The following is a 72,089-nucleotide window of genomic DNA, read 5'->3' as shown; positions in this document are numbered from 1 at the left end:
ACAACTCAATGTTACCAACAACTAATGGCTTCCAAGAGTCCATCACCCATCACCTGTAGCAAAAGGGCCTAGAGTGGTGATGCTAACACTCACAACACCATATTCAATAGAAATAGGGGGTAAAACCCCCTTACCCACCAAATCTACATGAGCCCTAACTCCTAAGCACCACCTTTAGGGAGGTGACAAGGGAAGACCTAATGAGAGAGACAATTGTGAAACATCAAAGGCACGCCAAAGCTCTCTTTGACAATAAGGCAAAGCAGAGAGAACTCAAAGTTGGTGATCTTGATCTTCTTTAGGACAAGAGATGAGAACCTAAAGGCATGTACGAAAAGTTTGACTCTTTGTGGATGGGTTCTTTCAAAATTTATCAAGTGTATGGAGAATGAAGCTATCTTCTAGCATACCAAGATGGAACTCCATTTGTGTTGCCTCATAGTGGACAACATATCAAATTATTTACTCAATAAAGTTATGAAATTCCTCTTTTAAATAGTTGTACAAAGTATTTTGCATCTTTCTTTGTCATTTGCTTGACTTTGTAGCCCAATGGAACAAATGAAGGCACTTAGAGATCTGGGGTTCTACTCCTTTTGATTGCTTTTGAGTGTGATCAAAAGAATTTCCCTAGTCAAAGCCAATTATTATCCTCGCTCTTGGTTATATCACAAAAACATGATAACCCCTACGAATTTTTGTCCAAATCATAATTTACATCTCTAAGCTCAATTTTCGAGGCAAATTTTCTCTCCCTTAGTTTATTCCAAGATTTATATACCCTACTTAAGTCGTTAATTTGTAAAATTGACACAAAATCTTCTTTTTAGAGTTTTTTCAAACTAGTGTAAAATCAGAGTTTAAGTCTAACTCTACACTTGCTTTTGTTTCCAGGTGCAAATCGGATTTATAACTCCAAGTTGCACCTATTTTTTGGAGATAACACAAAAAGTCCATTTCAGGTTTGTAAACCTGAAATACACATCTTAGTGCATTTCGAGCTTTCAAACTCGAAATGCACATTTCTTTTTGGCATGATTTTGAATTTATTGCCTAGTATTTGAAGCCTTTTGGGGTTCTTCTTCTTCTTGCCTTTCATATTTTCTTGCACTTCTTGTTGTGTTTATCTCCTTTGCACTCTAGTTTCGGTTACAAACCTAGAATTGCAATTCCTTGGAAGAATTTGGAGTTGAATCTTCATACCTACGACTCTTTCTATTTTTATTGGTAAGTCATTTTTCCTTTGTATTTGATCCTTGCTTAGGGTTTCATTTTGGTTTTTGGTGTTGTTTCAATCGATAAATTCAATCAACACCTAGGGTGTTGATCAGATTCACCAATTCCAACAACATTTCCAAACCCCTTTATCATTTTTTCTATGCACAGTGTTTCATTGTAAACAATGTTGCTCAGACTCATGGGTTCGAACAATGCTTGCTATGAAGTATTGTTCAGATCTACGAGTCTAAAAAACATCGATTTCCTCGATGTGTTTCACAACCATTGCAGTGTAAACCAAGGTTACAACCCCGACTTACACTAGACTCTTCCCTTTTGGTGTAAGCTAGGGTTTTAACCCATCCTTACACCAACACTAAATAAGATCAAACATTTCTTTTTGGTGTATGTCGGGGCCCTAATCCTGACTTACACCAGACCATTCCTTTGAGGTGTAAGTTGGAGTTACAACTCCAATATACACCCACACATGAACCACCAATCTTTGCAAAGATTCTTTTCTTGGTATAAATCAGGTTTACAAACTCGGATCACACCAAGACCATTGTCTTCCCACTTTGGTGTAGATTAGGTTTGTAAGCCCGAACTACACCACATTTTCTATGAAACCTCCCAAGTGTAGGTCGGGTTTACAAACCCGATTTACACCATTGATATGTCAAAAAAAATTCTAAGTATAAATCGAACTTGTAAATCCGAAATACACTTGCTAGCCACACACTTGTTTTAGGTGTAAATTGGGTTTGCAAAGCCTATTTACACCAAATACACACACATGTAAATTGAGATTACAAACTTGATTTACACCTAAAGGCAATTTTGTACTATCAAGAAAATTAGGGTTTTCAAACTATGAAGTTTAAGAAGCAAGATCCTCATACGACCTTTCCACCTTTTTCAATGTCATCTAATATTGATAACATTAGAGACACAAAAATCGACCATGTGGATCTAGAAGAATTTATTAAGAGAGTCAAAGAGTCACCTTGATATTACAAGATGAAGGCAATTATATATAGTGTTATTCACTTAGTTGCAACTTTCCTAATGTCAGCACAAAACCCTAAATTGGTGTTGGCACTGGCCAACATGTTTGATCCAGTAAGTAGGATTGTTAAGGATGCAGAAGGTGAGAAGACTATCATTAAATTGGATGAAGACTTCTTTGATACAATTTTCAAATGTCCAAACATTGATCAGTATGTTAATATAGATATACAGTCAGCTCAGACATACCACAACAATAATTCAGACAAATGTAAAAGAAAAAACAATGACAATTGGTTAAAGTCACCAAGGCCCAACATTGGAAGATGGCCTAAGACCATTCATTGAAGTGATTTTATTGAAGAGGTCAATGATATAATCACTCTTCTCAGTAGGGTGAAAGGCCTTCCTATTTTAGATACCTATCACGAACATGGATATATTAATATATCCATGTCATCCGACAAAAAACAAAAAGGATCTATTGGGTTAAACAGATAAGTGATTCCTTGTGTGAGCAACTTATCAAGGTGCCAACTACTTTGAATTTTTACATGACTTCATATCTAGTATACGGAGTAGCCTCAATGAGGCACTTCCCAAGACTATACACGATATGGAATAGAAGCCAGATTTCAGTGTATCAATACTATTCTCAATTGACTCTAAAGAACAATATACATCATTTTAGGAGAGTAAATGATGCTTTCTTCTATCACTACATGTGTATGTTTGAAAAGGATCTCCAAAAGAAGAGGGTGTCAAATGAAGCCTAGAAGGTAGTGAATCAATATGGATGCATGTTTTTACAAATCCCTACCATCACCTATCTTAGAGTAGGATGCTATGATGATGAGACTTTTATGCTTCCTAGGTATCCATCAGACAATATTGTTATCATAGAATTGGATCATTAGATGTTAGTAGTACGTGAATGCCAATCAGGCTCACATAAACCTAGATTCAAGTTTTCTCTCACCATTGCGAGATACTCAATCAATTCCATTTACAAGGCCAAAGTTGTGGATGAGGAAATGAGAGGGGTTACAATGAAGTTCTTCAAGGCAAGGAAATATTTTGACTACAGGGGCATGAAGAACAAGTTAAAGAAAAGCTACACTCATGTTCACTATGTACAAGATATTTGGATAGTCTACAGAACAAAAGAGAAAATTAGAAAGCTTGATTATTGTCATCTCAATGTTGAACAAATTGAAAATCTAAATCTTGCATATATTCCTTAATATCTTGAAGATGATGGAGACATTCTAGATCTAGTGCATGAGAAGAAGAAGATTGCATATACACCACTTCCTCTCATCTAGTGGTTATAGTAGGAAATAAATTCAATAAAGGCCAGGTTCCAGAGTGTTCTTGCAAATACCAATGTCTGGTTGACACAAAAGGGGATTAAATTGAAACCATTCCATACTAGATCAAAAGATGATACTATAGGACTAGATGGAATGATTTCTAAGCTTAGGGCCAAGAACAAGCAAGATTCAGTGGCTCAAAAGGCTCCAAAATTCAAGTTGTTGGAAAAGGAAAAGATAGAGGTCAAGGGGAATCATCAGGTCAAGATACTCAAACAGAATAAGAGATTCAAGTAGAATTTCTTGAGGATGAGTTACAACAACAAGAAGAAGAACTAGAGAAAGATCAAGAAGAGGAGTATGGCGAGGAAGGATTACCTAGTACTTCTAGTCTGAAAGGGCACAAGAATCCATTCTGCATACATCTGATAATGCTCTAGGTACAACTCCTCTACAAGTTTTTGTTTCTAATCCTATTCCCTTTGATTCCACTATTTCTTATGCTTTAGATGCTCCTAGTGTAGTGATTCACACTATTACCTCTACAACACAACTATAGATACTCCACAGGACAATTTTGAAAATGTGTTTCTCCCAAATTTGTTTGAAGTGTCTTCTTCTATGTTGGAATATTTTGATAAATTCATGTTAGAGACTGAACTTGCACCCAAAGTTTTAGTCATGGAGAACCCACTTGCAATTGTGACTGCTACCCCTCCCATTGTGACTACAAATGTACAAGAGCAAAAACTTTCATCTTAGGTATTGGCCACTGGGATTGAAGAAGACACACCTCTACCACCTTGGTTGGTCTCAAATACTCTTGAAAGGAAGAAGAAAGCCATCTCCCAAGATGAATTTGATTTTGATCAACTAGTTCCTATCAAGACAAAGGTTACAAATAAGGCTAAGAATTTGTCCAGAATCAAGGTGGATAAGTCAAAAAACAAGTATGTTGAACTTGTAGTGCCTCCTCAAGACACATACATTAAAAAAAATCAACTTACAGACTATGTTATAACCAAGATTGAATTGGGCAGGCAAACCCATGAACGAACTATAGAAGATACTTAATCATCTTTTGAGAATCTCATGGCAAGGTATAATGAAGAAAAGATCAAAAGAGATAAGCTTAAGAAAGAAGTGGAACAATTCACCACTGTGTTGATTAAGATAACAAATTCTTTAGACGTAATTGAGCCAGTGACTTTTTTAGTTGACGAGCAAGTCATCAAATAGGCTGAGAAGGTCACTTCACATGGAAGATCAGTGGGTGGATGGATGGACAAAATGTTGGGTCAAGGAACACATCTTCTATGCTCTGCAGTTACATTTATTAACAATTTGGAAGGTGTTAAGTCTGAAGTAGATAAAACATTGAATTTGCTTTCATAGGAGCTGGAGGCATAGGAGAAAGACTTCGACTCTTGGTTGAAGTTAAAATATTTTTCAATTAGATATTCTGATTGATAATGGAATACTTTATATTGAACAAAGAGAAGCATTGGAAAATCAAATGAACTCTCTGGAAATTCTCATCAAGTACATGTGAAAGGCACAAAAAGAATGTAGTGAAAAAGGAAAGGAAATCATTGAAAAGGTATCAGAGCTTCCCCGTGCATTCCTTGATGACAATTAGAAGCCTCTTCTTGAATATGTTATCATCAAAGAATTCAACTTGCTAATTGGAGAAGAGGTTGATAAAGATGTTTTATCAATATCTTCGATTGACAAATTGATAGATATTCAAGTTAATTTGGATAACTTATCCTGCCTTATGAAGAATCACAAGAGATGTTATGTTGGCCTTGGAGATTCTATCACTTGGGTAAAAGTTGTCACGAGTCATACTCAAGGACCTAATGAAGAACAAATGAAGATCGTTTTTCAAAAGTTTGAAGCTTCATGAAACAAGATCGTAATGGAGTGGTTGGTGTAAATAAATATTCATTTTGGATATTATTACACTTACTTAAGTTAGCTTAGGATAATGCATCTCTTTGTAGTTTGGATTTGAGACACTTAGGGAAGTGTGCACATAGGGATAGAGCTTGTAGGAGAAATTCCTCCTTTTGTGGTCTTATTTTGCTGTTACACTCCACATTCGGTGAGTCATCCACCTCTTGTGGAATATTATATTATTTCTCCTACCTACCCTTAGTATTTCTTACCTACCCTTGTTTCTCATTGAGCCACATGTCATATTTGTGTACTCATACATCCATATGGCCTTGCCTATATAAGCAGGCCTATATTCATTGTATTTGTAAGAATCTAGTTGATCATTTTTGCATATTGATGAGAATACAGTTTGTTCTTGTCATTCTATTTTGTTCTCTCTTATTTGTGCTTTCCATTGCTTTACAAAATCCCACATGGTATCAGAGCAATTAGAGTGCCATTGGTTTGCCAATTGAGAGAATTTTGGGGTTTGCATTTTGGAGCTTTCTATTGCAGATTATTATTGGAGCTTGTTGGGTCAGATCTGAGGTCACCATTGGATTGAGGAGGTTCAAGAAAGTAAGAATCACCTTTTATTTCGTCCAAATCCGACATCCGAGGCCAAATCTAGAGCCGTTTGAAGGTGGAGGGTGGTGACTTGTCCCGGCAGCGATCTGCAATTTTGGAGCTTTTTTGGTCAAATCTGTCATCGCCATTGTGCTCAAAAGGCCCAAAAACCCCAAGATCGACTATCAATTCGTCGAAATCAGCCTCCATTACCCCGAGTTGAAAAAATCACCCCTCCCAGCCCGTTGTACGGACTTACAGGTACAGGTCTGAAAATTATTTTTTAATTCTTTCAGTTTTTATTTTATTTTTGGAAATTAAAAATTAAATAAAATAAAATATTAAGGGGGGGTGGGGGGGGGGCATTTTTATTGTTTAATTTTTTGGGGGTTTTCGGCGGGTACCGCAGGGTACCTGCGGCCCCGCAGGCACTACGGGTAACCGTAGAGTACCTGCGGGTCACCACAGGCTCTGCGGCCCCACAATGTACCTGCGGGTGTCCGCAGGTTCTGCGGCCCCGCAGTGTACCTGCGGCGGTACCGCAATACTTTGCGGGCCCCTTCCCGCATGGGGGGGGGGGGGGGTAAATTGATTTTATTTTTTTAAAAAAAAAAATTCAAGTTTTTTTTAAAAATAAAACTTTTTCAATAAGTTTTTTTAATTAAAAAAATAAAAAAATTTTAAAGTTTTTTTTATCTTTAATAAATTTTTTATTAAAGTTTTTTTTAATATCATTTTTTTTAATCAAAAAAAATGCCTATCGTCTTTTTTGTTTTTTCTTTATTTTTTAATAAAGTTTTTTTTTTGCATGGCATAATAATTGTTTTTATTTAGATTTTTTAAAAATCTTTTAAAAACACAAACATCATTTAATAAGTCAAATTGGGAACACTTTTTTTTGTCACTTCACACCTGTCTTGCAGTGCTTCCAACCGATAGTCAAGGGGGGGGGGGGGGGGGGGGGCGGTTGATTTGCTCCTTTATATCTCTTGGCCACATCCCAATCGGAGGCTTCTTTTTTGTAGTATTCTACAGGGCTTCCCGGTGGCATCATCTTCATGTTTCCAGATTTGCACTATCATGTTGTATGCTCTTCCATGAACAATGTTGTACTCGCACTATCATAAAGTGCCACACCTCTTTGTATCTTATCATTGTCGACATATTTGATGTAATCCTCTTGTATACATAGATTAGGAATATCTTGTGAGACTTGGTGCATGGCTCCAGTTGAGACTTAGATTGTACACATTTGTGCATGGCTCCTGTGAGACTTGGATTGTATCAGTATTTCTGCTATTTCTGAGTATCCAGATGATGTTCACAGTAGGTTGTCTCCATGCCTGATCTTCTTTTTGTTGCAGTGAGTGATTCATCATCATCGACTTGGTACTTGGTTTTGTCACACTTTGACATTATTGGTGCAATATTGGCTCTCTTTCTTCCTTATAGGGAGGTATTTTGGTCATCATCATTGGACCATCTTTGCAGGAGATTCAACATTGAGAGGGGGCTTCATGGTCTCTTCTTCTCTCTTATGGGGGGGACATAGTTTGTTCTTCTCATTCATCATTGAGAGCATTGTGTGCTTTCATCATCTCTCTTTTGGGGGAGGGTTTTTTCCCATTGGGTTTTTCTCTCTTTCCCCGCTTAATGGGAGATTGCATTTGCATTTGTACATGGGTACCTAACATGGCCTCATAGTCGGGACCCATCTTGCATTGCTTAGTTGCATTGTAGACTTAAGTGCATTCCCTAAGTTGCACTTAAGGGGGGGTGTTGGTGTAAATAAATATTCATTTTGGATATTATTACACTTACTTAAGTTAACTTAGGATAATGCATCTCTTCGTGGTTTGGATTTGAGACACTTAAGGAAGTGTGCACATAGAGATAGAGCTTGTAGGAGAAATTCCACCTTTTGTGGTCTTATTTTGCTGTTACACTCCACATTCGGTGGGTCATCCACCTCTTGTGGAATATTATATTATTTCTCCTACCTACCCTTAGTATTTCTTACCTACCCTTGTTTCTCATTGAGCCACGTGTCATATTTGTGTGCTCATACATCCATATGGCCTTGCCTATATAAGCAGGCCTATATTCATTGTATTTGTAAGAATCTAGTTGATCATTTTTGCATATTGATGAGAGTACAGTTTGTTCTTGTCATTCTATTTTGTTCTCTCTTATTTGTGTTTTCCATTGCCTCTTGATCTTGACAAAATCCCACAGGTATCAGAGCTTCCCCGTGCATTCCTTGATGACAATCAGAAGCCTCTTCTTGAATATGTTATCATCAAAGAATTCAACTTACTAATTGGAGAAGAGGTTGATAAAGATGTTTTATCAATATCTTCGATTGACAAATTGATAGATATTCAAGTTAATTTGGATAACTTATCCTGCCTTATGAAGAATCACAAGAGATGTTATGTTGGCCTTGGAGATTCTATCACTTGGGTAAAAGTTGTCACGAGTCATACTCAAGGAGTTGATGAAGAACAAATGAAGATCGTTTTTCAAAAGTTTGAAGCTTCATGAAACAAGATCATAATGGAGTGTCTAGTGACACTTAATTGTTTTATATTTCTGAAGTTATAGGTGCATTTTTGTAGCAAGCATTCAACACTTCAAGTGTCATTTTGTACATATATTTTTGTATCTAGAATTTGCACAAGTTCTAAGTCAAGTAGGACTCAATTTGGACTTAGTCATAAGTTTGTTAGAACTTTTTCTAGATTAACTCATAGCCTCTCCTCTATTTATATGAGGGTCTTTTTTGTATTCTTTTATCTTTATGCTATGCAACGAAACTTTGTTGAAGTGAAGAGAAAAGTGAAACTTTGAGTTCATATTGTTATTTTGCAAACTTAATCAAATAAGAGAAAATCTTTGACATTCAAACTTTGCGTTGAATTCATTGTGGTTTATGGTGAGAGTGTTCTTATGCCATTCTTATTGTAAAATCTTGTTTTGATTGAGCATAAACATTGTGGAGAAGTATTTTTAAAGAGTAGAACAAATTATGTTTTGTAAACTTTGTGTTACATTTCAACATTTGTAAGGTAGAAGTGGTGCGTAGATAACCATTTAAAGACTTTGAGCTTTACTTTGTTGTCTTAAGTAAATGTTTATAAATTTATATGTGGATACAAATACATAGACTTTGTGCTTTGTCTTGTTATCTTGGAAAGTTCATTTTGGGTTACATAAGTTATTAATTAGAGGTTGATAGGATTATGCTATTTTGAAGACTTTGAGATCAAGTGTTGTATTCTCGTCCTGAAGAAGCAACATAAGGCTTTGTGCTTTCACAAAAACTTTGCTTCTTGTTACTCGTGTATTTGATTAGTACTCTGTTGGATTGTTTCTCGATAAGTTAGGAGTGTGTTGTTCATTATTGCTCTCAATTGTAACTTATTTTCTGAAAAAAGAGAAGAATAACATCTATTATGAAAAAAGAGAATAAGATGATGAACCACCCAAGTTTAGATTAGAATTCATAGTTAGAGTTTGTTCTAAATAGTTAATAGTTGTAAGAAAATGGGGAGCCTTCCCTTATAATTAGGAGAGATTTATCTCACATGCTGTGGCTGAAACCACAATTTTGTAAATCTACTCAAGTTTACAAAATTTTCACCTAACAAATTTTTTTGCGTTTTTTTTATTTTTTATTGAAGAACATTGTGTGGTTTGAAACATTGATTTTTTCACTTTTCGTATTAACAATGTTATCTTTGATGACCCACATTTGAGATATGAATATTTATAAATTCATATTTATCATTGGTCAACTATTTTTGAGAAGTTAGTGTTTTGAATTTAGAGTTGTGTGCACATCTTAATCTCAAAAAGATATTTATTTTTGGTTAGAATTTTTTGTCAAGTTCCTTTTTACATAATTAATTCAAATCTTTGATGAATGGTTGATTTTGTAAAATTAATGATTCTGGAATGTGTATTATTTATAGTATGTATAATATTTGATCAATAGATAATTATAGGGAAATAATATGTTCCTTTGTTTTGATTGGCTAGGCCTTTTCCTAGAAATTTTTTCAAGTATTTCGATTTAACAATTGAATTTACGAAAGAAGCTATTTTTTAAAGTAATTTGATATTTTTATCTTGTTTATCATCTAAACAAGCACTTGCACCAAAAGGAAGTGCAATGGTTACACTGATTGTAATTTATTGAAACCTTAAGCATCCTTGTATCATCTATTTCTAGGTTTCTTTCCAATCTACACAAAGAATACATGGATTCCTTGCAACCTATTTTATCTTTAATTTTTGTACAACTATCAGCCAATAATCATATTTGTCATGTCCTAAACATTTTAGGAGAAATTGTAGCATTGGTAGCCTTAGATCATTGTCAATATCTTGGACAAAGAAAATACTAAGAATAGTGATTTTTCAAATGGAACAAAATTTGATATATTCTAAATGTGAGTTCTAGTTGATTCACCTTGATGTTAAAGTGTCTTGGTTTGTCAAATAAAAAAGATTGCCAAATCGTAATCTTAATAATAGTTATATTCTGGCCATTACAATTGTCTTACCCCCATCATAAGGCATTGACCATTATGCCCCATTATGATTAAGGAGAAACAAACACATGTTGTTCAATGATTTCTTTAGAGTTAATGCGATTATCTTTAAAACCATCCACTTAACATAGTGGTTAGTAAAAGGGTAGCTTTGACTAAGAGAGACATCTCTATTTGAAAAGGAGGCAATCTTTAATTTTAATTGTGACCCTTTGTCCCATATTAAGGACTATATAACGTAGACCCCCCTTTTGGAGAAGAGCATCAATCAAGGTTGTAAATTATATTTGGAAAAAAAGTAGAACCAATAGAAAAGGAGATTAGATTTGAATAATAAGATACAACAGTCAATTTATGAAGGACAATTATTTGAATGGTAGATCAGATTTTTTTCAAATCATATTCATTCACAGACAAAATATTGCAATCATTATGGAGACATTAGATTGGTATGTTGCGTCTTACTTATGAATCAAATATTTATTTACAACTATATTATATATGAATACTATTAGAATTAAGGGCAGATATATGGCCTATATCACAACTATTACATTTATTGTTATTTTTGTACATATATAACAAAAATAATACGATCTATATTGGTTAATTAAGTTTATATAACAATTTGCTTAATTTCAATTGTTGACATATTTATTCATAATACATTAGAAGTTAGTATACTCGTAGCTCAATTACTTAATCATTTATATTGCGCCCCCCGATAAGGAGAGGCATGATGTTAGAGATAGGCAGAGTAAATCAATCTCAAAGTAGGTGAGCCCCAAGGGTGGTATGGACGGATGTTCTTGAAACATGGATCCAATTATGGTGGCGGTGTCATCCTACCCTAGACAAGTAAATCCCCATATAAGGTTGAGGATTAGAAAGAGTAAGAATTGGGGCTTGAATATAGCAACTATCAATCGCTCCTACATCAAACCCTCGAGGTTATTTGAGAAGCGCGCCCCACATGTTGCTAGCTTTGGATACAATCTAATCCAATTCACTCTTGAAGATCTACATTGCATCTTCTACATATTTTCCCTTCCACTTGGTCATATATTCCTTATGTTTCCTATTATAGGTATTGTGCTTAGTATGGCTATCTAGAATCTATTTTATATGCTCTAGTTGTAGTTGTAGTAGGTGGTTCTAAAGTGATATTTTTGTGTTGTCCTCATTGGTCTATGCTCTCTAGTACTAGTGGAGATCTACAAAGTTGAATATTGGTGAGATGCTAATGCATTCTAGTAACTATACCTCATAAGCATTTTCATGATCAATTTTTTGAAGGATCTTTCAAGGCCCAAAGTTCTTCATCTTCAAATTGTTATACTTGCCTATCGAAAATGTTTCCTTCCAGAGATGCACCATGACTTCATCTCTAACAACAAACTCATTATGCCACCTTTTGGTATCTTTCCACTCCTTGTAATTACCATTCATGGTATCTAGATGTTGTTTGACCTCTTTGTGCATGACCTCCATGTGATCTACAAACCCTTATGCCTCCACACTCCCATGTCTTCTAATCTGATGTATTTAATTTTTGCTACTCCTTTAAGATGCTATATGGTAACAATCTCAAATGATGTCTTTCCTATACTCCAGTTTACCGAATCGTTGTATGCAAATTGTACCCACAGATGATTAAATCCCAGTTTATAGCCTTGTATCCTACCAAATATATGAGCATGTTCCCCAAGCTTCTATTTACCACCTCATTTTGTCCATTGGTCTAGGGATGGAATGTGGAGCTGAACTTTATGTTTGTCTACATCTTCTTCCATAATGTTCTCCAAAAGTATCCAATAAATTTGGCATCTTGGTCCAAAATAATGCTTTGTGGTAGTCCTTGTGGTCTTATTACTTCCCAAAATGATAGATTAGCAATATGTATCGCATCACGAGTCTTCTTGTAGGGAATTACATGCACTATCTTACATAATCGGTCTACCCTACAAATATGGAGTTATGTCCTCTCTCAGCCCTTGGCAATCCTAACACAAGATCCATATTGATGTCCACCCAAGGTTTTTCAAGAACTAGAAGAGGTTAATACAAACTTGTATTCAAACTAGTTCCCTTAGCCACTTGATAGTTCCTACACTCGTGAACATACTTCTAGAATCCTTATAGATTTGAGGCCAAAAGTAAATCTCATTCACCAAGGCTACAGTTTTGTCAATGCCAGAATATCCTACTAATCCTTTGGAATGTTTATTTTTAATAGATTCTCTCACATTGAATTCCTAAAAATACAGAATTAGTTCCCTTTGAATAATATGTCATGTTGAATGAAGTAATCCGCCCACTTGGTTCTGTTAATTACCACCAAATATCTATTTGGTTTTCAAGCCTTCACAAAATCAGGGTCAACTTCATACAAGTGGTTCAACTCATCAAATCCCATCACTACCATCCTAATCTACATCATCGAGTTTCTTCTTTTGATAAGTGCATCCGCAACCTAATTTGACTTGGACCACTCTAGTGATTCAGGCAAAATGTGTAACTCTATATGAATTCCACCCATCGCATATGCCTTTGGCATAACTTTTCTTGACTATTTAGGTATTGGAGACTTGATGGTTAATATACAACACAAACTCCTTTGGTAGCAAGTAGTGTTTCCATTTCTTTAAACATTTAATTATGGCATATAATTCCTAATCATACACTGAATATATTCTCTAGGAATTATTCAACTTCTCATTGAAATAAGCAATTGGTTTCTCTTCCTAGCTTAAGACAACTCCTATAGCACTATCACTGTCGTTGCAATCCACTTGAAAGACTTTGTTGAATCATGGTAAGGCTAGTACCAATTGCTCCATCACCTATTTCTTCAACAACTCAAATCTCTTCTATGCTTCATACATCCACATAAAATCCTTTCGATCTCCTGTCATGGTCTTTGACATTAGTGTGAAGATGGTGATAAAATTCCTTATGAACTTCTAATAAAAACTTGCCAAGCCATGAAAATATCTTACCTCCCGAATGTCTGTTGGTGTTGGTCATTCTACAATTTCTCTCACCTTCTCTGGATCCATCTTCAATCCTTTTCATAGAGATACAAACCCCAAATAAATTAATTGTCTTCATAAAATTGTACTTCTTGATGTTTATCAACAACTTCGCTTCCCTCAGTTATTGGAACACTTGTTTGATGTTCCAAATACGTTATTCCCTTGTCCTATTGAAAATCATGATTTCATCTAGATAAATAATGAGGAACTTACCTAAGAACTCCTTCAACACTTCATTCATCAGCCATATGAATGTGCTTGGTGCGTTAGTGATCCCAAAGGGCATGACTAGCCACTCATATAGTCCTGGATGCAATCTTCCATTCATCACCTTTTTGGATTCTGATATGATGATATCCTATCTTGAGGACAATCTTGGTTAAGTATCTTTCACCACTTAAGCAGTCTATTATGTCATCCATCCTTGGCAAAAGAAACCAGTACTTAATTATGATCTTGTTTATGGCTCTTGAATCAGTACACATCTGCATTCTCCATCTTGTTTTAGCACTGAGAAAACATGTACTGCACATGGATGCAAACTCACCTAGATCCTAAGTCACCACGTTCAAATTCTAATTCAAGTTTGACAACCATCAAAATGGGATGAAGTTCAACATGGGCAAAAAATTCTTTAAAAAAATTAGGATTAAATTCGCCTTATATAAATTTAATTTTTTAAAATATAAATAATATATTCACAAAAAGTTTAAAATTGGTAAATAGATTTAGATTTGTTCAAACAAAACATATAAAATTAATATAAAATAAAAAAATTAATTTAATATTACATATAAAACATATGTTATATATTTATTGAGCAAAATCAACATAAAATTAAATTCATAATTTATAAATGAAATAATATTAAATGTTAAATATATATGATATTATATTTATTAATTAAAAATATTAAAATTTAAATAATATTTTAGACATATAATATTATACTAATAAATTAAATATATTTAACTTTAAATATAACTACATTAGCTATATTTATCAATTATTTTAGACATTTTTATTTTAGTCGGGGGCAAAGTGCTCGAGGTCCCCTGAAAACATTGTGTTGAAATGTTCCCGATGGAAGCATGAGGGGGGAGGTTCTGCTCGCACTCCGAACATAATTCTGTCATAATCAATGCTAAGGCACGGGCAACGGTTTAAGCCGTTGACGTTGAAGAAGCACTATATCACGACATACTAGTGTAGAGCCCATGTCATGGTATGGTTTAGTCGCCCAAATACGATAACCATCCAACAAGCATTACCTGTAGAACCATTGGCTGTTTTAATTTACCACGTTTGTCCGAAGCAGCATTGTGTTTGATACGAATTTGAAGCAAATTTGAACGAATTTTTAGCAATTGTTTGAAGTTTGCCGAATTTTGAATTTCATGGGGGAAATTCAGCGAATGCGGTGACTTAGCCTAGACCACTCCTTTCTCTAGCATCTCTTGCACTTGTCTACTCAATTATGTATTCTCTATCGATGTCATCCAATGTGCTTCTTTGTTAGGAAAGCTTTCTTCGGGGATGAGATCTATGTATTCTCTATCGATGTCATCCAATGTGCTTCTTTGTTAGGAAAGCTTTCTTCGGGTATGAGATCTATGTGATGGCTAATACTCCAAATTAGTGTTCTAGAAAATTCTTTGACTCAATATCTTGATATTTATTAAGAAATTATGAGACCTCCTTTTGTGGTGCTTCTTTATTTGTGGTGGTGTCTTTTGAATCCCCACTGTCGCATTTCCTCAAAATTAGTGCAAAACAATTATTCTCATGCTTCAACCCATCTAGAAACTTCCTCCTATCTACCAAACATATTCTTGTGTCTCTTCTACTCTTTCTCTAGAGGAATCATGATGTGTTTTTTCACATTCATGGTAATAGTGTAGGTATTCTTTCTTCCATCATGGAAAGATATCCTATCATGCTACAAAATTCTCCCTAACAACAAATGGCATGCATTCATTGACATAATATCACACAATACTTCATCCTTATAAGACCTAGTATGAAAATTGACCAAGCATTATTCACTTACCAAGATTTTGTGATCATTTTGAGTCCAAGAAATTTGGTATGGGTTTGAATATTTTATCCTCTTCAGGTTCAACTTCCAGACCATCTCTTCTGAGACCGGGTTGTTTCCGTTATCAGTATCAATGATGACATTACAACATTTACCTCGTGACTTATATCTTGTTCGAAAGAGGCTCTTTCTTTGTGCCAATTTCTCCTTGACCTTTGTTTGCAGCAATGATCTCCTCATAACCAAGGATTCTCCTCTTTATAGACGTCCCATGGATCTAGATATCTATCTGGTTTTTCCTTAGTGCATGTTATTCTAGCTCAGGGTTCTCCACTCTTCCTCGTGCTTCCTTGGCAACATTCAAAGGCACAATTTCTCACTTATCCACATTTGAAATAGGTTCTCTGGAATGGCCCTCAGTCAAATCTTCTTTCATCCCCTTAGTATCCATCACCATGACAATAGCATTCTCCTTCCCTCTAGTTGCAGTATGAATCTTCCCCTGGTTTTCTCTCTTCCTTCCAGTATGGGCTCCTTCCTTTGTTTTGCTCTATATATGGCATCTTCTCATTGCATTGTGACTAGCCTTTAAAAAAAATTTGGCTTCTGCTTCTTAGCATCTATTTTTCTCTCTTGGTTAAACTTCTTCTACTTTTAGCACATAGTAGTAGGCTTCTTCCACTGTGATCATTCAAACAAAGCTTAAATCCTCTTGAATGTTGGTTATGAGATCATTGATGTACCACACCACCTTCTCCCTTCGAGATTTTCTATGTCCAGTCTTGATGATCATTTTATGGAACTCCTTGGTGTACTCCTTTATTGTCTTCTCTCTTTGTTGTAGGCTTTGAAGTTTCTTCAATAATTCCAACTCATAGTCAGTATTATGAATTGACTCTTCAATTTCACCACCATCCTTTCTCATTTTGTGATTCACTCATTTCTTCTTTAGTTTCTATCCAATTGCACCTCCTTCCACCACATAGAAACATGTCCCTTCAGTTAAGTCTTGGGGAATTTGACTTGCTCTAGATCTTCAACCTCCTAATACGTGAAGTACTCTATCTCATTTATCTAGTTATTTAGTTCCCCCAGATTCAAAGTTTTGGCATAGTTGGTAATTTCTATCTTTGGCCTCTTCCCAATTTTGGTGGTAGCCTTCATTAATTTGATTTGATCCAATTCTTCTTCCTCTTGTCTCCCCTCATTCTACTCTTGTATCCTTGGTTCCTCAATCATTAGTCTCTTCCTCCGATCTAGGGTTTATGCTCTTTTTCCTATCCTCCTTTGTGACATTCGATCGATTCTTCATGGCTCTCATCATGTTTGTGATCTCCTCAACCCTTTTGGTGACATATGCCATTACCAACATCCTCCTTAGCAATATTTTTCCTTTGGATTGGGTGTGACATCTGTATTGCACGGTGTGCATGCTTGGTCTCCATATGTTGTGCAACGATGTAGTGCTCGGGTTTGCGACATGGCTTATCCATCTCCTATGAATTCATTAAATCTCGTGGTTGTATCGACGTTAATAGGTCAATCTTTTGGTGCAACGACAACTGTGTTTCTAACAAGTGGTATCAAAGCCTAGGTCATGGGTTCAAACCCCCTCACTTGTGCTGAGGAGGGATTGTTGTAAGGTGTGCGCCCTTGGTCTCCCTGTGTTGTGCAACATAGTGCTCGAATTTGCGACATGTCTTAACCACCTCCCGTGGATTCATTAAATATCATGGTTGTAGCAGACATTAATAGGTTGATCTTTTGGTGCAACAACAACCGTGTTTCTAACAAACAACAACTCGACGATTGGGTCAAGGTTGCAATGGCCTCAAATTGACACTCAATTGAGAACACGCACAACCTGCTCAAGTCAACAATTTGTCCACACTAGGGTCTTTCAGAACACACACTCTCAAAGGATTTAAAATACCACTTGGCGTAGCCAAGGATGGAGGGTCTAAAATTTCCAGTCTGGCATTGTAATAGATTTCAACACAAAACAACAAAAATAGAAATGCATTTTTATTGATTTAGATAATGTCCATCCATGCTTGCAAGCCCCTCAAATGCCAAAAACATTAGGCCCATTGTCCCCACATAGGCTACCATCGGCTTATTGCAATGGAAATGAAAAAAAAAAAAAGATTCTAGTTTCCTAACTCCTAACTGCCTAACTATGAGAGTTACTTTCTAAAGATCATTAAAGGTGTTTGTATACTAGCTCCAAGAACTATGAGTGATGTCGACCTTCATTGGGTTTCAAGCCCTATCTCTAGTGAAACGTGTAGGTTGGCTCCAGACAATTGAAGAAGACACAAAACTCCATGTAGATGGGTGTAGATTCATATGAAGGTTTCCTTGCCTCATATATGTAATGTGATGAGTTGTGCAGGTTCCACGAGGTTCAAAGAAGTTCCATGTATTATATCCTTTAGGTCATATTCCAAGCTGCCTAAAAGGGTGAACTTCTGGTGAAGAAATCTTCTCAATGTTTCCCCATTTGCTGCCACCTTGCCATGATGTAGTAGACTTGTTGTGTTGTCTCCATCCTATTGTACAAAGAAAATTAATCTAGTATTGTATGATACAGTTCGGTTCTTTGGGATGCTACTACATTAGTTATAAAGGTTGCTCCTTGCAAATGAAGTTACTATGACAACTTGTACCCATCATCCCTTTTAGCATTCATCCTTAGTGCCAATTGTGCACATCATCTTGTTACATTACATCCTTGCGAGATTTCATCATCCAATCATCTCAACAACCTTAATCAGTATGCCCAATCTTAATCCATCATCTAGTGTATCTTCATGGCATGCACATCATCCCAAATGATCCTTCTCAAGTAATCTTTTATAAATTGTGACACATCTTTTCTTTATCATTTGCATTTTCAAGAGGTATTGTGGGCTTCATTTTTTGCAATAGTTCCCTTGAGGAGCCATCACTTTCCTCATCATCCCTATGATATTAGGGCAACTTGCTACCAAAAGTTCATCACCTCCCTACTTTTTATTCTTCTTTGACACAATACTAATTTTGTGACATTGTATCAAAGAGGGGCAAAATGCAAACACCTAAAATATTCCCTAGACCCAATCCCCATCACCTAGTTCTAATCGATTAATCATGTCATTTAGGACAAGTCTCTTCCACCCAAGGCATTTGCACAATTATATAATCTTATTATTTAATTAGTTACCTTTCCATCTCCTCACAATAAATAAATAAACAAGTATTTTCACCTATTTTCCACATCATATATGGCTAAATAAGTTAAATATTACAAATATTTAATTATGCCTATATTCCCTCAACACATTTCAAGAATAAAATCCTCACAACCATTTACTAAATTTAGTAAGTTTATCCTAGCTATGCACATTCTAACCACCTTCATCTCAACTACTCAATTCCTTCTATATCTTAGGGAAATCCTCTCAACTGTTCTCCACTATTGATTATGCCTATATTCCCTCAACACATTTCAAGAATAAAATCCTCACAACCATTTACTAAATTTAGTAAGTTTATCCTAGCTATGCACATTCTAACCACCTTCATCTCAACTACTCAATTCCTTCTATATCTTAGGGAAATCCTCTCAACCGTTCTCCACTATTGATCTCACCATAGATCTTTGACCATCCATTACCCCTTCCAAAATTCTATAAATTCACGTTCTTTAATCCAGTTCAAGTCCAATAATCAATCAATCCATTATCATTTGTGCTAAATATATATTGTCAAATCTTATAGTCTTTGAACAAAAGAACATTCATGCATCAATTAATTGAACACACTAAATTTTAATGAATTGAAATTTATGATAACATTTGAATTGATTATTGATTTTATTACATTATTTTGAATTTGAGTGTGAGTTTTATCTAAGAGTTTTTTCTTTGATTTAAATATGAAATTTATTCTCTACTTTGTTTAGAATTTCAAATCTTAGACACTACAAAATTTATTTATTTAATTGGTTTGACTACCTAGATGAGGAAAAAATGATTAATTAATGCAATGAGAATTTCGCCTTCAAACAACTTCAGCTTTGTGCCACGTCTTTATATAAGAATGCTAAGTGGCGTTTCCGTTTATTCTACGCGTCATTTTGTTCCGGGCAAGCTATTTGAACTACTCTCTCAGTGTATGAACAACGTTTAACTGGGTGAACCTTAAAGCGGCCATTACTACCATCCCTTGTGTTCATAGACTCGTAATTAACCTCATTAGGGTTTGATGGGGTGGATTATTCATATAATTAATTTCGTACCAGCTATAGCCTGTCCACTGTGTATTAAATTTGTCTGGACTTTCAGGGTTTTGCCTGCGAAGTAAAATAGCTTGCGTCTCTGTGTGTACCCTGTATGCTTATTTCCATCGCTTTTTCAAGAGGCTTTCTTCTAAATGAAATTGGCAATGGCGGATATGATAGAAGAGCAAGGAAATATCGGAAGTGTGAAGGCAATTTCTATTTTTTTACTTCTTGCGTCTCTGTGTGTACACTGTTTGCTTATTTCCATCGCTTGTTCAGGCGGCTTTCTTCTAAATGAATTTGGCAATGGCGGATATGATAGAAGAGCAAGGAAATATCGGAAGTGTGAAGGCAATTTCTATTTTTATGCTTCATGCGCTAGTTTGCCCTTTCACTATTACTCAATGGATGCTAACCTTAATGGCTTTTACCAGTGGCATTGTGTTATTTCATTTAACTAAGAAGGGGCCAGCCTTCAAGCAATCAGTACTACCATTTTCAAGCTGTTTCACCGCATTGCTACCTATTGCAATGCAAACCCTTCCATTTTATTGCAATGGATGTTAACCTCCATTCCTTTTACCATCGATGTTGGCGAAATTTGGGAGCTTAAGTAAATGTCGCTTTCCAAGGTATTTTCCAATAGGCCTACTTTTTTTCTAATTTTGTTTTTGAAGTATAATGAAGCAGCAGAGGCATCAAGTTATTTTGTCTCACCAATGTTTTTTATTTCAATTTTTGGAAATTTTCTCCTTATAGACGAAAAATTAAATTTGTGTATAATGTTTGTTTAATTTAATTTTTAAAATTTCAACAGAACCCATCATAGAAAGGGCCACAATTGCGACATTTAACGCTTTGGTGATACTGTAAAGAGCAGAAATTTTGATAAAGCATGACCAGCAGAAATTTTGATAAAGCATGACCGGCACAGCGTACATGAGTTACAGGTAAGGATTTTATGAATCCTTGCTTAGGCTATGAAGCTTGTCAGTGTCTAAACAAATTCATCCTCTATTCCATTCATCATTCATGCCGTGTGTGAATCAATTTATATATTCTCAATGCATCTCGTGACTGAAATGAGGATTGATCTTCTATTCCATTCATCATTCATGCTGTGTGTGAATCATTTTATATATTCTCTATGCATCTCGTGACTGAAATGAGGATTGCATTCTATGTATGCATTTGATTTCAGAATAAGTTAAAAGCACATTAATTCCCGAGTAAATAATATTTTTTGTAGGTAGTGGGCATTCTTAAATTTAGTCAATTCAAATTTAGACATTCTCAGCCTCCTTCCCTAGCTGATTCCTTGCTGCTTCTGTGAGGTTATTTTATTCTCTACATTCATCCAAGTTTAAATGCTGCAGCTGTGATAGACTGCCAATGTTATCAGGAAGGTTATTTAATTTTTCAAACCCCCTCAAATCTAAATGCTGCAGCTGTGATAGATTGTTGACAATGATATCAGGAAGATTATTTAATTTTTTACACCCTCCCAAGTGTAAATACTGCAACTGTGACAGGTTGCCAAGAATATTCCAAAGTGAATATTGGAAGGAGTTGGAAATATTGCCGTCTACTTCCATTAGCTTCAATTGCAAAATGTTAACCACAACATTGAAGTCAAATGGCTCCTGTATTGCAAGGCTACAATTTTCCAACCTTAACTATTGTAAACTTGAAGGAAGCATGGCAAGCGTGTCGATGCACAGAGTCTTCTTCTTGAAGAAATTGAGGACCAGGTCTGCACAATGTTTCAAGCCTTTACGAATTACCTCCATTCAGTGGAAGGCGAGAGAAATTGGTGTGGCTGGATACTGTGCTTAAATGGGCAGCCTTCCATAGTCGGGTTGGGTACCCTCTCTTTCTCTTTCAGCGATAGTTCGGCCCATATCCTAGTAAATTTAGACATTCTCAGCCTCCTCCCCTAGCTGATTCCTCGCTGCTTCGTCATTCACAAGTGACTTTTAATTCCATAATCCTTAGAGTATTTAACTTATTATACTTTTAGATTATGTAGCGGGGGATGGTGACAGGGCTCCAACTCTTACAAGTAGAAGGTTACTGCTTTTTATGCGATGCTTTTCCAGTGGGGATACCGTTGGACGTACAATACTGTTACCTGAGTTCCTACAGCTTGTATGCCTACAGTTTGAATGTCTGACTTACATCTCACCTACTTTATCGATTTGTAGCATCGACTTTCGTCTTCTTTATTCTTTGCTTCTATAGCTTGAATATATTATCCTTACATCGTTCCTACACTTTTTCCCTCCTTTCACTCCTCTTCCATCACCTGCAGGCTTAAGATTTTTATGCACTAATCAGATTAAACCTTTTAGGGGTGCATAAATGCAGAGTTAGGAGACTCTTTGTGCGCCTTGCAATGGAAAGCAACACCAGGAGTAGAAATCTGGACGTTGGAGACCACAAGACAGATTCCACAGAAACCTTCTTGGCAGTTTAGAGAGATTTCTTCTTTGCAGTTACAGAAATCTGACACTTTTAAGGATAAAACTGCCAATCTTGTATAGAATTGCTTCTAAAAGGATGTTGAATTATTGCAAATTGATGCAAAAGCAGAGATTTTAGCTCTATTTGTCTGTGGGAAGATGATCTCTCAAATTTGGCACCCCTGTTTTTGTTGAAGCAACAGGCACATGGTTTCAGAAAATAATATAATAGTATCGAAAGCATATTGGTACCAAATTGGTCTAGAGTCCTAACCAAGTAACCAACCATGTGAGATAATGTATCCATTTGGAAAACCAAGCTACTTGTCACTTATTCAACACAATCTTTAAAAATATTAGTCATTTTTGTCATGCCAATCCCTTGCCTTGTGACGTTTGGTCTTTAAAGTACAAGAGCCAGTACAATGGCACAAAACTGTGAAGAACTATACTTTGACAAATGAAAATGATACGATCTCTACTATTCACTCTATGTGAAAATAGCTTTGGCAACCATTGATCAGCAGTAGCTGCTATACATTCAATACTAAATAATTCTGTCAGGAAAATTGTCACAAAAATAACCTTGAGAGCAATGAAAACAAAATAAACAAAAAATTGAATGTAAAATTCTTTTCACAGTTCAAAATATCTAAGGACCTAACACTAGATACTGCAATAATATCATATGTGAAAACAGCCACAGATAAAACCACAGAACCATTGCTTTCATGTAATGTCCCCTTTTGAGATATACCTGATTTTGCCCAAAAATAACAATTCCAACAACTACAATTCAGTCACAAATAGCATTCCACAATAAAGTTACACAAGTATGATGTCAATTTGGAAAAAATCCCAATTTAGGTCTTATAAACAATATTAATTAACATCAAAGCATCAATATGAAGAATCTATGATTGTATACAAAAAATCAAAGTATTCTAAAATCATTCATATCTATTTCATATCTTATTTTCCATAGTCAATCATACTAGGAATCAGATGGAAAAGCTAGTTAGGATGTCGGGAGACTGCCCCCCTTAATCAAGTCCAAGGGCCCCCTTAATCAAGTCCAAGGGCACGGAATGAGCCTCCAAGTCATTTGGCCCCTTCGCCCACAAGTATGGCAGGACCTCCAGTCCATCCATCTTGGGGTTGGTATACTTGATGAGGGAAGACCGGTACTGCTGCATCTTCCTATAAAACATTTTACATTGATTTCAAACATGATTGCCTGATGGAAAGCGGGTAATTAATTACTTATTCCATATTTCTTGATAGGATGACGGGAGACTATCTTCCTCAACCAAACCCATGGGCCTGGAATGAGCTTCCAAGTCATTTGGTCACTTGGCCCATAAGCATGGCAGGACCTCCAGTCCATCCAACTCGGGGTGGCGTACTTGATGCGGGAAGACCAGTACTGCTGCATCTTCGTATAAGATTTATGTTGAGATAAATACAATAATACTTGCATGCCAATTATTTCCCTTAATATTATACACTGCTGTTCTTAATTTCTAACTCAGGTTTGTTTCTGAATTCTTCTCCAATTCACACTTGATTATATGATTTCACTTGATAGAGGGATTGTTGTTGAATGATTAATATATGTATGAATGATTGATTGGTTGAATGAATTCCTTTGATTGTATGATTTAAGGTATTGGTGAGTGATGATTAAGTGATTGCTGATTAGATGATTGATGAGTGATGATGTAGTGAATGCTGGTTTGATATATTGGTGAATAAAATAAAGACAAGTGCTTCTTTTCAGAATTTTTACATGGGTTGCCCAGGGTCACACATTTGTTATGAACTGCCTAAACTTTTTCACTTACGAAGCATACAATGAAGATCATATTTCATAAGTGAAGAGCACATCTTGTTAAAGGCATCCATTTGTAAAATAGACCCAAAATCATGAATTACCAAAAACCTTCATGGCCCAACTAAGGAATCAACTGTGTCCTTATATCCTTACCTACCACCTGGACACTTTGAGCCATCCACTCTTATTGACTTGGCATATATTTGTATTTGTAGCTATCTTATATTTAATTGGTGAAGAAATTTATCTGTGCGAACTGTGTGAGGGTTGATAGTCAAAGCATGCTATATGGTATAACCTATAGAGACAAAAAAGAAAAGAAAAGTTGAAAAGAAAAATAAGTGTAATTCACAATTGGTTAATTTTACCGTATATTGATTTCCATAGAATTGTAGATTTGTTTCATGTTAGATATATGCTCAATTGCCCACAACAATAAAAGTAGGTAACTATTAGGGTATTTGTCACCACAACATTTGAAATTATCCCTCTATGCATTATGCTTTGGTGGATATCCATAGTACATACTTTAATCATTAATGTACCCACTTTGAAATATAATTTAATAATAAATAATAATAATAAAATTAAAATACAAAAGAATAAAAATATAAATGAATATAATTAAAATTTGTTTAAAATTAATGAATGGTCAAAAGGGGTGAAATGATAAGTTGTGACTCCCCCAAATATGAGGTATGAAAGGAGAAGAGAACTCATTTGCAGGGGGGATAATTGGGGAATCAGAAGTGCAGATCTGATTTAAATAAGAAGTGCAGATCTGATTGTGAAAGTGAAAGGTTCTGTCCCTTTCAAAGGGCAGAAATAATGAAGAGTTGCACTCTTTCATCAAAAAGTGCTAATGGTGAAAGGGTGTGTCTCTTGCCAAAGGGCATACATGATGAAGAGGTGTGACCTCTCCCTCAAATTGAGAGATATAAAGGAAAGGAATCAAAAGCATCTAGTGACATCACCATTGATCAGATCGGATCAGAATTGTTATTAAGTTACAGACAGTAACATCCTTGCTCTTAATGATATGCATGGGGATGTGCTTAATATATGAAGCTTGGTAATGTTCTTATGCAGAATTTAACAGTAATATTAATATGGACTGCAATATGTATGACAGTCATACTTAATTACATATTTATTCATAATACATTAGAAGTTAGTGTACTCATAGCTATTGCCCCCCCATAAGGAGAGGTGTGGTGTTGTTAGGGAGAGGCGGAATAAATCCAACCCAAATTAGGTGAGCCCCAAGGGTGGTCTGGACAGATGTTCTTGAAACCTGGGCCCAATTATGGAAATGGTGTCATCGCACCCTAGACAATTAAATCCCCATCCAGGGTTGAGGATTAGAAAGGAAGTAAGAATTGGGGCTTGAATATAGCCACTATCAATTGTACTATGAATAAATATGGTTATCTAGTTTAGTAAATTAATTTAAGGCATGATAATATTAAGTAATGGGTGTTGATTATTGGGAAATTGGCAGCTTCCTAGTAGGGGACATTACACATAACCCATTCCAAAGCTTCCATATTTACACAACCAACATGGATATCAATGAAGGCTATGCATTTTCTTGAAGAAACTCTTGTATGGTATTAGATGTTAGATTGAACTCTCTAATCAAAAGCCAGCTAAAATGGACAAGTAACATTTTAGTATCAAAGATATCTATAAAATTTATAAATTAAAGTTGTGATAACTCAATTCAAGTATTTAAATTATTATAGAAATTTATTTCTTTAAAACTCTTTTGTAGAATCTATGGCAAACTTGACAACACATTAATTTATGAAACACATATTATTCCATATTTTTTTCCTAAGTCTTAAATGAGTACTCAATTTAAATGCAAATGGTGTTGTAAAAAATGAGAACTCTAATATATTTAACCTATAAAAACATAAGTTATCATGACAAATTTAGTATAAACTCAATGAACAATTAAAAGTAAGAATTCCAATCAACAAAAAATGTCACAAATATTCTTAGTATTTGTCATTAAAAATTTTGTTTTTAATAATTATTGATTTCTTATTACTTTATTTTTATTTATTTATAGTAAAATACAAAAAATAAAAACAAGTTAAATTTTTATTATGAATAATTTATTTTTAAATAAATTATTTTAAAAACTTAAATTGAAAAATATTTTAATCATTTTTAATGGTATTAATTTTTAATAATTACTAAACTCTTAAATGAAAAACAAAAATATTTCTCGAAAGGAAATAAAGACATTGCAATTTTTTAATATTTAATAAAAGGTTCTTTTTAATATTAATATTCAAACTATTGTTCAATATTCATACCATTGTTGGATGCATTAGAAGTGGGATTAATCCGTTTTGTGGAACCTTTTAATTTTTTATAACCTTTTCCTCCCTTGGATTTGTCCACCCAACCAATGTGGGATTAAATACTCTTATGCAACTTATGGTATCAGGCAGGCAAATAAATTTATTCTGACAGAGACAAATACAAAATGAAAACGGGAAAAGTTAGGTGGACCTAAATGGCAACAAAAACGATAAAGGCAAATGAAGAAAATAAAAGGACAATTAAAGAAGGCTGTGGGCCCGAGCCTGACCACCCAAGCAGTTAGCACTTAGAGTGGGCCCGACCACTTAAGCAGTTAGCACTTAGAGTGTGACGGTTAAGCCAGGCCTTTGATTAGATGATGCATGAGTGATGATGTAATGAATGCTGGTTTGATATATTTGTGAATGATGATTGAATGAATGCTGATTTGATAGAATGATTTTCTGATTGATCTTTTCGTGTTTTGGTAATTGATGATTGCTTTGTGGATTCATGAGTGATGATTGATAAGTGATCCTTGAATGCTTGGAATGATTTCTCCTTTATACTTTATTGGTGAAAGTGTCACCACCTTTCATAAGAATTGAGTCACCATTCTCTATTACTGCCTTTTGAGAATAATAAATTATTTTCCAAATGGATTTCCCTTTGATGTTCTCCTCAAATGAAACCTTCTCGCCTTTATATCTTCCAATGTGAGAGAGAATCACACCTCTTCATTATTCTTATGAAAGGTGGTGACACTTTCACCAATAATGTATGCTTTGCAAGGGCCACAACCCTTCACAATCACCACCCTTTTGAAACAGTAGAATCCTTCACAATTGTAGCCCTTTAAAAGAGTAAGTTCCTTATTTTCTTCCCATTCCTTTCTTCCATTAATCCTTCCTTGATTCCCATGCTCCATCCTTTCTTTCTTCCTCTATATCCCCTTTCAAATGAACTCTTCTCCCTTTTATATTCATGTTTGAGAGAGTCACGACCCTTCATTTCATGCCATTTGACCTGTCATTAAACTTAATTAAATTTTTATTATGTTATATTATATTATATTATATTATATTATTATTTATCATTATTATACATGTGTATATTTATATATATGTATATATATGTGTGTGTGTACGGTAATGTATATATATGTACACACACATATATATCCTGCATATTGTATAGGACGGTGTACATGCACTCGAGTTCTTTGAAATGAATCTGCACCTTGTATTTTCTGAATTTTCACCCACTTTAGTGAGTGCCTTTGCAATTAAGTTTTGCTCCCATTTTGAGGGAATGTTTTGATTAGCAGATGCGCTATATTTTATAGTATCTTTCACCCAGAAAGTTGTCTCATACTGGGAAAAACAACTTCAGACAGTTGAAACATTCCTCGCCTGATGCCCGAAAGCAACCAATATTTTCGTTTAAAAGGCTGCAAAAATCTAATAGCCCTAAAACCCTGATATTTTTAGATCTACTTTTTGTTCACTGTGAAAAGGTTGAAGCAGCAGCTTGCTGGCTTCGTAATTTTTTTCCTGCAAACAATGCCCATTCTTTCTCATCGGTTGACAATGTAATGTCCCCTTTTTGAAACAGGATTTGATGATAAATAATAATAATAATAATAATAAAATTACCATATATATATATGTATATGTATACGTGCATATGTATATGCACATGTATGTATGTATATATGTGTGTGTGTGTACGGTAATATATATATATGTATGTATGTGTGTGTGTGTGTACATGCACACATTAATGTGTCTATACATGCATGCATGCATACATACATGTGTGTGTACATGCACACATAAATGTGTCTATACATGCATGCATGCATACATACGTGTGTGTGTACATGCACACATAAATGTGTCTATACATGCATGCATAGATACGTGTGTTTGTATGTGTGTGCGCGCGCGTGTGTACATGCACACACACATATACATACATACATATACATATATTTGAACTGTTTTGTAGTGTTTGTGATCCATAAATGTGTCATGCAATTCAGTTGATCAGGAAGGCCTTTTCAACAAATACATTTTCAACATATCCTGCAATGATGGCATTTCACGACACCACATATAGTCATTTTATCAAATAGTTCATATTCCTTCCACATTTTGCATGCATGTCTAACAGGGTACTTGCATCCAGGCCTGGAATTTGACAGGCTAAATGGCCGTTTTTTCACTTTTGAACCATATTTGACAGTTTAAAAAATTAGTTGAACGTATGCCAAGAAAGATGTGCATTGCATCTTGGTGTGGTTTCAATCTTCTACATTTATATTTTTTGACAGTTAATATTTTTCTTAAAACGTCAAATGAAAGGCATTGAAATGACTAAACCGTCATAAAAAATTCATATGAGAGGTAGGGATGACCGTCAAATTCCAGGCTTGCTTGCATCCTTTATGCTTCTGATGGATGCTCATGCCCTGTTCAAAAGCTCCCATTTTGGCACAGGCAGGAGGATGCTGGGAAAGGTTGTGGAATTTGGCTATACACCTACCAATTGCATTTTCTTGAATGTTTCTAAAGCCTAATCAACTGTTGTATCTCGCGCATATTGTGCAATCATTGCATTCCATGGGATGACATCTTTTTGAGGCATTCTGTCAAACAGTTAATGCATGAAGGTTGTGGAATTTGGCTCTAATATATTTCATGCATATCGTGCAATTATTGCATTCCATGAGATGACATCTTTTTGAGGCATTCTCTTAAACAGATAATGTATAAAGGTTGTGGAATTTGGCTCTACACCTGCTAATTGCATTTGCTTAAAAGTTTCTAAAGCATTATCAACAAATATATTTCATGCATATCGTGCAATCATCGCATTCCATGAGATGACATCTTTTTTGAGGCATTCTGTCAAACAGTTCATGTGCGTTGTCTATGCTCCCCTATTTTGCATACATGTCTACTAGGGCAGTTGCAACGATAACATCTGAAAAAAGCTACATAGAAGGTGTCCATGCACTCCAAGCTATCTAGAATGGATTTGCATCTTATATTGCCTGGTAATTGGTAAAACACAGGTGTATATGCCTGCATATATATCTACACATATACCCCAAGCTGTCTAGAATGAATATACATCATATACTTTGCTTGTTAATTGGTGTATATGTGTGCATATATATCCACACACACACACAAGAAATGCCGATTTTTACCACAAAGTCGGGCCAAAAAATCGTTGACTATCAGTCAACGACTTTGGCCGATTAATTGCGGGTAGAACTCTGCAGAATCGTGTTTAAAAATTGCGAAATATCTGCTCGGCTAAAATAATGACATAAACCCTAAAAATCACCTGTGAAAATAGACCGATTCTGGGTATAGTTTGCATGGAATCAGTTAGGGTTCGAATTTTTTTTTTGTCCTTAAATTTTTTGCTGGACGTTTTGACCTCTGCAAAACCTTAATGACTTTCTGTATCGGTGAAAATTGAAATCTTAAATATTTTTGTTTGCATTCTGAATAAGAGCCTCGTTTTGACCTCTGCAAAACCTTAATGACTTTCTGTATCGCTGAAAATTGAAATCTTAAATATTTTTGTTTGCATTCTGAATAAGAGCCTCACCTTGTCTCGCTGTTTCACCTGGGAATTATAAATAAACAAGAGCTGTGAGACAGCATGAGTCCCTGCCTTTAGCTAAAAACATGTAAGCAATGCATTGAAGTGTGGAGAACAATTAAGTAATTTTGAAAATAGTTAACAACTGATATTGAATGCGAAAAAGATAACGTGTTGTAGTGTTCTAAGAACTCGTCTTCAAAACTATTATACAAGTAGACAGTGCAATTTAAGAAAGTCATTAGATATAACTCTAAAGTTCAAAGTACTTACTTTGCAAATGTTATGATTCAAGTGGTAAATTCAACCTATATATTCAAGTCTGTACTACGACAATAAGCCTAGATTGTTTATTTATGTGCCCTGATGACCAAAGTTGTTGAAAGTGGTATGGCATCAACATTATTGAATCAAGGTTGGACCTCACTTGAAAATGGTCTGATCATGAATGGTAATATTGCTTTCATGGAAGAAGGAGCTCACTTGGAGCCCATTTCTATGGTACATACCTCACCTCTTGATCTGATAAAGTGTTTGGTGGAGTTGGCTGAACAAGCTCTTCTATTGGAGTTATTATATTTCTGTTCGGATTTAAAGATGCAGGGAATAATTTTGCACATAGTAGAGTTTGAAAGAAATGATCAAATGGTTTTTGTTATAGTACCAGACATCATGCTTCCATAGAATCAGGGTACAAAGCCATTTAGTCGGAAACTTCTATCTACATGCTAATTGTTTATTTAGTTTTGTACTTTGAATTTGAAAATTTCAGCACTGAAATGTTTATAGATGTCGGTGTGTTGAATGTGGTGGGAAAAATTGAAAGATAATAAAGTGGTTTGTATTTTAAATAAGAATTCTATGTTTCTCTGTTCATATAAAAGTTGTTTTTAACAATTAATACCTTGTATAAACAGATATTAATTGTGTTTGAATGTATGAAAGGTTAGACTATGAGAAGCTCAGAATTTATGGAGCTTTATATAGAATGCTGGAATTTTTTTCCATGAACTGTAAAGAACTATAAAATGGGAGATGTGGTCCTTGAATATTTTAACTATGGGAACCTTTCTATTGAAAGAGTATGAAAAAGAAGGCTTGTTATTGGTTTGGAGAGTATGAGTTTAGTAGGTTCTAGGATGGAGGGGAGAGTATTGATGGAAGGAAAAGTGACGATTGAAGCCCCACAAATTCACGAGTAGAGGTTTATAATGCGAAGCTTAAAAGATTGCATAATTTTGAAGTTACATAATTTTCTAGTCAATGGATTAATGGTTAAATCAATGAAAAATACAATGCGATGAAGTTTCCCATTCATGCAAAATATCACAAATTGGAAATTTAAAAAGAAGTTAGCATTGATGTGGTTAAGGTTTCCAGACATTGAAAAACATCGAATCCCATTCATGCAAAATATCACAAATTGGAAATTTAAAAAGAAGTTAGCATTGATGTGGTTAAGGTTTCCAGACATTGAAAAATATCGAATTGTTGTGACGTGATAGTCTAATATTGTCAAAATAGAGTTAAAATATGCCAACAAAAGTAAACATGGTTCAGCAGGGTTTTGGAAAGGGGGGACTTGGGGACAGATTTTGAGGACGGGTGGAATTTTTTTCACAATTTGGGGATGGTGGTCTAAATATAATATAATATTTGAAAAATAAATTAAAATGTATAAGAAATTAGAAATGGGGGGAGGTATTATGGAAATGGTAGCTGTGATGTGGTGCCTTATAAGAGGAACAGGGGGCAGATAATCAAAGAAAATGAAATGGGCAATGTGATTTATGTAAAAACCAGAACTGCTCCTATTATTCTTGGAGGTGTTGGTGCTACTTATGAAATAGTCGTGGAAGAACTACTGAAGGTGCTTAAACTGGAGGAGACTTAGCTTGTTGAAACTGCTGATACTGAAGCTGAACTCAATCCTGTACAACAATCTAAATATAAAAATAAGGAGCAAAGAAAGTGCTTTCTGATATGGAATTATATAAAGTACAGATCCCTTGAGATTGTGGCCATAATATCGAAAAACCCTCCCCGCTTTAGCTCTCTGTTGAGCTTCACCACATATGATATTGAGTTGTTTTAGCGGTACTTGAATGGTATGATATAAAAAAATAAAACATAAAGTTACGGTAAAACCCAAAATTCAAATCCACAGAAAACTTGTCTGGTATTAAAAGCTAATTGAATGGAATAAATCATAGAACTATTCCAACTTTATGTAGCGAGGAAAGAAGTCTCCGGCTCTTTGAATCCACTCAAACCTCAATTAAAAATAAGTCGCCCTCTAAAGATTTCATGCTTTAAACAAATTTTCAAACAAAGGATCCAAATGCCGAAATTGTACAAGACAAGGATCACAATATATATACTCTGTTTCTAAATCTTGGACTAGAAAGATTTTTGCACAACAAAGTCTAACATGAACGAATTGGACGGATTATAGATTCAACATAACTCAGAATTCGGACTCAAAATTGAATGTAAATGCACACATATTATAATCAAACTTGTACATTTTCAGGAAATTAAGCTCTGGCAATGATATCAGACAAACAATGAACCTAACCTGTAGTCAAAGCAGGGTATCTAACGAGCTCCTGTCGGTAGTTGTAAAGCCAAATTGCACAACCTTTGCCAACATCCTCCCTGCCTCAGGGCACAGTGAACTGTTTGATAGAATGCCGCTAAGAAATGTTACTCGTAAACTGCGATGATTGTAGTATATGCACAGAATAGATTTATTTTAAAAATTCTGGAAAGGCATTCAGAAAATGACAAATGAATCATGTAAACTCAAAGACTCTGTAAAAGGATAAAAATGGACAAATGGACATCTGGACCTGTGATGTTCCTGTCAATAAAAGAGTCTTATTTTCTTGTGGTAATCTGCTTAGCCAATGTATAGAATACAATAAAGAGTAATCTGCTTAGCCAATGCATTCTCCTTGGGCATTTATAAATTGAAAAACATAGCCAGCTAATGAAAATAAACCACCATTTCATATTGAATTTAATACACCTTCACCCTAAAAATTCAGATACTGTAATGTACTCGATGACTAATTTGGCCAGGAGTTTGCTGCGTAACCAGAGAAAGAGCCACCCGATTTCTGTTCTGGCCAAGGGTTTTCACAGAATTGAAGAAGAGGTCTTTCTTATCCTACCTACGCAACTGGGAAGAGGACGTGTGCTCGGTGTTGTTAATGTCCACTTGACAGAGGAGGAGAACCTTAGTCTCATGAAGTCCGCCTGGTCCATTCTGGATGTTCAACAACGGCTTTCTATTTCACAGTTTCTATGTTCCTACGCCTTTTTGCTTTGTTATTACATGGTTTTTTAAGGCCCTGCATACATACAGGGTTTTGCAATGCTATTATATAGTTAGCCCTTAAAGTTTATTCTTGGCAGAATAGCTGCGGAAGATTCGACAGTAGCCCTTTTTGTCAGATATTTTGGCTGTGACCCCTCTTTAATTTTGAGTTTCCCTCTTATCCACGCCGCCATGGAACTATTGCAGACTAGGATTAGTCTGCCCTCACAGGTTTGTTTGTCAGCAAATGGATGCAAGGTACAATGGACAAAATTGTGGTCAAAACAAACAAACTCAAGCAACACTGCGAATTTGGGTCATCAGAAAATAGAGAGAGAAATTGCAGAGAACATTTCATCTTAAAGCATGAAATTTTCTAGAAACTCACCTGGATAAATCAATCCGGTTCGCTAGGATCTTTGAAATTAAGCTTAATGCCTGCCAATTTGCACTTGCTAAAAATGTATTGAGACAACATTTATTTAAGGCATTATTTAAGGCATTCAGTCAAACAGTTCATACACTTTATCGGAGCTTCAACATTTTCCATACACAGCTACCAGGGCAGTCACAACTACAACATCTGACAAAAAAATATTGAACTATTGCAGACTAGGATTAGTCTGCCCTCACAGGTTTGTTTGTCAGCAAATGGATGCAAGGTACAATGGACAAAATTGTGGTCAAAACAAACAAACTCAAGCAACACTGCGAATTTGGGTCATCAGAAAATAGAGAGAGAAATTGCAGAGAACATTTCATCTTAAAGCATGAAATTTTCTAGAAACTCACCTGGATAAATAAATCCGGTTCGCTAAGATCTTTGAAATTAAGCTTAATGCCTGCCAATTTGCACTTGCTAAAAATGTATTGAGACAACATTTATTTAAGGCATTCAGTCAAACAGTTCATACACTTTATCTGAGCTTCAACATTTTCCATACACAGCTAACAGGGCAGTCACAACTACAACATCTGACAAAAAAATATTGATTTGATGAACATTCATGCCCTGATCACAAGCCGAGCGGAGAACATACTTAACTCTTTGTATAGTCACAAAATACAGCTGAATTTTGAAAAAGCATGTTAATGTGATAGCTATGGTCTGATCCTTCAGGCCGACATAGCAAATGGAAACGTGTGAATGGCCTATCGGCCTCACATAATAAAACTTTACCAATTAACACAAGCAGCCTAGTGCAGTAAACCGAAAACAGCTAGGGCAACTTTGCCAACTAGCCAATGTCACTTCCAATCATGAGCATGCAGTTGCTGTTATGTCCTTAGACAGACATGAAAATTGAATTAATAAGAAAAGCAACAGACCTCAGAGGTGCTCCAGAGAAATTCATGTCAGAATGCAAAGCTAAGGCTTGGTCATCAGTTGCAATCGATTGAGTAGAAGAACGCCAGGGTGGGCCACCAGGGTTTGAAGCAGCATCCAGAATGTTCGCAGCTTCTTCTCTGCTCTAAAGAATTATCTAGAAAAAGTTATAAAACTGATTTTTACATAGTTTTATAAAAATACTTTTAACATTATAGTCTTCAACTTAAATATTTTAATAATAGCTTCCTATTGGATACCTATTCAATTTTCAAATATAAAAGAATTAAAACCCCAGCAAAAAATGAAATAGCCAATGACAAATCAAATAATTAATAATTTTTAAAATAGTTTAATAGGAACAAAAATGAAACTTTGATATAAGATTAAATTTTTCAATTTGCACAATTATCAAAGTATACTAATGTTGGAGATGAAAACATTAGTTCCCTGCTTAAGGCAGGGACTAAAAATTGGAAATAACGTTTCTGCAACTGATACTAATGTTGGAGATGAAAACATTAGTTCCCTGCTTGAGGCAGGGACATGAAAACATTAGTTCCCTGCTTAAGGCAGGGACTAAAAATTGGAAATAACGTTTCTGCAACTGATACTAATGTTGGAGATGAAAACATTAGTTCCCTGCTTAAGGCAGGGACTAAAAATCAGAAATAACGTTTCTGCAACTGATACGAATGTTGGAGATGAAAACATTAGTTCCCTGCTTAAGGCAGGGACTAAAAATTGGAAATAACGTTTCTGCAACTGATAAAGCTCGAGAAATACGAGAATAAGCTTTCCGTGGTTTCCTTATTTTTGGTAACTTTATATTATTGAGAACTTTAAATTAAAATCTGAACTCTAAATTAAAAGCTATGACATCTAATTTGGAAGATTATAAACTTTATATATTTATAAAAAAAATTATAAGCAACAATCCTTACATTCATTTATATTATTATTTACTATATGTTTAATATATAATTTAAAATAATTTGTAAATTAAAATTATTATATATTATATTAGTGTGTCATTTATTAAATTACATAGAATAATTATATAATTTAATAAAATTGTAAATTAGAAATATAAATAATTTAAAAATTAAAAATTAAAAATTCATATCTTTATAAACGATTAATAAATTTAAATATAATAATATTTATTTTTAATTTATAATGTATATTATTTAATTTTTAATATATAATTAATATATATAAAATAATTTGTAAATTAAAATTATTATATATTATATTAGTGCGTCATTTATTAAACTATATAGAATAATTATATAATTTAATAAAATTGTAAATTACAAATATAAATAATTTAAAAATTAAAAATTAAAAATTAGTATCTTTATAGACCATTAATAAATGTAAATATAATAATATTTATAAATTTATAATGTATATTATTTAATTTTTAATATATAATTAATATATATAAAATAATTTGTAAATTAAAATTATTATATATTATATTAGTGCATCATTTATTAAACTATATAGAATAATTATATAATTTAATAAAATTGCAAATTACAAATATAAATAATTTAAAAATTAAAAATTAAAAATTTACAAATATAAACAAGAGCTGTGAGACAGCATGAGTCCCTGCCTTTAGCTAAAAACATGCTAGCAATGCATTGAAGTGTTGAGAACAATTAAGTATTTTGAAAATAGTTAACAACTGATATTGAATGCGAAAAAGATAATGTGTTGTAGTGTTCTAAGAACTCGTCTTCAAAACTGTTATACAAGTAGACAGTGCAGAAGATTTATATTTACAAAAACCAAGCATATTATTGAATGTTTCTAGCTAAAGATAATTAACTAGTTATTTACAAAACAAAATACCTAGGCTAGATGGAAAAACAACCAAAGCCTAATATTTTGGTATATATGTTTGAAGAACAAATCAAAAGAAACAACTTTAAGAAATAGTTACCTACCTTGAGCAGTAAGCATGTGAAATTGGTAAGACTGTGTTGTGCAAAGGATACCCTGCAAGACAAAAACACATTTATATTGTCAATTCATATCATAATATTATCCTTTACTAAGAATGGAAAAATTCACAATGCTTGAAATAAAAAGAAGAAAAGCTGAGTTTGGGAATCCATTTTCTCTATTGGGTGTTTCTTACCCAACCCACTTGTCTAATAATAAAGAAAAAAAAAATAACACAACTTCAAGAAAAGTGAACACCAGTTTCCCTATATTCTGCTAAAATTTATATGCCCCCGAATCCATTCAAAAAGCGTTGCATAATAAAACTATTAAAATACTGAATATCCCTATCAAACTCCATGAATGGTAAAGCCAGATGTATGCTCACTCATTAGCCAACTGGAAAAAGGAAAAAGGAAAAAGATTAAGATTCAGGAATCGCAGGGGTGAAAGATTTAAGGAAGCAGAACATTTTATTTGCGAAAAGTTTCCTAAGAAGACTGCATAAATCCAGGTATGATTTGTCAGCAATTCTTAGTTGCAGAAAGCTACCATTATTTCTCTGTTTTTGTTAGTAAAAAATTTCATTATTTGTTTTTTAATTAAAACCCCTATTTTTTTATTGCTCAACTTCATTGTTATTACTAATGTGGGTATTTTCCAGAATCGCTGATTATTGCCTGAGACTTTCATTCATTTATTTGTTCACTGACAGGGGTTTTAGAGAACAGTATCCAGACTTTTTTTGCAGGAGCTTTGTTTACTGTGACTTAATTTGAAGAATTTTCATTTAGCTTCATTTTCATTTTCAAGAATTTTGGCTCTATGGCCAATGCATAGGCTAAGGCTACTGATATCCTTCTGCACAGACACTTTGTCCTGCATGTCGTCCTTGTGTTGAGAAAAATTCTCCTTACAAAATCATAGATTTATCGCTGGAAACGAAGCAGAAGAGGGGAAATGTTTTTCTTTTTATATTCCGTTGTCCACAAAATTCGCCACAACAATGGCAGGAATTTGAGTCGTTTCTGTAATGCATATGATTTTTTTAATCCAGCAAATCAACATCAGATTGGACAGTTTTGTTGTCCACTTGCATTAGGGATTTTTTAAGTCTGCACACCACTACAGGCTGGTCTTCTTACCCATCAACTACTCTTTGATCCCAACAAACAATTTCGAGGGGCAAACCATCCTCCCACCAAGTCAGCCATTCGCCTATCAAATATTTGTAGGGAAAATTCTATAATCCTATTCAATTTGACCCTTCCATTGGTGTGCACTTAATAGGCTAAAGCTCGGGACTCTTTTTTGCAAATGTAGATAGAAATCTGCATAATACCAATTCCATTCTTATTTCCCCGCAACTGGTAGGGGTTTCACCTTCAAGGCTGTTTGTGCAGTTGCAACAAATAACTCAGACAAAATTTGTGTGTATATTACAACCATTGCATTTCATGGCAGTTACAAAACCTGGGCATTCTCCATTTTTTCCGTTTGCATAATAGTATTACAGTATCAGCATGGCCTGTAGCCTTCTTACATTGCTTACTGGTGCACTAGGCCTATCCTATGCATTCCCTGTTTATTTTTCAAATTCATTTTGTACTGACATTTTGCATTTCTAATTGAATTTGAGGTCTTGTATCGAATATTGAATGAAGTATTCTTTAAATGAAATCCGTGTGAATTTGATAGGGATAATAGCTATCCTTGTTAAATGGAATCATAGGATTATAAATTTATAAATTTAAGCAGAATACAAGGACACTAGGGTTCATTTAGATTGAAGTTGTGTAATTATTTTGCAAGTGGGTATGATAAAAAATTCACAATGGAGTCCAAATGAGAATGCAACAAAATTGTAGAAGCAATGAACCTCAGTAACTATTCGATGCGAAGGCAGCCAGAGTATTTTCGTCAACTAAATTCTGCATTCAATAGCCTTTAATGAAATTTACTTTGTTTTTAATCTAAAAAATTAATGAAATGTACAGCGCATTTAAGAAATAAGTAAATTGCATTAATGAAATTGTACAGAGCACTTGCGGTAAGCACAGTGCCAACTAATTTCTATATTTTTTGTTATTGAAAATTTATTTAAGCCCCTAGGAAAATTCTATCAGCCAATAATGTTTTTAGGAAAAAATTAAAATAATTTGAAAAATAAAAAAAATCAAAAGAATCATACTTAAAACTTTAGAATTAAATATTTTTGATTTCATTTGACAAACTAATTTAGTTACATGAAAACATTAGTTCCCTGCTTAAGGCAGGGACTAATAATTTAAAAATTAAAAATTAAAAATTCCTATCTTTATAGACCATTAATAAATATAAATATAATAATATTTGTTTTTAATTTATAATGTATATTATTTCATTTTTAATATATAATTAATATATATTTAACTTATACTATATTTAATTTAAAAAATATATTTATTTTTTAATGTTTTTTGTACAGATGTACCGAACGTACCGAGTTCCTCCAAAAAAATTTGACATACCAATGTATTGTACCCACTTTACCCTGATTCGGATTCCAATTTGGCAACCTACCTACATCTTTGTGCTATGGAAATGCCCTTAAATTTAAAAAGAAAGTATTCTATCTCTTTTTCTATAATTTTTTACCTTTTTTTTAATCCAATTTTTTGCCCTTTTTTCCCAATTAATTTCCCATTTTTTCAAAAAATCTTATACTTTTGTTTTGCCGATTAATTCCCCAAACGATTAATGCTTCTTTGGTCTATAAATATATAAATTGTTACAAATTATCTCTCTATAGAGAGAAAAAGAGGGGAAGAGAGTTTGTGGGTAAAGTGGCAGCATTAAAGACTAAACCTTAAACCCTGAACCCTAAATCATACACACCATATGTTTCTCAAATTACCATGCATAGCTGATGCACAGGGGCGTAAATACGTGTTGGTATGTGTTTGTTCTACGCTTCACACATGAATGAATGTGCATGGATACACATGCCAAATATTCTTGTATATGGATATGTTGGCTAAACTTGATGGCTGTTGTATTTATGCATTTTTGTCCTAAAATACAATAATTTATTTTGGAAGACTGTATCTTATGTATAAAGAGAATTTTGGCATACTTAAAATATTCTAAAGTACTAAATCTGTAAATATATATAGTGTATGATGTTTTCTTCTTTAATCATGGTATTCTTCAGCATCCAAAGAACAAAATTTATTAGATAAAGCTTAAAAGGAATAAAAGTGCATGCTCTGCATTTCTGTAGCGCTTAGTTTTTGGTGCATGAACTGACTCCCATGCAGCAGTGGTCAGCCATTCCTACTTCTGATCAGCAAAACCTTCACATTAACTCATGAACGAAATTCAGTAAATTTTTTTTGGCAGAATTTATCAATGATTTCAAAATGTGATGATTTTTCTTTGAAGTTTAGATTGTATGGATGGGAATTGAAGTTCCCTGTAATCTCCTTCTGTGTCATGTTTGAGGTAAATGTGTCTCTGCTAACTTATTGATATCTATTCAGATTCATGTTCATTGATCATTGATAAAATTTCTGTTGAAATATCTATACAAAATGAATCTGGTTCTCTGTGCTATTCCTTCTGAAAAGTTCGTTTCTCTTCAAGAATTTGAATACTTCATTTGAATTGTGCTTTGAATGGTTTTCTTAAAGGAAGCTTTTGTTTGGACATTGTCAAAGCGAGCCTAACATCCTCATTATGCTATCATATTTTGCAGGTTACTTTATCTTGTAAGGCAAATTGGCCTAGGTACCTTACCATATGAAGAAAACTGGTCCAATTTCTGTATTGCATTGCTCACATGGTGGGTTGAGGCCTTGCACCATAGTATTTTGGAGATTTCTTCAACTTCCTAAGAAAATTGTAACAAGCACCTTTATCCTTTTAAGAAAATTGGACTAGCTATTGCATTGGATTAAATACATCTGGTTTGTTCTAAAATTAGTTGCTCCATTATAGAGTATGTATGCTTGTGTATGCTGAACCACTGGAGTGAATGGCCTTGCCTTTGATAATGCTTGCAGCTGCATTCCCCATCCTTAGTTCAGCATCGCTCTTACTATAATTATGCATATCACAGAGACGTTAAATTATTTTGTCAAAATTTTGGGAAAGTTTCTACGTAAAACAAAAATTAAATTTGTGTATAGGCTTTATTTAATCTTTTTGTTTTTAATTTTTTTAACAGAACACATCATAGAAAGGGCCACAATTGTGACATTTTTCAATGTTGTTAACACTGTGGTGATACTGTTAAGAGCAGAAACTCTGATAAAGCATGACTGGCACAGCGTACATGAGTGACAGGTAAGGATTTTATGAATCCTTTCTTAGGCTATGAAGCTTATCAGTGTCTAAACAAATTTATCCAGTATTCCATTCATCACTCATGCCGTGTGTGTATCATTTTATATATTCTCAATGCATCTCATGACCGAAATGAGGATTGCATTCTATGTATGCATTTGATTTCAGAATAAGTTAAAGCACAAAAATTTTTAATGCTTGAGTAAATAATATTTCTTGCAGTTAGTGGCCATTCTTAAATTTTTTAATTTTAAATTAAAATACCTTTCTAAATTTAGGCATCGCCACTCCCCCCCTTGGCTGCTTTCTCACTTCTTCATCTTTCACAACTAACTTTTAATTCCACTCTTTAAAGTATGTAACTCGTTATTCTTTTAAATTATGTAGTGAGGGTTGGGGACAGGGCTCCAACTCTTACGACTGGTAGGGTTATTGCTTTATATGCAATGCTTTGTTTTTGTAGTGGGGGTACCATTTGACTTACAATACAGTTACCTGCAGGAAAAATATTAAGAAACCCTACCAAAGCAGAATTTTTAAAAAATGAGATGGAACAAAATCAGTCTCCCTACAGCTGCTGCTTCAATCTTTTCACAATAAATGAAAATATCGGGGTTTTAGAGCTACTAGATTCTTGAGCTCGAGACAAGATTTTTGCAGCCTTTTAAGTTAAAATATTACCTGGTAATTGGTGCAATGCAGGTGTATATGTATGCATATACCTATACGTATACCACGAGCAGTCTAGAATGAATATACATCTTATACATTGCCTTGTAATTGGTGTATATGTGTGCATATATACCTATACATATACATCATATATATAGCTATAAATTCTCTGTATATAATCTTTTAGAATTTATAGTATGCCAAAAATTCTCTTCATTTGATATGGCTATAAAGAAATTGAAGTTTATTATTAAAAAAAATCATACACAGCCATATGCTTCTCAAATTAAAGCCCATGAATAGCTGATGCACAGGGGCCCAAATAGGTGTTGGTGTGATTGTGGCTATATGCATGTGTCTAATGTTTTACACATGAATGAATGTGCATGGATACACATGCCAAATATTCTTGTATATGGATATGTTGGCTAAACTTGATGGCTGTTGTATTTATGCATTTTTGCCCTAAAATATAATAATTTCTTTTGGAAGACTGTATCAAATGTATAAAGAGATTTTTGGCAGACTTCAAAATTATCAAAAATTTTAATTCTGTAAATATATCTAGTGTATAATGTTCTCTTCTTTAATCACGGTATTCCTTAGCATCCAAAGGACAAATTGTATTAGATAAGGCTTAAAAGCAATAAAGTGCATGCTCTGCATTTCTGTAGCGCTTAGTATTTGGTGAATGAACTGATTCCCACCCATCGACAATCAGCCATTGCTACTTCTGATAAGCACAACTTTCACAATAACTTAGGGGAAGGGTACCAGTAGCCGTTATAGCTAACTTCATGCACACTAAGCTTCGCAAACAGCACATCAGTCTTTGACAATTCTTTTTGTTTTTTTTCATGTGACTTAAAAGCTTATAGCTATTGTTTTGGCTTTTGGGTAGTTATGATGATCACAGGAGGATTTGTTATGCGCGCAAGGGTCAAAAGTGGCCATTTTGAGGTGATGTTAGATACATGTTCTCTATTGCCTCATCAACTTTTCACTTTGACCACCACACAACTGATCCAATAATTATGCACAAATGGCCCAGTAATCGTTTGCTATGGGTACCAATTAGGTTGCACAATTCCTCTGATTAGTAACTTTTTTTTCAACTATTGGGTATACCAGTGGACAGCTATTGGCCCAGTAGATGATTTTTTAATGGGTTTTATTTAGCATGTTTCAATGCATGGTTATTGGAACATTGGCGGTAACTGGGTCCCTTTCCCTATGCACAAAATTTATTAAGGAAAAAATTTTGTGGAAATTCTCACTTGATGATTAGAAAATGTGAAATTTTTACTCTGAAGTTTAGATTGTATGGATGGGATTTGCAGTTCGCTGTAATTTTCTACTGCATCATGTTTGAGGTACGTGTGTCTCTGCTAACAACTGAGATCTATTCAGATTCATGTTCATTGATCCTTGATCATTGACAAATATTCTGATGAAATATCTATAATGAATGTCTGGTTCTCTGCGTGCTATTCCTTCTGAAAATTTTGTTTCTCCTCAATAAATTGAATACTTCATTTAAATTGTGCTTTGAATAGTTTCCTGAAAGGTAGCTTTCTGAAAGGAAGCTTTTGTTTGGACACTGTCATAGCGAGCCTAACACCCTCATCATGCTATCATATTTTGCAGGTTACTTTACCTTGTAATGCAAAGTGGCCCAGGTACCTTACTATATGAAGAAACTTGGTCCAATTTCTGTATTGGATTGCCCACATGGTGGGTTTAGCCTTGCACCGTTGTATTTTAGATGTTCCTTCAACTTCTGAAGAAAATTGTAACAGGTACCTTTATCTTTTGAAGAAAATTGGACTAGCTATTCCATTAGATTGTATACATCTTGGTTTGTTGTCAAATTGTTACTCTATTATAGAGTATGTATGTTTGTGTTTGCTGGACCATTGAAGTGAATGGCCTTGCCTTTGACGATGCTTGCAACTGATTCCGAGTCCTTAGTTCCATCATTGCTGTTACTATAATTATGAAGTGAGCTTTAACACGTGAATGGAAATGCAAGGCTTGTTCTAGGTTCAAGTTCTTTATGATCGGTTTTGGGTATGCCTGTAGCCTCTTTTTCTAAGGGGAAGATTGGATGAATAGATATGCTATCTGAGATGACGGGTTTTACTGTCTACTAAACTTGATAAGATTTTAATAAGAGCAAATTTGAAAGAATTATAGGCAGTTTTTCTCTTTCTTGCTTTTTCAAAATGGCACGAGTATTAATTATGTATTTCCTTCCGGTGATTCTAAAGCATGAGCTTTACGAATGGCTTGGAACAAAGTTCTAGAGGACACTCAATGATGCGTATTAGGAGTGTCATGTCTTAATCTTTTGAAGTTCAAAGTGAGGTTTGTTTCTCCATTCAATTTTATTAACCATTTGCTTTCTCTGTCATCTGCTGGTGACTTTAGAGAAGAAAATCTGGTAACAATGGTTTGTACAGATTGCCTAGTTGTAGTTGAGGATAGTATCTTTTAGGATATGAATTTTGGCATTATTCAAACATATTTTCATATTCTTTCACCTGTTAATAATGCTACGCGTTTAGCAAAATTCAAAGATGTTACATTGAAGATATTAAAAAGAATGAAAACAAACCACTTGTAAATGGGGATGTACTAATATAAAGTTTAGATGTTTGAATTCTTGTCTCTGTCTGCATAGATTCCATGCAATTCCAGAACATTATGATTAAACTCATAAATTTTGTATAAGGTTATGTAGCAAATTCTACACGTCCCTTGCCCCCTTATAATGTAACTACACACTGCGGTACATAAATAAAATTGTCATGCCCCCTACGTTTAAGAGATAATATTTAATTAATTTAATTGATAATAGTATTTGTAAACACTAGTGTGATAATAATTAATTTTTTATTAATATACTAATTAGCTGATAGTCTATTATTTGGGGGAAACCCCCACCGAAAAGTGTTACTCTGTGACTCTGCGAACTCGCGCTGTTGAAATGTTGTGTCATGCTGGAAAGGTTGTTGGGAAAATTTTGGTCCTGCAAACTCTGCTCATTTTCTCATCAGCATCGTTGTTGCAGAGTACAATAGGGTTTCTTAAAATTTTCCCGCAAACTCTGTCCATTTTCTCATCACCATCGTTGATAGCAGGGTACAATTTGTGCAGCTAATAACTTGATAGCAGGGCACAATTTGTGCAGGTAAATCACTTGCAACCTGACTGCTTCTGCGTAGAGTTTTAGAGTAGAACATAAGTTGTGCAGGCTTGTAACATTTTTGAGATTCAACTGAAAATGTAGTGTTGGATATACATAGCCTATATTCATATATGATCTATAGGCACCAAGAAATCACGTCCATAAAACCACCACATTTCTAACTGGCATCTTAATAATAAGGTTTAGGGTGTTCTCAAGATAGTCAGCAAGGGCATGAAGGTCAATCATGGACACCTATTGAACAATTACACAATTATATATGTAATGCAATAATTGCAATAAGGGCTACTTGTGTGATTGAAGTATGTACAGCCCTCATCCACTACGGAGAACAGAAACAAAGCTTGCAATTGCAATGTTAGGATGTGTTTGAGAAAGCTTCATTAATTCAAAGATTTTGAGAGCTTCTTGCAAAATCCATTTTGTGCACATTCTGCAATCATTTCATGTCATTCCATTCTTAATTGCATTTCATTCCCTGACATGACCTCTTTGAGGCATTCTGTCAAACACTTTAGGTGTGTTGTTTTTGTTTCCACATTTTACATGCATGTCTACCGGAGGATTTCCATGTACAATGTGTGACAAAAATGAAAGCTTCATTAATTCAAAGATTTTGAGAGCTTCCTTGCAAAATCCATTTTGTGCACATTGTGCAATCATTTCATGTCATTCCTTGACATGACCTCTCTTTGACTCTTAGGCATTCTTGATTGCATTTCATTCCCTGACATGACCTCTTTAGGCATTCTGTCAAACACTTTAGGTGTGTTGTTTTTGTTTCCACATTTTACATGCATGTCTACCGGAGGATTTCCATGTACAATGTGTGACGAAAATTTCCCTACCATTACGCTTTGATGAATGTCCATACCTTATCTCAAAGCTCCCATTTTGGCACAGGCAGGGAGGACACGGGCAATTTTTTTTTATGTTTATACCTGCCAATTGCAATCGTTTGAAATTTTCTAAAGCCTTTTCAACACATCCATTTCCTACAAATCTTGTGATCATTGCATTCCATGGGACAACTTCTCTTTGATTCATTCTGTGAAACAGTTCACGTGCCTTGTTTGTGCTTCCACATTTTGCATTCATATCTATTAAAGCCATTTCCAGCGATAGTACATGCATTTTGATTTACAAATTTTGTGATCATTGCATTCCATGGGACAACTTCTCTTTGAGGTATTCTGTGAAACAGTTCACGTGCCTTGTTTGTGCTTCCACATTTTGCATTTCCAGCTATTAAAGCCATTTCCAGCGATAGTACATGCATTTTGATTTTAGTAATGATGTAGAATAAAGAAGCACATCTTTGAATTACAACTGTACCACTCCATTTGATGGTGCCGCAGAAGAATTTAGTACATTTTTTTAACTAACATGGAGCACGCATAATTCTTGAGAAAGACTATAAACTTGCGGTTGGTGTTTTAGTGGCGTGATAATCAAATATAAAGTCAAATGAACCTTTCAATAGAAGTGAAGATTGTTAAAGCATAACTGTCTAATAAAAATAAGCCTGCAGATGTCAATTGGATAGGTTCAAGATTTTCAGCGTATTTAGTGATAGTTAAGGACAAGGAAGTCATTACCATAGATGAAATACTGAGCAAAACATTCGGCAATTTTTGAAAAACTCCAGAGTTGTTTTGCTCGGCTGCATAAAAAACAGAGGAAACAGAGGCCCAAACATGCCCAAGTCAGTCTCATTTTCTTCATTAGAATATATGCATGAAATATAACATTTAAGTCATGGCTTTTTCCTTTCTTATACTTTATGTTATATTTCATATATATATTGGCAGTTTCAGATGTTTAGGAGTTATAATGGAAATTTTAGGTTTTAGAAGATTTTTTAAATTTCAAACTTAGTCAAATTTCAGTAATCAGTAATCAATGGGTTCCTGTTAGCATTCTCTCGCTCTATCTGCTTCAAACTTTAGACCTATCTATCTCCCTATCACTATTTTTCTATCCCCTCTCTCTACCACTATATCTCACTCTCTCTCTACCCCTATATCTCACTCTCTCCCTCAGACCCTGTGAGGGGTGCCAACCTCAACCTCATTTTGGTGAGGACCTCATTTTGGTGAGGTGAAGGAGCCACATTGGTTTTGATGTAGTATTTACTTTTAGTTTTATAAAAACAATTTGCTATTTCATTTTGTTTCAATCTATCAGCCATTAGCATTCCACAAGACGATGCCATTTTGTACCCAATTTGCATTTAAATCAATCAAATATTTCTAGATTCAACTTGTTTCCTCATTGAATTTTGCAACAAAAAAAATGCATTTCAAATATTTCTAGATTCAACTTGTTTCCTCATTGAATTTTGCAACAAAAAAAATGCATTTCTAATTAAATTTGAGGAAAGTTGTTCAGTTTTTGCCGAGCCTCCATAAAATGAATATATGGTTTTAGCATAGTTTTCTGGGTGAAGGACTTTGGAATTTCTTACCTAAACATAAGGAACAAAATCACTAGATGAATTGTGAGAGAATCCAATAGCTAGAACCTTCCAATATTTTAAAAGTTTAGCAGCAAGAAAAAGACATAACTTTGTTAAAGCTTTTCTAAATGTGGATATGGATTCTATTGGCTTGTCATAAAGATTTAAAATTCTATCTGTGTAGGAAACATATTGAACACTTGTTTAGAGACAATGTTGTTCATTGTCTTCTTCCAATGTGTGAAGGCTAACTATTGGATACCTTTGTTATAAAATCATTGATTTTGATTATTATATCAAATTATTTAAGTATTTCTCGAAGAGTTGCCTGATATAAGGGTTCCTCAAAGAGTTAATTGAATTGTAAAAGAGCATCATTGAGCTTGTGTGGGTAATAGGGTTGCTTTGTAAAATCTCTTTAGCAACAAAATTAATAATTAAATTAAAAGAACCAAGGATCGTCTAGATATGTGATTAACATGCTCCTATAGCTAGCTGATCTGAGATAGTCTTCTATCTCCATCAACACCTATAGCATAAATGGGAGTTTTTGTATACTAACAAGATGGTAATATAACAAAATCCATGCATGCAGTAACTGAAATAAAACCTAGGATATTATCTTAACTAGGCATGGGAGTAATTACAAAATCCATGCATATACTTGCTAAATACCAAAACCCTAAGTTTTAGACATCACCTCCACATAGACCTTCAGACTTGGGCATCGAGGTCTTTTTCTCCTCTTTTTTTTTTTTTTTTTTGCACTAGAAGGCTTTGATCCACAAAAACATACTTGCCATGAGGAGGGTGTTTCCTAGCAATAGAGGGTTCCATTGTTGGCCCTTTGCCCAAACCACCTTCTCTCATTGTAGGCCTGTGAGCCTCCTTTGGCATCTCACTACCCATCATTCCCTTTGAGTCCTCAACCTCTGTTGATCATGGTTCATACCCTTTTGCAACGAGGTAATCCTTCCACCAGTCACCACTTGTAGACGCCTTCTATTCAAGCCACTTTTGAAGGAAATCAATATTTCTTGCAATACTAGGTTTTATAGCTTCAAATGCCTCCATGTCTCTCACAGTGAGGATAGGGCGTTTGAATATCTGCTCATTCCTCCCACCAGTGTCTCTCAGGGCACTCTTAACATGATAATCCACTTGATTGGGACCATCAAATTGTTGTCCATATTCTACAGTTTCTTTATTTCCATAACTCCCACAAAATGAGGGAACGATTGGAGATCCACAGGCTAGCTTCTAAACCATGGAAGAATGTGTGAAGGTAGAGTAGTAGACCATCCCAACTTGTTAATCAGCTACATCTAGCAAGATTAAGCAAAGGGGCAGGCAATGAGCAAATGACATGAGCTCTCTTCCTCAATCTTGCATAAAGCACATCTTGAAGGTCCTTCGAAACCAAGTTCCCTAAATGCTCTGCACTAGGATTCTTCCTTGGATAGCCATCCAAGAGAAGACTCCAGCCTTAGGCAAGCATTGTTTGTCCCAACATTAGGCAAGCATTGTTTGTCCCAACATAACTTAATGGGAAGGTTATCTTTGACTTGAATAGACTCTTTGTATACCAACTGAAAACCATCCTTGGAATTATAATTATATTGACCTATCTTAGAGTTGACTAGGATTCTTCCTTGGATAGCCATCCAAGAGAAGACTCCAGCCTTAGGCAAGCATTGTTTGTCCCAACACAACTTAATGGGAAGGCTATCTTTGACTTGAATAGACTCTTTGTATACCAACTGAAAACCATCCTTGGAATTATATTGACTTGTCTTAAAGTTGACCCAAATCAGCGTGTCAGAGCCATTTCAGAATGCGAAGGTTTTTTCCGATGGTATATCATTCAATTTGACCCAATCATCATGATTCGTAAGGGAAGATAAATCCTTTTGTTTCCAATTGAGAGTTGATTGAGACTCATTCACTTCTACATAATTTCTATCATGACTGCCCCATCTTTGAGTGAAGGTGTACTTAAAGGGTTGAGTATCCATAAGTTTATCTATAGGGAGGTGTCCTCCCCAATAATCTTCCCAAAAGAGGCAAACCGACCATCAAAGTTATCCCATGAAAAATGTAAGTAAAAAGTATTCTACTATTCAAGATGAAATTCCATATTCTACATAATTTCTACCATGACTGCCCCATCTTTGAGTGAAGGTGTCCTTAAAGGGTTGAGTATCCTTAAGTTTATCTATAGGGGGGTGTCCTCCCCAAGGATCTTTCCAAAAGAGGGCAGACCGACCATCAAAGTTATCCCATGAAAAATGAAAAATGTTTAAGTAAAAAGTATTCTACTATTCAAGATGAAATTCCATATTCTAGAGTCTTTTGGGGGATTAGATGATCTGAAGCTGCCCCATCTTTGAGTGAAGGTGTCCTTAAAGGGTTGAGTATCCTTAAGTTTATCTATAGGGGGGGTGTCCTCCCCAAGGATCTTTCCAAAAGAGGGCAGACCGACCATCAAAGTTATCCCATGAAAAATGAAAAATGTTTAAGTAAAAAGTATTCTACTATTTAAGATGAAATTCCATATTCTAGAGTCTTTTGGGGGATTAGATGATCTGAAGATTCCTTCTCTGTTATCTAAGTCTTTAGTATTTTGATTGCAATATCTTCACCTATTTTAGATGCGGGTGAGTGCAGAATTTCTTTCCAGACTAGTTTCGCTCCAAGAGCTTGATTTTGCCACATCAAATTCCTTATACCTAATCCACTATCTTGTTTTTTTTAATTTGCAAATCATTTTCCAAGATACCATTGCAATTTTTTTTTGCTCTGCTACACCCTGCCAGTAAAACCTTATGATTTGAATGATTTTCCTATTAGCCCCAATAGAAAGGGCAAGGTAGGAAAGAAGATAAATCGGCATAGTTGATAGAACTGTCTTAATCATGACCAATCTCCCTGCCCTTCCACGATGAAAGCCTTTTTTTGATTTTTTCTCTTAGAGGGTCCTGTAATTTAGATGTGTGAATCCCCAGATAAAGAGGGATACCCAAATAGGTGCAAGGAAGCTTACCAATTTTGAAGCTCAACCCGCTGGCAATTTCCATTTCCTTAATTGGATCCAAGTTGAAGAAGAAGATTTCATACTTTTCATTGCCTTAATTGGATCTAAGTTGAAGAAGAAGATTTCATACTTTTCATTGCTCACAACCTGACCTAAGGCCAACTCATACTATTTGAGAATTTTCTTGAATTCCAGAGCCTCTTTCTTGCTGCCAGTGCCTAAAAGTAGAGTATCATTTGTGAGTTGTTGGTGTGATGGTATCCACACCACTGGTAATTTGAATGCCCTCAATTTTACCTAACCTCTTAGTAGCGTTAAGACCTCTCCCTAGAGCTTCTGCAATAATTATAAACAAAAGAGGAGACAAAGGGTCTCCTTGTCTCAAACCTCTAGATACTTCAAAAAAACCTTATGGCTTGAAATGTGGAAGTAAATCCAGTTAATCCATTTCTTGCAAAATCCAAATGCCTCTAGACATTTGCATAGAAAGTGCCAATCCACTTTATCATAGGCTTTTTTGATGTCTAGTTTAATGATCATACTAGGCATTTTCTGGCTCTGAATGGAGTGTATAGCCTCTCGTGCAATAATGACACCATTTAGGATTGATTGGTTAGGAACAAAACAAGTTTTTTTGTCAGAAATGATAGAAGGCAAAAGCATTTTAAGTCTATTAGCCATAATTTTAGCCAATAACTTGTATAACATCTTGCATATTGCAGAGAGAGGTTGAAAATCTTCTCTTTTTGATGCATTTCATTTTTTGGTATCAATGCTATGAAAGTGTTATTGATTTCTTCAAGGAACCTTCCAACATGTTGAGCAGCAACCAAGGTCTCCACCACAACCTTATCATCTTGGAATTGACCTAGTGCACATTCCACTTCTTCTTTAGTTATTTTTGTGTTGAGCATCTAGATGCTCATCTTTGATCAATTGAGGGATATTTTGGAGAAGGTATCTTTGATTGGTTAAATCAGTCCCTGTCCGCTATCATTATTGGATCTTCTATTACAGTTCCATCTTCTTTGCATATTTTGGTTATTTTGTTTATTGCTCTTTGATGCTTAACTGAATTATGAAAAAACTTCAAATATTTGTCACCTTCATCCAACCAAGTTTCCTTGGATTTCTATTTCTAGAACTCTTCTTCCTTAGCCAATATATCCTCATATTCATGAAGAAGTTTTTCCATGAAAATACTTTCTTGCTCCATCCCAACACTGAAAACTTCCTCATTCAGCGATGTCATATCAACTTCTATACTTCTTTTTTTTTTTACAAAAGTATCTTCGAATTGCTCCTTGTTTCATTCTAAAATCTTTTCCTTTGTGGCTTTGAGGTTGGATACCAAGCAAAAGAACTTAGAACCTGAAAAATGCTCCTCGTTCCACCATTGATGAATCAGAGTGAAGAAGTCTTTATGTTTCATCCACATAAATTCAAATTTGAATGAACATCCTCATGATTTTTTATCACCGATTATCTCTACGAGAATGGGGTAATGATTTGATCTTGACCAAGGTTGAATAGAAGCTTTGAGGTCAAATGAGAAAGATGTTTGATCACCTTTGATAAATAATCTATTCACTTTTTCAGCAATATAATTGAATCACAGTCATCTATTATTTTAGGTGAATAGTCCTTTTCTAGTTTCACTCTCCATCAAGTTGTTCCTACTCTCCTAGTCTTTAAAATCTAGTTGAGATTGACCAACCAGTTGAGATCCACTTCTCTTTTTAGATGGGTACAGAATGGCATTGAAGTCACCACCCAGAATGATATGGGACTCTAGAAAATTTGTGAACAAATGATCAATTTCCAACCAGACCTCTCTTTTCTTGGATTAGGAATGGGGCCATAGACATTGATGAGAATAAATTGTAGGTTGCTGCTAGAGGATTTCACAATACCCCCTTGCCAATTTCTTTCATAAGCCAAAAGTCAAAGTTCAGTGCATTCTTTTTCCATAGGATGGCTAAGCCACCAGATGCTCCCTCTGCCCGAACATCTTCCACTTGCTAGAAGCCAAGTTTTTTTTGCAAAATTAGAAATTTCTTATGTGGCCATTTTGGTTTCTTGCAGTAATATGATGTCAGCGTGAGATGCAATATACCTACACTTGACCAAGCGTTGTTTGCTAGGAGCACATAAACCCTTAACATTGCAAGACAAGAGCTTCATTCCTCTTGAGGAAGGGAGTTTCCCTTCCTCTGTGATAGCAAGGTTGTGATCTTCATTTATCCTTCTACCTCCCCATCCTTCACCCAAAGCTCTAAAATAGACTTTCTTCCTCTTTTGTTTGCAGAGATCTTGCCACAATTTTGAATCCTTTTGTTTGTAACGTCTTGAAGAATACCAAGCTCAGTACCAAAACTCTCCTCCTCCTCATCATCATGTATGTCACTAGCATCATCAACACCATTTCCTCCCTCATTCATCTTGTCCAGATCTATAATCTTCCTAATTAATGCACGTCTTTCTAACTCCTCAGCTTCATGATTCAAGGTAGGGGTCTTGCTCACAGATATGGATCCCATCACAATTCCCTCCACCAAGGGATTCTCTTGGCCAAGATTATTGTTGGCAGGGGTGTAAAGGATGTTTTGCTCTTCCAAACATGAGATATTTCTCGCTCTAGTATTGCTTCCTATCGGTTGCACTATTTTCTCAACAACTTGGTTTATAGGGCTTGTTGTCCATAGACTCCTAGTGATCTCCACTTGCAAGATATCTATATCAGTTATTAGATGATTAAGCCTATCTTTGAACTTGAAGCATTTATCCAAATTGAGTTGATCCTGGGTTAATCAGATGCCATTCGAGGTTCTTATTTATCTCTAGGCCAAAGGAGTGATCTATCTCTTTCCCTTTACACATTGGGTTATGCGAAATGAATCTCTGGCCAAGAATGCATATGTTGCCTTTATCACTTAGATCGACCATCACCTTTTGCTTCTAGAGATTGTTGCCCGTTATGATGTCTAAATTATCTAGGGCTTGAAAGTCGAATTCTTCCTCAATTCCAATGAGCGAACCCAGAGCCTCTCCAATGCTTTCTAAAGATTCTTTGTTCCAGTATTCTGACAGAAGGCTATCAAATTCAACCCAATAGGCAAGTCGTTTTGGTTTATGAGTCCTAGGTTTAAAGTTTGGTTCCTAGTCCAATCTATAAAAGCAAAAGCCTTTGAAAAAAAAAAGGCTCTCCATAAAGAATGGATTGTTTTGTGCTAATATCAACACAATCCAAAAGGAAGAAATGATTAGGGAGAGCTCTGATACATTCCCGGCCATGGTAGCGATCTTCCCTTTGTCTATTGCTTTACTCGTCCACTTGACAAAGAGTCTGCAATATTTATAGTGGTTGTAGATTGGAATTGTGATATTCGACATAATGACCATTGAGTGCCTTTTCCGGTCAGGTGGAGAGAAGGATTTTCCTCTCCCCTAGTTTTGAATACCATCATGTTTGTTCTCTTGGATCATTTTGATGAATAGCTTGCTTGGTATTGGGTAGATTAGGGTTGTGATGAAAATTGATTGGAACCCTAGATCGGAGCTTCTATTCCAAGTTATGTTGTCCTGATTGCAAAGGAGGAAGCCATTTCAATGGATTGTTTTTGGTTCCATGTTGCTCACTTACCCCTGCTTTGTTGTCAGGATGGCATTTGCCCCTATGACAATTATTTTTTAGCTCCTCCAATTGGCTTCCTCTTGATACCCTATTTGCCATGTCTGTTTGTGAATTGTTGTTGACCTGCCTTATTGTCTTGACCGGTGACTATCCTTCACACAAATTTTTGCTCCATATTCGCCTTGTCTATATAATATATAATATATTACTCATTAAGCATTGAACTTGGTATCTACACTATCTCCAATAAAATTCCTCTCCATTGATGTGATTAACATTGTGAATAGATGCATTATTTTCATTTAAATTTGTAATTTTATTGCAAAAAAATTGAAAAAATGGGGAAGTCGTGAATTTTGCATAGCAATGATACCTATTACAACAATAATCATCTTAATAGCAACGGTATTTGTCTAAGTGTTTCAGTGCAATGTTTATTGGTGGAAATTGTAAGAGGTTAGCCCAGGTTCATATTTGGATCATGTAATCACAATAAGATGGTCCATAAATGCAAGAAACTTGATGTGGTGTATAACTTTATTGGACACCTCAATAAATCTTAATGACGTCTTGTAGGCCTACCATCCAGTAGAATGTTGTCCAAATTTAGGGAAAATAATTCTTGACCTTATTTTAACAAATGATCAAGCAACGATATATAAGAATGAATTTTTGCATAATGCATGAGATCATTAATAGGCCCCCATGAATGGAGTTTATCATTTATATGCAATAATTCATTTTTAAAAAAATGAAGGTTGATTTAATGTCATTTTTATGCTAGATGCTAATTTGGCATATTGAGTCCAATTTGTGGGTAAAGGAATTTCTTTACATATACCTTAAAAGTTATAAATTGTTTGGAATTTAGTGCCCTTGGGTTTTATATTTTTAATGTCCTGAGCAAGCGCAAAATTTGCAAGTCCACCTACACCTGAAGTGAAAAATATAAATGAAAACTTCTTACCATAGGTGGAGTGACAAATAGAAATGCAAACTTCTTACCACCTACGCAAAGAAAACTTCTTACCATAGGTGGAGTAATAAATAGAAATGAAAATTTCTTATTGGATATTACTCTTTTGTGGAAACAAGGAAACTTCATACTTTATCTCTATCATAGTAAAATTTGAACTTTATGCTTTTATCTTATCCTATGGTTGTTGTTTTGTGTGTGTTTATTGTTGTTGACAGGGATTTGCTAAACTCTTAATGATGCTTGTAATATATCATACTAATAGCTATATTGTACCCTAATATTATGACTTTTCAATTATATTTGTTTATAGCATTTGTTGATATAGGAGCAAGAAGGTCAGCCATGCATTTTCAATTATATTTGTTTACAACATTTGTTGATATAGGAGAAAGGTGGTCAGCCATGCACACATAATGATCAATTGTAGGTGTAATGAAGTAATGGTCAATCATGTGATTGATGTACAACCTTATCCACTAAATCGACATTGCTACAAGCACATAAAACACAATCAAATGTTCGGATATGTTCTAGAGTGCTTTATTAATTCAAATATTTTTGGTGTATTTCCCAATCATTGCATTCCATGAGATGGCATCTTTGTGAGTCATTATGCCAAACTATTTACATGCCTTTTCTATGCTTCCACATTTTGTATACGTCTACTAGAGCATTTCCAACTATAATATCTAAATAAAATCCCCCAATCATTATGGTTTGATGGATTTCCATACCTTGTTGCAAAGCTCCCATTTTGGCATACACAGGCAATTGCATTTGCTTGAAAGTTTCTAAAGCTTTTTCAATAGATCCATTATGTACATATTTTGCAATCATCGCAGTCCATGAAACCATATTCTTCGAGGCATTTCATCAAACAATTCAAATGCCTTGTCTACGCTTTTAAATTTTGCATACATGTCAACTTGGGCAATCACAACTACGACATCTAACAATATTCTTCCCTATTATTCCCTTTATGCTTTGATAGATGTCTGCCTTGTTTCAAATTTTAGCATAGGCATGGAGAATGCTTGCAAAGATTGTGGAATTTGGCTTCACACCTGCTAATTGCATTTTCTTGAAAGTTTCTAAAGCCATTTCACCAACTTCACAAATCTAATTGCATTTTTTCTTGAAAGTTTCTAAAGCCATTTCAGCAAATTCATTAGCTTATTCAAGCTCCAAAGATTTTCCAAGGACATTTTTTGGTTTCAGTTTCTAAAGCTATTGTTGTTGATTTCATACTGACGGCGAGTTTGCAATGGAGTCATCATTGAGCTAGCATGGATGAATATTTGAGTATGGTGTTAAGGTTTAGAGAAAGCATTCTTACCTTGTGGATGATGTTAATGATTATGATGCTTAGGAGAACCTTGCATTATAATCTTGTCTAATTAAGTATAGGAATTTACAAACTAAGCTTGATGTAAGTTCTGATTGTTTTTTAAATCTAATGTGGAATGAAGAGGATTGCATTCACTAGTACAAGTGCTTTGGTTCCCCTCTAAGTTCAAGTTCTATCACCGAGAAGTTAAAATTGTTTTCAACCTCTTTGTCCTCGAACAAATCCAACGATTCTATAATTGCAATATATAGAGATCCCCATGTAAAGAAATGATAAAGTAGCTCTCTCGACCAATTCTAATTCTAGACTAAGAGTTTTGAATTTAGATACATAAAGCAATGGAGAACATTTAAGATGATGAAATAATTTCACTATTGTTTCCATACAACATTGATATAAAGCCCTTCAAGATAATACGGATTAGAAGAGTAAACTTAGATATGAAAGCAATCCAATTGTGGGATAACACGAATAATGTATTAGAGGTTCTTACAAAAATTGCAATAATTTGGATAGCATTTGCTTTGGTTGCACAAGTTTCAATGTTTCTTAGTAATTAGATTCTATTTGAATCTAGAGTCCCTTGGCAAAGCAAAATTAAGAACTTTGAGTAAGATTGAACCATTTTGGTTTATTTATTTTTGCTTTGAATGCAAGGTTTAAATTTCAAGTATAATTTAATGTAGATTTTAGTTTTGCATCAAAATATCTTTTACAAAGTTTACAACTTTACATATAATATAAGACATTTTGATCTACCGTCTTTTTGGATGTTTCGAAATGTAATCAAACACAAAATACCTACTTTTCAAGTAGAATGCAATGCGATCGAACATATATATCTTTGGTATAACCCTTAGAATTAAAATCAAAACAACATTTTTTTAATGTCTTTTAAAAAGTGCAGATTTGATTGTGAAAGGTTGTGTCCCTTTCAAAGTGCATAAATAATGAAGAGCTACATTCTTTCATCAAAAGGTGTTAATGCTAAAAGGGTTTTTCTCTTCCTAAAGGGAATGCATGATGAATAGGTGTGACCCCTCCATCACATTGACATATATAAATGAAAGGAATCAAAAGCATCTAGTGACATCATCATCAATTAGATCATATCACAACAATTTTTAAGTTACATACAATAGCATCCTTGTTATTGTTGTTATGCATGTGGATGTGCTTAATATGAATGCTTAAAATATGAAGCTTGATAATGTTCTTATGTAGAATTTAATAGTAATATTAATAATATTATATAGATTGTAATATGTGATAATTTAATAGTAATATTAATATAGACTACAATATGTATTATAGTCATACTTAATTACATATTTATTCATAATACATTAGATGTTAGTGTACTCATAGCCCCTTCCTTAATCATTCATTAATGCCTTTGTGAGGATAGGTCCTTTGTGAGGATAGGTTGGTTTGTGTAGGAAGAGGCAAATTAATTCCTCACAAGACAAGTAAGTTCCAAGATGGGGTATGGACAAGTGTTCCTAAAACCTTGAAGGAGAAGTCCGAAAATGGGGTATGGACTTGTGTTCTTGAAACCTTGAGGGGGCCTTCTTGTAGATTAGTTTCCAAGCGCCCTAGTATAGTAACTCTCCATCCTCTGTTATGATTAGGGAAGTAATAAGGATAAACCTTGCATATAAGAATTATTGAATGCATTATGAATAATTAATTGTTCTCTAGTTTCAATAATCAAATTAAAGGCATGATAAGTGTGTGATATATAGTTTAATTATGGGAAACAAGCTTACTCCTAGTAGGGGACATTATAAATGGTATGAGAGCTTTGATCTTGTCCTCCTCCAAGTTAAACACTAATCAATGAATCATTCTAGTCAATAAGAAGGAATCTAACAATACATGTATTTGTGTATATCCATGTGTATTCTCTATGTTTTTATGTGTATGCTTTGTGTTTGGTTCATGTTTGATATGTTTCTAGCATATTGATTCCATGTGTGTTTCCAAAGCCATTTCATATTGGAAATCATTTTGAATACTCCATTGTCTTGTTTGGGGTGGGTTGTAATGTCTTCACTTTCAAATATAATTTAATAATAAATAATAATAAAATTAAGACAAAACAATAAAAATAAAAATGAACTTAAAGTAAAAAACATAATTAAAATTTGATTAAAGTTATTAAATGGTCAAAAGTCATGAAATGATAAGTTGCAACTCCCCCAAATCTGATGTATAATAGGGAGAAGAGAACTCATTTGAAGGGGGGGGTGATTTGGGGAATAAAAAATGCAGATTCGATTTAAATAAGAAGTGCAAGTTTGATTGTGACAGGTTGTGCCCCTTTCAAAGGCATAAATAATAAAGAGTTGCACTCTTTCAAAGGGAGCTAATGATGAAAAGGTGTGTCTCTTGCCAAAGGGCATACATGATGCATAAATAATAAAGAGTTGCACTCTTTCAAAGGGAGCTAATGATGAAAAGGTGTGTCTCTTGCCAAAGGGCATACATGATGAAGAGGAGTGACCTCTCCCTCACATTGGTAGATATAAAGGAAAGGAATCAAAAGCATCTAGTGACATGATCATCAATCAAATCAAATCACAACAGTTATTAAGTTACATGCAATAACATCCTTATTCTTGGTGGTATGCTTGGGGATGTGCTTAATATGTATACGTAATATATGAAACCTAATAATGTTTTTATATAAAATTTAATAGTAATATTAATATAGACTACAATATATATGGCAATCATAGTTAATTATATATTAATTCATAATACATTAGAAGTTAGTGTACTCATAGCCCCTTCCTTAATCATTTGTGAACCGAGGGAAAATCTTTGCAAGTTTAGAGTGTTAGTTTAAACCCAAAAAACATGAGAAATCAAGTGAAAGCATTAAACCAAAAAAACCATATACCTTGCAAGAGAGAGTTCTCTCTTGTTCCTTTGATTAGACCTTTGATGAAGCCAAAAATGTGCCCCTTCCTTGCTTGTTTGGATTGGTCTGATGTGTTGATGTGATTTGCTCTCCAATGCACAACAATGATGGGTGAGATCAATATGGATGCAAATTGACTATAGTATGGATGTTTGAGGGATGATTTTCAAAGGCTATGTAGACAACATGAGATTACACAAATTGGAGATGATAAACAAAGGGGGGGAGACTCCAATTTATAGATTTGAAAGAGGAGAAATGGATGGTTGAGATTGAATAGAAAATGGAGGGTTGAGATTGAATGAGATGGACCATATGAATTGAGGGAACAATGACATGACCAGGTGTGGAGACCAAGAGATTTGCCATAAAGGCATTTGTTGTTTCTACACTCCACAAGGAATATGGGGAAGAGATCTTAAGGTACATTGGGAGAATAAAAAGGAATTAAAAATTCCTTGAGAGATGGATGAGGAATAAAAAATTTCCAAATAATGGAGTGCATGTGGAAATGGAATGCGAAAAAGAATTTAAAATTCCTTTGGAAGGTGAGAGGCATAGGAGAATGTGAGATTTTGAATTTTTTGAAATGACCCAATTAGGTGCATTTAAGGTTGGAAGGTGAGGAGGGGACAAGTGGACTTAGCCATTTAAGACTATTGGTTGACTTGGTGGCTAATCACGGGGATTAGCTACTAATAAATTATTAAAGAGATAATTAGGTGGGATAATGAGAGATTAGAAGACAAGTGGTATTTGTAGGAGGATTTGGCAAGAGGAGAGAGAATGAGTGGGGGGAATTTAAAATTAAAAAATAATGTTAAACATGATTATGAGGGATTATAGAAGAATTAAATAGGCTATTGAAGAATTAGAGGAAGTGATTTGTAGGAATCACATGACTAAGTTAATTAATTATTATTAATTAACTAAGGGGAATTTGGAAGAATTAATTAATTTTGATTAATTTATTTAATAAATCAATTATTGGGCTATGGTGACAGGATTAATTAAATTAAATTTAATTAATTCGGAGAAGAATAAAAGGGAACATGATTTACTCAATTAATTACGTAGAAAGGATAAATTTAATTAAATATTTAATTTAATTAATTTTAGACGTCTACAGTTTGCCCCTCTTTTATGCAACAACAAAATTGGTGATGGGTAAAAGACAAGAAAAAGATGCCGCAATGTGAAGACACGGTTGGTGGATGCCCCCTCGAGAATTTAACTGAATTTTTTGAAAATTTTCGGGAAAATTCTCAAAAAAGGAAGAATGACAGGTGAGAAAAAAGATGAAGAAGTGAAGAAAGTGGAAGAAAAATGAGGAAGGTGAAAAAAGAGGGCTATGGGGGGCCCAACATAAGGCCAATGGGGCCCAAGGAAGGGTTATTGTCACATACACCTTTAGGATATTGAAGAGCACAGAGCCCTAGGAGAGAGATGGATCACATTCTTGTTCATGAGTTTCGCGTAGAGAGAGTCCGATAACATCAGAGACTTGAGGGGTACAACCCACCGGTAGGTACCTCTGCCCCACCTTGTGTTTTTAGTAGGTTAGATCATTTATTAAGGCTAATAAATAGGAAAAAAGTCTAGCACGGTAGAGGCGTTGATCGTTGCTTTGATGCATTTGTGCAAGGTTCAGTGCATGTGTTGGTGATGAGCGCCAGTGCCCATGGGGAAGGGCAAACTTGGGGAATTTGATGTAAGCGCATGCGTTCAACGTGTGCGGTCGCGTTGATTGGTCCAGGATAAGGGGACAAGTTCAAAGGGGGTGGGGGGCATGTGGATTAGCACCTTTGCCTGTGGCGTGGTGCGAGTGCTAAGGAGGGAAGATGGGGAGGGAAATAGGTATAAAAATGGGGTATGAGCAATTGGATGCCCTGAGAACAAGCTAGAGTGGAAATAGGCTAGAATTAGATAAAATTGGATAGGGTTAACATAGAATATGAGGGATAATGAGATTTATTGGTTGGATGTAGGAGAGTCTAGGGCCACTCACATCACGTGAGCACTGGCTGACCACCATGAGACTATACAGGTAGCTAGAGGCAGATGAGAGGGAGATATTGAGTGCGGTGGGCTACGATTTCGTTGACAGATGGCCAACGATTAGGGTACATACCGCCATGATGACCATATTGGTGGATAGATGGGACAATAGGACGTGCACATTTCACCTGCCTACAGGGGAGGCTTCTATCACCTTTCTCGACGTCTGAAGGATCTTGAATATCCCCATCTGCGACATTATTCTTGAGTATCGGTTAGATGGGGCAGAGTATTATCTATGACAGGTGTGTGAGTATGACAAGCTGCCTATGGACGGGACACAGATGCATCACAGACAGGCAATGCATATAAGGGACATTTCACATCTGGTGCTCTTTATTTGCAGATTGATTAGTGGACGAGTGCTATTGGATTTGGGTGGACATGGCTTGTATATGGGATGGAGAAGGTGTGTTAATGATATGGTGCATGACTGTATGGAGTATGCGTGGAGTGTGGTGATGCTGGGACAACGGTACCATGACATGCATTTGGTTTTATATCGAGAGTACCAAAGTTTATCTACAAGAGTGACTCTCTTACAAATATGGGCATGGGAGCACATCACGATTACATGACCTTTGGGGGTATAGTATAGGTGGCGACGGTTCCCATATGTGGATCGATACAAGGTCTGTACAAGGGTCTATCCATTATACTAGAGTTGGAGCGATGTGGTTTTGGAGGAGGATCCTAGATGAGCTCATGGTCTTGTAATGGTGGGAAAATGGTGAATGATAGATCAAGAAGGAAACTACCCTTTCCCTCAAAGAGAGATGAGAGTTTTGCTATTGATTACCATTCAAGCACTTTTCACCATGTTACATTAGGAAGGGGAGAGGATAATTCACTAGATTCAATCTCTCCACATGAAGATGGTAGATTGAATTCTGAATGAATTGTGAATGATAAGTTTATCCCCTCTTCCTTGTTTGAAATGCAAAGGAATTGATTGAATTGTGTATTGCAAAAGTGACAAAGAATTAATTATAACTTGAGATCAGAATATGGGATGAAGTTGTGCACCTGGATCTGGCAGTAAAATGTCGAGACGAAGTCGCCCTGTAAATTTGAGGAAAAGTTGCTTGGACCATGGTGGGAATGTATACGGTCCTCCGAAAAATCTGTGAAATGAAAAGGTTTTTTCCGCCTCTACAAATGAAGCCCAAATTTGAAAGTACAACTGCACACCTACAACCTACTCACAAAAAAGAGAGGAAAATGGGTTGGGATTGGGGGTTTGCCTTTAGGTCAAACCCCAGTTTTGGAATTAACCAAGTAATGAAAGAAAGTACTTGCAAGTAGATGTAAATAAAAAACTAAATTGTAAATCACCTTAAAGGAGGTTGCAGTAGCAATGTTGATAGAAATGCTTGTGTGGAACTAAATATTGGAATCAATCTCCTCTTCAATGGTTGAATCGTTGACTTGAATGCAACACCTAGCCTTGAAGGGAGACTTGAGAATGCTCAATGTTGGAAAAGAGTGCTTGAATCTCTTGAATGTTTGATCTCATGTAAACTTCCCGCTCATCCAAATTATGCAAATGAGAGGATGAATGCCCCCTTAAATACATGTTAGTGGATTTGAATTTCGTCACGGGCCAACAACGAGGGAGTTTCCCACCCGAGGCACAACCAGCAATGGAATACTAAGAAGGGTCCTTCCCCAAAATAGGGCAAGGACAGGGGCGTCACGCCTCTGTCCTAGGAGCACAGGGGCACCACACCCCTGTCCAAGGGGGGATAGTGGTGCCATGCCCCTATCCTACCCCTTTCTCCAGGGCAGAGTGTGGATGGGGTGATGCAGAGACCAAGGAAGAAGTTGTTTCCGCAAGCTGAGCAATCTTTGGTCTCCGATCAGGCTAGAGAATTTGATATCACGTGCGTGAGGACCCTAATGCAGTTGAATATTGCTAGGGTCGTAATTTTATGACACTACATTTATCCCCCACTTTAGTGGGAGTATAAGTGTATGCCAATACTGCCGGTTAAGTTCAAGGAAACAAGATTGAAAAGCTTTTACCCTCTCAAGGAGGCAAGATGAGCCAAGCCCCCAGTGGAATTAGGATCTTATGACTTCGATTGACAAAGTAAAAGGGAAGATCAAGAAGGGGAGAACCATGACTACAAGTAGCAAAGTTCCCTTCACTATGAGTCATAAAAGCAAGGATACAAAAGATTACAAAGCAAAACAAGGTTCACTAAGTAATTCTAAGTATCACAAGAAGGAAAGTATGAGTGGAGTGTATACCCCCACGTTAAAGCGATCGCACACACTTTTATCGGGAGTTATTGCTTTAAGGTAGGATACACACAAGAGAGAGAAGAAAGGGAGCACATTATTGCAAGGATTTAGCCCCCAATCGAGGTATAAACCCAAGGATAATGAACATGAAAGATGAGGTAGTGTCGCTTTCCTCAGGGTCAGTATCCTATATGATAACTCATGTATATCATGTATGTGTATGCATATAATAATCTTCATTCCCCAAAGCAAGACACTGCCTTAGAAGAAAGGGAAGAGAGGATGTCTTTTGAGTCAACATGAAAGAGACCAAGAAAAGATCTCAATGCTTTGCATCGTCCCCAAGTAGACATTAAGGGAACAATAGAAGAACAAGGATACATATAGAAGAACGGTCACAAAAGAGAAAGAAAATAGAGGGAGAAAGATCCATAGTGCTAATATTGCTAATCTAGCACGACATCCACCTCTCGATCTTGCTGATCTCTATTTCGGGAAGGCGAGCAACATGCCAGAGGAGTGACATCAAGCACAACAGAAAGAACTATCACAAGATCCAAACAAGGACTATGCTCATGTTGTAAGTCACTTTGTTTGATTCTAGGAGCTAGGATTAGGTTTTGTGAAAACTCATCTGATAAATGCTTGTCCACATCAACATACTCATACTCACTGTCAGAAGCATTAGGAGTTGTATTAACATTATGAATAGAATTTTCACCCATTTCTTCATCAAAGTTTAGAGAAAGAGGAGCAAGAACATGAATAGGAGTAAAACCATCACATGTTTTATGCAACTTATGATTTGGAGATGTTGGTTGAACATTTTTCTTAGGAGAAAAGGGAATCATGTCAACTGTTGGAGTCTGAGGAGATTGAGTATTGTAATGGATAGCTTGATGAGCTTGAACACGACATCTTAGTCGGCGTTCTCTCGCACAATGATTTCATCAAGTCTTAGTGGAAGGCTAAGAAGGAGGAGGAACACTTGAAAGAGTAGGAATGTTTCTCTCTTTGATAGTTGAAGGTTTAGGTTGAGGTCTTTTTGGTTGACCAGTAGGAGAAGCAGTCATCTTCTCCCGATAAGAGGAAGGAGGTGGAACTGCACCATAGAAAGGAGGAATATTAGGTGTAGGAAGGAGACCAGGTCCATCATGAGGAGGAGGTATAGGTCTAACCTGAGGAAGAATATTGTTGTTCTCCTTAAGAGAAGGTAAAGTCGCCTCCATAGGTATAGGTTGACAATCTTCCTTAGGAGGGAGATTAGTTCTATCCGAGAGGGGAATAACCTCATCTTGAAGAATAATAGGAATGTCAAGTGTTGGCAATCTAGGTTGACTTAAGGATAAGATCATATCGTTCTTCCATTTTTGATAAGATTGAAAAATAGCATCGCTCCTTAATGGAAGAGATTGAAATTATTTAGGCCAAAAGAGATCAATAGGAACACCAGGGCTTCTTTCGGATGGACGAAATAAGCTATGGTTCACAGTTATGATTATTCCATTGCGAGGAAATTTAAGACACTTGTGAATTGGAGAAGAAATAACTTTCATGGAAGATAGCTAAGGATAGCCCAACTTCATATGGAATTGCTCAGAAGATGGTATGATGAGAAAGTGAACATCCATGGATTTAGGATGAACTTCAATAGAAAGGGTGATTGAACCAATGGTAGGACAAGAGAAGCCATCAAATAACTTCACAACCACATTAGAAGCATCATATATTGGTTTATGCAATTGTAAAGTGAAAATATACTCTCCAGTTATGACATTAACCATGCAAGATGGATCAATCAGGGCATCAAGGCAAGGGATATCCTTAACCTTCGCAACTATGTATAAAGGGCCATAGGGTGCTCTAATAGTCTCACCGGGGTCAAATGTAATACAAGGATCCTTAGGCATTGATGGTTTGATGAAATAATAAGTATTCGATAGAATACTGAGAGGGGAGGTGAATCAGTAAACTGAAAAACTGATACAAACTCCCGAACTCAAACTCAAAGTAAACTTATCAATAAAATAACTCTGTCAGGATCAATACTCATAAGATTACCGGTTGACTGTTATAGCAACTTAATAGTAAACAACTTCAATCTTGTAAACATCCAAATACTTAATCATATGTCAACATATTCAATTTCTCAATGCTTCCAATTATCACGCCTTATCAGAATAGTGAAGTAGTTAATCAAATCAACAAATAAGATCATAACCACAAAAGCATTCACCTCATGACACAAATATTTATACGTGGAAAACCCAAATAGGTAAAAACTACAGTGAGATGAGACTTACAAGATAGCTATCTGAACTCTTCTGAAGTTCGCCCTGTTAGGAGCCAAGCCTGTTAAAACATTTACAATAAGTCCTGTTAAGAACTGATCTTGTTAGGAATCACCCGGTTAAGAGATTTACAAAATGCCTTGATGAAAAGCAAAATACCCTGTTAGGAGTAACCTCGGTAGAGGATTTGAGAATCCAAGCCAATGGATCACCTTGTTAGAGGATTTAAGAAGTAACCAAGCTTGTTAGAGCTTACCCGGTTAGGGGATTTCAATTCTACTGTAATTGTTAGAAGACAACAAGTGTTTCTTGATCTGTCTGAATAGCACTACATTTGCTTGATCGGATCCTTTTTAAGCTTCAATCTCCCTTTACAGAAACTGCAGATTCATTCTCCGGTTAGGAAGCCACACACTCAACTGATTTCTTCCAACACCTTTTACAAAACAACTTCATCAACCTTAAATACAAATCAATTAGGTCGGTAACACAACAAAAACCTAATTCTCTCATAGAGATTACAAAACAAATCGGTTCAAGTATGACTGTTGGATTTACATAGCAATCTATTGTAGCGTCGTAAATTGTACGCACTTGCTAGGGTGGTACAATTTCACACCTAGTTTAGCACCCGCCTTGGCGCATTTTGTATTTTGCATTGCATTTCCCCTTTAGCACTTAATTAATTAAATTAATTAGGTCTAAGGTTCTATTTTATCATCTCCCATATCATAAAGTTGGGCCCTTTCATTAAAGTGTGCCCTTTTCATTTTATTCCTCCAATACATCACTCAATCAAAAACCCTAATTAAGTCCTATTTTGAGCTTGGGGGCTTGGTTTCGGGGGTCAAAACATCTCGAAATCACCTGTAACTTCAGGATTCTCTCTAAAATCATCATATCCGACGGCCCTGAAAATTTGGTGAAAAGTTGTCGGGACCGTGGCGCCCGGAGTGCACATGGTCCCGGACATTTTTCCCGAAATTTTAGGAGCACAATCCAATCACAAAATAAAGCCTAACCCCAAGAAATTGGCGGGAAATTCAATCTCTAGGTCGGTCAAAAGACGAAATTACGATCTAGGGTTTCCTACATAAGAGCTCTCTTTCTTCATTTGAAGGGATCCGAATTTTGGTTTTAAAAGGACCTTCTATGCAGCGAAAGAGCAGATCTTTGAAGACTTCAACAACATTCAACATCCATCTATCAAGCATTCATCAATTTCATTCATCCACTTAGGGCTTTGAAGACATTGAAGAGCAATAAGGGATCACCGACTGAAGATTGGCTTATACCCCTCCCTTGGGGTTGGGTATGATTTCATGTTGTTTTCATGTCTTTGCATAAGCTTCAATATATCACTTATTCATGCTTTAGATCACTTTGCATCTTGATTTAGAGCATTTACATTATCATTTACAAGCAATTAGGGTTTACTTTCTAGGTTGCTCTAGTTTGCTTACTTGCATTTTAGGATCTTGCACACACACAAGGTCTGCAGACACATTACTTTTACAATACAACTTGGCTATTCGTGGAGGTGGAAATCACCGAAGCGGGGGTTTGACTAAGGCAAAACCCTATATAGCCGCCCACCACACCTTTTCAGATATAAGTGCAGGTTTCCGAATTCGGACGACGCCGCAAGTTGCAGATCCGGAAGAAGCAGACGGAGACAGACCTTCCCACCAAATTTAAGAGCAAAAGACCAGGACAGGGGCGTGGAACGCCCTGGTCCTGCCAGGACAGGGGCGCTGGGCACCCTGGTCCTCCTGACAGACAGCATTTTCAGCATTTTTGACAGCTTTTCAGAGTGCAAAACAGCAGTTTCAGGGGCAGAATCAGGACAGTGGCGCCCGCGCCCCCGTCCCGAACATTTTCACTCAGATTTTAACTCCGGGTACGCATTTGCATTCTTGTCTTGTCCTTGTGTTTACAGCTTTCCATTGTTTAAGTTCAATTCTGCAATCTTGTTATTAGTTCATACTTGCACTTTGGGGTTAGGAATTGAACTTGCATCATTTCATCTTTCAATTGCAACAAAGGAATAGAAATCCTAATAGGTAGCCCGTGGCTCTCTCTTTCACAAAAAGAAGTAACCAATTGTGTGATACCTCTAGGCTCTTTTGTATTCCTCAAGTGTGTGGTTGAAAGTGAGTTTAGGGCATGTTTGCTTAGTGTCACTTTTTCTCCCACACATTTTGGTGAACCCGACGTGAATTCCAATCTTCTCTAATTCTGATTTATGTTTTCAAATTTGAGTGTTTATGCTATTTACAAGTTTTAATTTCTTGCAAGATTCAAAAATTTAGAGGAAATTTTTGCTAAAACCCTAATTTTGTTGAACTTGTGGATAGCTTAATTTGGATCAATAATTTCAAATCTGATTTAGGAACTCATTTGAATCATAAATTTCATTTTCTAGCTTCCCTTGTTTCAATTTTTCCTTCTTCTAAAGAACCTCCCCCCATCTATAACAACATTTTAGTGCCTAAAAGAGTTGCTATCAATCCCTTTGAGACTCTCCCATGTTCTAAGGATGAAGACTTTAAGAGTGATCTTGACAACTCTCCTAAAATGTGCCCTTCCTATTTAGCTATCCTAGAGGAAGAGAATGATATCATAAACACCTTTCTTAATGTTACTTCACCTTCCCTACATGATGCCTCTCTAAGTGAAAAGGTATTGATGGACATTGACTTATTTTCTCCTAAAGTTGGTCCTTCCAATGGGGGCATGTTAGTGCAACAAGAGGTTATGAACACTTCTTTCAAAGATCTCCTTCCTAAGCATGAATCTTTGGAGAAATATGTTCATGTTCCTCCTAAAAAACACTCCCTTCATGAGGATCCTTTTGTGCAAGAAGATGACATTATCCCTACATTTCCTAGTGATGGCATTTCCTTTTCCAACAAAATTCCCACTAGAGATGATGAATTAATGATAAATGCTTACCCTTCTCCTAAAGTTTGTCTTACCCATAAGCATCCCTTAGAGAAAGAAGATGAAATAATAAGCAATTTCCTTAATTCTCTCTCCCCTAAAGATCATATTGAATATATTTTGAGGAAAGAGGATGAGTTTAACACATCTATTGATCCTCTCCCTCCTAAGGATGAGGAATTAATAAACAATGTTATCTTCTCTCCCGAAATTAACAATACTTCAAACATTCCTTTCAACAACCTCACTATTTGGGATGAACCATTAGAAGAAGGTGTAGATTATTCTCTACCCCGTGAGAGAACCTTAGCCAAAGGGGATGAAATCAAGATTGAAAACTCCCTTGATATTTTCTCACCTTCCTTGAATCTCAATTATTCTCTCTCTAAAAATAAAGCATCTCCCTCTCCTCAACTTGGTTCTACTCATAAGGATACCCTAGTTCAAAGCAAGATGATTAACATCTCTTTCAAAGATCTCCCTCTCAAAAGTGAGACTTTAGAGAGTAATGTTGATCCTTCTCCTAGAGAGTTTATTCCCCATGTAGATCATTTGATGATAGAGGATGATATGACCTTTCCTCTTCCTACTAGAACATCAATGCCTACCCCTTGTCTCTCTCCTAAAATTGATTTAATCCGTGATGAGATTTTGGTGCAAGAGAAGACCATCAACAATTCTTCCAACACTTTTGTTCATTCCTCTAAACCATCCTCAATCAATTTGATACATGTGAATGAAACACCTAACAAACCTCTTTTCACTGTCCAAGGTGCTTGTCCTTCTCAAAATTCTCAACCTTTAAATAAGCCTATCTTAGTGGTTCAAGGTGGTTATGCTAATGATTCTTTTTGCACTCCTAAGAAACCTATTATTACTGTGCAAGGAGGTTATTCTACTAAGAGCCCTTATGAGTATGCTAAGCATCTGACTAGAGAGAGTTATCATGTGGTTGCTCATACCTATAACACAAGAAACAATAGGCAACCTAATCCTCCTCCAGTTAGCCCAACTTCACTTCCTAATCCTCAACCAATTCTTCCGCAAGCTCCACGTATTTCACAAGTTCTCGGTAAAGAATATGATCTCATAGAATAACTTAAAGCTACCCCTGCTAAGATATCCCTTTGGGATTTGATCCAAACTTCTTCCGCTCATCATGGAATGTTACAAGATGCCTTGAAAGATTTGAATGTTCCTCCACCTAATACATCTAGTAATATAGTGTCTTTGGTTAACTCTGTGATGAATCCTAAAGCTCAAATTGTGTTTACTCAAGATGAATTGCCTACTAGTGAAATTCAACATCAATATGATCCCTTGATGATTGTGGTTATCATAAATGACACTGCTATAAGACGAACACTGGAAGATAATGGCTCTGGCCTTAATGTGTGTAGCATTAATCTATTGCATAAGATGAATGTGGATACATCCCTTATTGAGCCTGACTCTCGTCCCATTCGAGGCTTTGATAATGTGGCTAAGTCTTCATTAGGTATCATCACCTTACCCATCACAGTGGGACCTGTTACTTTGCCTACTCCTATCCATGTTATGTCGGGAAATCTAACATACAACTTGTTATTAGGGAGACCTTGGATTCACAGTATGCAAGTTGTCCCCTCTACATTGCATAGACAAGTTAAATTTATTTATAACAATAAGACATATACCTTGATAGGTGATACTAATCTTCAGGCTTGTTTGCAAACATCTAAGCCTTCCTCTTCTAGTGATGACTCTTTGAACAAGATACCTATGGATGAATCATCACCCTCTGATAATCAAAATTCTTTGGATAAGTCTAAAGCTCCTGAAGAAGATCCTTATCGACTTGAATCTACACATGAAAAGGCTTTTGATCCTGAGAAGGTTCTCGCAGAAGACGATTGGGGATCTCTTGATTTCAATCCCACCTTTGTAGGTGAATATAAGGTTCCTTCTAGAGAGCTTAAAGTTGAAAAGAAGGAAGAAGCTAGAGATCAATCAGTCTTACCTGAACCTTTGAGCAATAATTTTGTGGCCACTTCTCAAACTTCTTCTCCTCACACCTCTAATTATGAAGAGTTTGATTCTTTGTCTTATGAAAAACCACCTTCTCTTCCTGAAATGGCTGATCGTTATGGTCGTGGTTTTCACATTTTTGCTAAGCATGGGTATCATGGAAATGGTTGTGGCGCTCATGAACAAGGGATAAAAGTTCCTCTAGAGACTAATTTTCACAATTATGCCTTTGGACTCGGCTATAATCCCTGCAAACGTACCAAAGCATCTAAAAGACCATCTCTCAATGTGAATGCTATATTTAGTAGTGATGATGATCTCATTTCAACTAAATCATCTTCTACTTCTATCAACTCTCATTCCCCTCATAAGGAAATCTTGGCGATGAACAAATCTCTTTATGACTCCCCTCAAATTTCTAAATCCACTTATGAATCTTTATCTCCTATTCATCATAAAGTCCTTTCCCCCAGGGATAAGGCTCTAATAAATTACACTCATCTTTCTTCTAAGATTTCTTGTAACTTTCCTTCTTCAATTTTTATCACTTTGTACATGTTTTTGATCTCACTTATAGTTGAGCATTTAGCATGTCATATTCAAATACCTCATTCAATCTATCATATCTTTAAATAACATTAATGGCTATTATGTTGCTCATCATTATGTGACATTGGTAGCTCATTTACTGGGGGCTCATTGTCATTCATGATGGTACAATTTCAAGTGCAATCATATTTCTGAAGCAACATAATAGCCTAATTTTCTATGTTATCTCTTGTTCCTATGGGGACAAGAGTGATTTCATACATCTCTTATTTTTATGGTTAAAATTTCCCTTTGGGGTAATAGTGTGGAAATATTGATCATCTTTTCTTTAGAATCCTCTTTTCCTAGACATGGGAGAAGATGCGTATTCTCTTTCTTGTGAGGAGCATTTTACATACACTAATGTCTTGCTTACATGAACTCATGTGAGTATGTAGTACATTTTGCTTATGTCTAAATATCTCCCTAGAAGATTGTGTAAGTCCCTCTCATTGTCCTTATCCTTGGGAGGCAATGATCTTTCCTTGTTTTTATCTAAGGATCCACTTTTTTCCTATTTCGTGAATGGTGTGAACTTTATTACTTGATGTTATTCCTTGTATGCATTTGTTGTTGTTTGTTTAAGGAT

The 72,089-nt window shown here is 35.4% G+C and overlaps 1 long non-coding RNA gene across 2 annotated transcripts; it reads left to right on the top strand.

Annotated features, from left to right (window-relative positions):
• Nucleotides 1-19,775: 19,775 nt before the first annotated feature.
• Nucleotides 19,776-43,969, top strand: LOC131047358 (uncharacterized). Of its 2 annotated transcripts, none has more exons than XR_009106119.1 (5): nucleotides 19,776-20,572; nucleotides 20,758-20,890; nucleotides 40,515-40,601; nucleotides 40,986-41,104; nucleotides 41,606-43,417. It is a non-coding gene; the product is annotated as an uncharacterized LOC131047358 (long non-coding RNA). The 2 variants fall into 2 exon arrangements; XR_009106118.1 differs by lacking the exon at nucleotides 41,606-43,417 and adding an exon at nucleotides 43,424-43,969 and having other exon boundaries at nucleotides 19,777-20,572.
• Nucleotides 43,970-72,089: the final 28,120 nt, after the last annotated feature.

This window comes from Cryptomeria japonica, chromosome 10, assembly GCF_030272615.1.
Source record: "Cryptomeria japonica chromosome 10, Sugi_1.0, whole genome shotgun sequence".
NCBI lineage: Eukaryota > Viridiplantae > Streptophyta > Pinopsida > Cupressales > Cupressaceae > Cryptomeria > Cryptomeria japonica.
The sequence above is the reverse complement of the archived record's forward strand: the minus strand, read 5'-3'. Positions and strand labels throughout refer to the sequence as shown.